Source organism: Leptodactylus fuscus, chromosome 6 (genome assembly GCF_031893055.1).
Source record: "Leptodactylus fuscus isolate aLepFus1 chromosome 6, aLepFus1.hap2, whole genome shotgun sequence".
NCBI classification, from domain to species: Eukaryota; Metazoa; Chordata; class Amphibia; order Anura; family Leptodactylidae; genus Leptodactylus; species Leptodactylus fuscus.
In genome coordinates, this window is record NC_134270.1 from 123,463,602 (window position 1) to 123,535,690 (window position 72,089).

General features: G+C 41.8%; 2 protein-coding genes across 2 annotated transcripts; both read left to right on the forward strand.

The window, feature by feature from the left end:
• Positions 1-24,797: 24,797 nt before the first annotated feature.
• LOC142210049 (keratin, type I cytoskeletal 19-like) lies at positions 24,798-29,233 on the forward strand. Its single transcript, XM_075279078.1, has 9 exons — positions 24,798-25,190; positions 25,378-25,460; positions 26,340-26,496; positions 26,579-26,740; positions 27,288-27,413; positions 27,512-27,732; positions 28,176-28,210; positions 28,964-29,095; positions 29,217-29,233. The coding sequence occupies exons 1-9, from the start codon at positions 24,798-24,800 to the stop codon at positions 29,231-29,233; spliced, it is 1,326 nt and encodes a 441-aa protein (XP_075135179.1).
• Positions 29,234-29,390: 157 nt separating this feature from the next.
• Positions 29,391-53,070, forward strand: LOC142210050 (keratin, type I cuticular Ha4-like). Its single transcript, XM_075279080.1, has 9 exons — positions 29,391-29,405; positions 47,232-47,876; positions 48,256-48,338; positions 48,932-49,088; positions 49,489-49,650; positions 50,600-50,725; positions 50,882-51,102; positions 51,864-51,904; positions 53,009-53,070. The coding sequence occupies exons 1-9, from the start codon at positions 29,391-29,393 to the stop codon at positions 53,068-53,070; spliced, it is 1,512 nt and encodes a 503-aa protein (XP_075135181.1).
• The last annotated feature ends 19,019 nt before the right edge of the window (positions 53,071-72,089 follow it).

A 72,089-nucleotide genomic window follows, 5' to 3' on the forward strand; every position in this document is an offset into this window, starting at 1 on the left:
ACAGATGTGAACTGTCCTCGTTGTACGTACAGTAGTTTGCTGCTACCTACGACCATCGTTTTACAAGCATCATATTTATGTGATATCATTCACAATTTTGACAGAACCCTCTATGGGATACTCCCTAATTTAAAAGAATATTAAGATTCATTCTTATATGAACAGAGATACAAATTTTGTAGTGCGTCGTATGACTGTATGGGATGCCTCACAATAAGTGGTCTGACCAGTGCCGTAACTAAAGTCTTGTGGACCCCAATGCAGTCTTTTGTTTGGGGCCCCCTACCTCATCCCTACAGTGAATTCTTGACAGTGATGGTTACAGGTGCTAAGGAGTTTAATCCACCTTAGTGTGGTTAGGGTAATCTATGGGTCTCCCAGGCTTATGGCCAGATGGAAGCTGCAATCTCAATACTGATGCATTGGTTATGGGTCCCCTAAGGGTCCTGGTCCCTGGTGCGATTGCACCCTCTGTACCCCCTTAAGTTACAGATAGAAGATTGTCGTTGTGTCTCGACACAAGCGCAATGACGTCATTCATCAGTGCCTTCTTTGCGGTGGAAGGAGGTCACCTGGCTGCTCTTCGTAGGAGTGCAGGTAAGTACAGGAGAATGTTATAATGTGTGTAGAAACAGAGATACAGTCGTGGTCCTTTCTGTATGAAGTCAGGGTCCCACCCCAAGTTATAGACTGGATAGATAGACTTCACAATAGGTAGTGTTCACAATTCACCATTTATTTAGGTAGAGATGAGTGAAACGTTTTTCGGTCAGAGACCTTCCTCAGACTCTACGGTAAGTTATAAGGCCACAGTGTTAGGGAATTTTTCACACGCAGGTGATATACAAGTGAGCAAGCACAATATTTAGAGAATATTACAATATATACACACAAGCCATGTAAAAAATACCGGATACAGCAAAGGATCTCCAGTAGTCATATGTGTGAGTATTGTTAGGGAGCAGTATCATAGCATATACAGTTGTATGAAATATGGACTAAACAACAATATAACCATATTGAAAAGCATGTTGAACATCTTGGTTAATACCAGTATATAAGCATAATGACTCAGAATTAAAGGTTAAATCACCTGTAGTCAGCAGTGGTTTAGGTAAGTCACAGTAAGATGGCAGCAGCCCATTAGATGGTCCAAGTATAGCCTATAAGCAATGTGACAGATTTAGAATCTAACCCAGTAAAGGTAAGATGTTCCCATTGCTGCTTGTTGCCCAGGGGTCCTTACCTCCAGTGTCACCAACTAGGCCCGCAAAACGAAGTAAGCCTCAATAAGCCTCCTAATGAATTAAGCACTACACTTGGGACTCCAATGATATGCTATTGGGCTCCTTCAGAGTGCATGATTTTCAAAATGCGCGCAAATCAGACCTATTTGAGTCTAAAAGTCTTCGTCCAAAAACTAATACTATACATCATCTTCTAAGGCATACAGAGCTCTGAAAAGAAAATGAAGCCTGCTAATCTAATTGCTTACGTAATCCTACTCTGTTCCGTGAATATATAGTATGAACCAACTGGTTTATTAAAAGTGGGTGATACTATTGCCAATTATATTGTATGGGTCCTACAGTATCCTCTTGGCTTATCTAGCTTTATGTCTAGAGGTAAACCTGCCTACTAGAGATGAGCGAACAGTGTTCTATCGAACACATGTTCGATCGGATATCAGGGTGTTCGCCATGTTCGAATCGAATCGAACACCGCGTGGTAAAGTGCGCCAAAATTCGATTCCCCTCCCACCTTCCCTGGCGCCTTTTTTGCACCAATAACAGCGCAGGGGAGGTGGGACAGGAACTACGACACCGGGGGCATTGAAAAAAATTGGAAAAAGTCATTGGCTGCCGAAATCAGGTGACCTCCATTTTAGACGAATAGTGGATTTCAAATCCGGGTCATATGAGAATGTGAACTTTGTGACTATGAGACAGGGATAGCTGTACAGGCAGGGATAGCTAGGGATAACCTTTATTTAGGGGGGAATGTTATTAAAAATAACTTTTTGGGGCTCTATCGGGTGTGTAATTATGATTTTTGTGAGATAAACTTTTTCCCATAGGGATGCATTGGCCAGCGCTGATTGGCCGAATTCCGTACTCTGGCCAATCAGCGCTGGCCAATGCACTCTATTAGCTTGATGAAGCAGAGTGTGCACAAGGGTTCAAGCGCACCCTCGGCTCTGATGTAGCAGAGCCGAGGGTGCACAAGGGTTCAAGCGCACCCTCGGCTCTGATGTAGGAGAGCCGAGGGTGCACTTGAACCCTTGTGCACCCTCGGCTCTGCTACATCAGAGCCGAGGGTGCGCTTGAACCCTTGTGCACACTCTGCTTCATCAAGCTAATAGAATGCATTGGCCAGCGCTGATTGGCCAATGCATTCTATTAGCCTGATGAAGTAGAGCTGAATGTGTGTGCTAAGCACACACATTCAGCTCTACTTCATCGGGCTAATAGAATGCATTGGCCAGCGCTGATTGGCCAGAGTACGGAATTCGGCCAATCAGCGCTGGCTCTGCTGGAGGAGGCGGAGTCTAAGATCGCTCCACACCAGTCTCCATTCAGGTCCGACCTTAGACTCCGCCTCCTCCAGCAGAGCCAGCGCTGATTGGCCGAATTCCGTACTCTGGCCAATCAGCACTGGCTAATGCATTGTATTGGCGTGATGAAGCAGTGCTGAATGTGTGTACTTAGCACACACATTCAGCTCTACTTCATCGGGCTAATAGAATGCATTGGCCAGCGCTGATTGGCCAGAGTACGGAATTCGGCCAATCAGCGCTGGCTCTGCTGGAGGAGGCGGAGTCTAAGATCGCTCCACACCAGTCTCCATTCAGGTCCGACCTTAGACTCCGCCTCCTCCAGCAGAGCCAGCGCTGATTGGCCGAATTCCGTACTCTGGCCAATCAGCACTGGCTAATGCATTGTATTGGCGTGATGAAGCAGTGCTGAATGTGTGTGCTTAGCACACACATTCAGCTCTACTTCATCGGGCTAATAGAATGCATTGGCCAATCAGCGCTGGCCAATGCATTCTATTAGCGTGAACTGAGTTTGCACAGGGGTTCTAGTGCACCCTCGGCTCTGCTACATCAGATTGCTACATCTGATGTAGCAGTGCCGAGTGTGCATCAGATGTGTAGTTGAGCAAAACTGACTCAGCACTGCTAAGTCTCTGCATTCGCATAGGAATGCATAGGCCAGCCTTCGGCCAATCAGCGCTGGCTCTGCGGGAGGAGGCGGAGTCTAAGGTCGGACCTGAATGGAGACTGGTGTGGAGCGATCTTAGACTCCGCCTCCTCCAGCAGAGCCAGCGCTGATTGGTCGAGTTCCGTACTCTGGCCAATCAGCACTGGCCAATGCATTTCTATGGGGAAAAGTTAGCTTGCGAAAATCGCAAACTGACAGGGATTTCCATGAAATAAAGTGACTTTTATGCCCCCAGACATGCTTCCCCTGCTGTCCCAGTGTCATTCCAGGGTGTTGGTATCATTTCCTGGGGTGTCATAGTGGACTTGGTGACCCTCCAGACACGAATTTGGGTTTCCCCCTTAACGAGTTTATGTTCCCCATAGACTATAATGGGGTTCGAAACCCATTCGAACACTCGAACAGTGAGCGGCTGTTCGAATCGAATTTCGAACCTCGAACATTTTAGTGTTCGCTCATCTCTACTGCCTACCATTTCTAGGGAACAGTCACTGATCTTAAAGGGAGCCTGTCACCCACCCCATCAACCCGTCCCACAGATAGATAGGATCACCTGCATCATATGGTGTTTTTTCCCCTTGTAATTTGATGCCTCCATTATATTTGGTACAATGAGGGCATTGCCATTGCGCCAAAGAAGTAAGCCACAACACCTTGGTTGCTCCAAAGAGTTTATTTTCATATTGACAAAAATGGAGATATCACAACAGAGGCTCCAATTCACAAGAGGAACACACCAATTGGTTTAGGTGACCCCAACCTCATCTATGTTCAGGGGATAATATGCTAGATTTTTTTTTGACAGGAACATCCCACCTGATACATGCTGCATGAATCACTGAGATGTCTCAGAAGGGAGAAGAATTCTTACCTTTTAACATGATTTCTGCCCTCGACTCTCACCAGCTCCCCATAAATATTCTCTAGACATTACTCAACTTTCTCTGACGCTTGTAGAACATGTTATAAAAAAGATCCCAGAGACAAAGCTTTGTAGTCTCAATCCTACATGGTGCCTGTCTGTCTTCTTCAGAGCTCACATGGCTTTCACTGAGAAGCACAGCTCTTAGTTCGTTTGATACCAAAGGGAAATGTCTTCTGTTGGCATGTATCTACCTAAGATGCATTGTTATTCCAATCAAGGAGGCTCTGAGAGACCAAGTCATGGAGGATTTCTCAAAATACATGGACGTCCACATTCATCTGTTCCAGGAGGACCTCATATGTCCCATTATGGAGATTCTCATGTAAACCATAAAGTAGCTTGTTATATTATACATCAAGAAAGGTTTACTACATTATACCATGGTGGACCTGGACATCTTTTAAATGGATGTGAAGATCCAAAGAAAAACATTGAAACGCAGAGCCATGGTGAAGATAACGGTGGTGTAGACCAGGGATTGTTGAACAACCAAACAAACTATGATACATTTTACATAAAGGAAAACCAGACAATGAAACGTCTGAATGAAAAATTGTTATCTTATTTAGGGGAGATATGTTCTCTGAAACAAAAAAATGCTCATCTGGAAAAGTTGATTCATGAGTGGCATGAAAACAAGTCCCATATCATGCCTACAGACCAAAGCCAATACTCAAGAGATATCCAAGAGCTCCAGAATAAGGTACTGTAAAGTAGAGATAAATATAGATATATTACATTGTCTCATTGTCTATCTATCTATCTATCTATCTATCTATCTATCTATCTATCTCCTATCTATCTATCTATCTATCTATCTATCTATCTATCTATCCAGACCGTATACATTCATACATCATACCTTGTCATGCAGTAATTCTCTTTAAAGGGCTTATCCAGCTTTTTAGATCAGTGGAGGGGTTGACTGTTTCTGTTTCTCTGTGGTGGCACAGCCTGCAGTTTCCATTTGCTGTACGTTTAATCATAGTCCCCACATAGTGAAATGCAGCAAAAAAGTGCATTTGCATTGCATTTTTTTCTGAAGTGTTTTTCATTGCATTTCCTCAGAGTTTTCCCTCTGCAAACTTTCTCACCCTATTATACCCAAGCATAACTGACATGTTGTGATTTTCAAAAACAGTTGCTGATTTTCCACTATGGATTTTTTTCTGCGGCATATAATGGTGTGTGGGGGCCACTGTGGAACATAAAATACTGTGTGGGGCCACTGTGGAACATATAATACTGTGTGGGGCCACTGTGGAGCATATAATACTGTGTGGGGGTCCACTGTGGGCATATAATGGTGTGTGGAGTCCAATGTGGAGCATATAATACTGTGTGGGGCCACTGTGGAGCATATAATACTGTGTGGGGGTCCACTGTGGGCATATAATGGTGTGTGGAGTCCACTGTGGAGCATATAATACTGTGTGGGGCCACTGTGGAGCATGTAATACTGTGTGGGGGTCCACTGTGGGCATATAATGGTGTGTGGAGTCCACTGTGGAGCATATAATACTGTGTGGGGCCACTGTGGAGCATATAATACTGTGTGGGGCCACTGTGGAGCATATAATACTGTGTGGTGCCACTGTGGAGCATATAATACTGTGTGGGGCCACTGTGGAGCATATAATACTGTGTGGGGGTCTACTGTGAAGTGGCACTAATAACGACATCAGGCCCTGTTCACACAGTAGAATCTGACACTGATTTTGCCGTGGATTTGGCCCCTGTATCAGCAGCAGATTCCTCCCTCATTCTGCCTCCTATTGACACTAATTGGAGCAGGAAGCTGTGATAAAAAAAAGTGTCCTGTTGGATCTTGCCGCAGATTCTGCAGCTGATTCGGAGGACGCAGTTTGAGGTTCCCCACTGGTTAGATTCATTCATTTGGGCCTAATCAGTGGTGGAAAACCACAACAGAATGCTGATGTTCTGCACCATGAGCTGAGGGAAGAAAATGAAGAATCTGAGGCAGATGTCAAATTCCTCTTTAGTTTCTGATGTTCAAACAGGTTTTATCTACTTCTACTAGAGTGGACTGTAATACAGTCCATTCCATACGTCTTCCACAGGAAAAAAAACACCCAATTTTGATAGTTTTTATTGCTGCAGTGTGCATAAGTTACTCCAAAAAGGGCCCATTGGGGCTCTGTCGCCCAAGGGCACACACAAACCTGGAGCTGGCCCTGCATTTACACGCTGGCTTAGCTAAAGATCTGAAGAGATAGCCTTCAGCAAGCATTCAGATGATACTTACCACATATGTATAGCTATATGAGAATCTAGTCTAGACAATCCCTTATGGGTTACACAAATCTACGACATGAATATCTCTCCTGATTTTGTACAGTACTTCACTAAAGTATATATGAAATAATACTGACCAATACAGAGAATATAACTGATATAGTTGTGAGAAATATTAGACTCATAGCTTAATATTAATACATAAGGTATCAGCTTGCAAAAAAAATTTTGTAGATAATATACAGAGTAATATGCAGGTAAGAAATGGACACGGATTTTTATATATTTGTGGCGTAGTTACTGTGTAGCATTGTAGTTATCTTGTCTTTATGTGTCTTCTAGATCTCATCAATCATTACTGAACATGTCAGCATTGCCCGACAGATTGACAATGATAAACTAGCTCTGGATGATTTTATCAACAAGTAAGTACAGGCAACGTAATATATCCAGAACTGTAGAGTAATTGCATACTATCCAGTACATCTTCCAAAATATGATAGCTACTAGAGATAAGCAAACAGCGTTCTATCGAACACATGTTCGATCGGACATCATGCTGTTCGCTCTGTTCGATTAGAATCGAACACCACGTGGAAAACTCGAAAAAAAATTGTATCCCCTCCCACCTTCCCTGGCACTTTTTTTTGCACCAATAACAGCGCAGGGGAGGTGGGACAGGAACTACAACACCGGAGGCATCGAAAAAAATCGGAAAAAGTCATTGACTGCCGAAATCAGGTGACCTCCATTTTAGACGAATAGTGGATTTCAAATCCGGGTCATATGAGACTGTGAACTTTGTGACTATGAGACAGGGATAGCTGCACAGGCAGGGATAGCTAGGGATGACCTTTATTTAGGTAGGAATGTTATTAAAAATAACTTTTGGGGGCTCTATCGGGTGTGTAATTGTGTTTTTTGTGAGATAAACTTTTTCCCATAGGAATGCATTGGCCAGCGCTGATTGGCCAAAGTACGGAATTCGACCAATCAGCGCTGGCTCTGCTGGAGGAGGCGGAGTCTAAGATCGCTCCACACCAGTCTCCATTCTAGTCCGACCTTAGACTCCGCCTCCTCCATCAGAGCCAGCGCTGATTGGTCGAATTCCGTACTTTGGCCAATCAGCGCTGGCCAATGCATTCCTATGGGAAAAAGTTTATCTCACAAAAAACAATGGGGTTCGAAACCCGTTCGAACAGTCGAACAGTAAGCGACTGATCGAATCGGATTTCGAACCTTGAACATTTTGGTGTTCGCTCATCTCTAATAGCTACATGTGAGACATGGATTAACACTTTTTTATGCCCCTTTTCTGCATTAACACTTTTTCATGCTCCGTCTGCATCTGTTATCATATTAGTTTTTCAGTCCATTGTTCTTATCCTATGTCAGTTCAGTGTAATGGACTGATGTGAACTTATCCTAACAATTAGAAGACAATAGAAGGGACAATTTTGAAGTAGAAGCAAACTTAGTGAAAATATAGTTAATCTTCACTGCAGTATCTCAGGTGGGGGGAATGCAATGGATATTACTGATATTACATATTACTCTATGAGATTTGCCTGAGGAAGCAACTCGACTCTCTAAAATACATTACACTTTATATTTTTGATAAATCTTTTATTACTTTGTAGTGTCGCAGCAACTCTAACCCATATGGTGGCAACCCCAAGGCCTTATACACACAATAGTGAAGAACAGACGTGTGATGGCTGGTTTTGGAACAGCTGTCACGTAGCCAGAGACCATGACTGTATATGCGTCTATTACACATATCTTTTTGATGGACCATTTTTCACACCCATCAAAAACATGACCATTTAGGTATTTTAAGGACATATTTTCCTAACCTCAACTGTGTTCTCATCTGCTGATTTCTCTGGAAATATAGCAGGTGTGATAAGCTATATCCAGAAATAGTATAGGTATGATCTTGGGGAATCTCATTTTCATATAATATTAGAATCACTGGGCTATAAAATGACACGGATATTCCTCTTTGAAGTCCCCACCCCCGAGTGGCACCCAACCTCAGTTTCCCTGTACCATACACAACCCTGCCAACCCGTACTCCAGTTAATAAAGAGTGCAGAGACTTCTGCAAGCAATAAACAGGGATAAAATTTGATACCAGTTTAGAACTTCACAAAATTTGTTAATAGAATATTTTACAATATTTATTAAGGTCACAGAGGAACTTTCATTGCAATTTATGGGCTGTTCGTATACCGCATGGATCATATTGCTTATCTTTATTATATTTCTTTTAAGGTATGAGATTGAGCATAATCTGAGAAATAACATTCAGGCTGATGTGACTGCCATGCGCCACATCTTGGAGGGGTGTAAAGAAGAGACAGGTAAACTGGAATCTGAGGTTGAAATCCTTGAACACGAGCTGTTGAGGATGAGGAGGGATAGTGAGCAGGTGATGTATGAATGAAGCAGATACCACAATGCCACTCTCAATATTCATCATGTTTATTGAAGGTGTTTAGGAATGTTTATCTGACTATTATTATTATTTTTTAAAGTTCATAGTTTTAGTAAGAAGTTTGGTTCAATGTACTACATTGGCTGCATTGTGTGCGGCTCCTATTTATGATAAACAATTAACAATCCGCAGGTCAGACTTAGGTTCATGGTGCTATTTAGTTGCCTGTTGTCCCTGGAAAAAAGCCAGGCTTTGTGTGACACAACCACATACCTGATCCTGGTACTAAGAATCTTTACCAAATAAACTGAGAAATATCAAAAGCATGGGTATATAATCAAAAGCTTGGGTGTCATAATTCATGTACCATAACCATCTGTATACAGAAATATGGCCATGGAACCCCGACTACACCATGTTCCAAATTGGATTTAAGTGTCATATTTTTTTTATTTATTTTTTTTTTTTTTTTGGGGGGGGGGGGTTCAATTAAACTCATGGATGGTATTATGTCCCAGGGTACTTTGGAATGCTGAACTCAATCTCACACACCTATGATAGTTAGTTTGCCCAATTAAAGTATGGAAGTTCCACATTACTAAGCAGGTCAAAGGTCATTAGAGGAGGCAGTGATGTCATGACGCTCGGCATTCACATGTCATTGCTGAAGTCCAAACACAGACTTCAGCATTGACCCCAGGTGCATGACATCACCAAGGAGGTGAAGATAGAGCACTGCAGAGCATATGATCTTGCGCTGTTGTATCAGATAGTATCAGCCCCTTCTACAAAGCTAAAACAAAGCTAAAGTAGAAGTGTAAGAATCATCAAGAAGCAAAATGAATCTTTTCCAGTAGACCTAGTGTAAATTAAAAAGCCTGGTGTGTATTGCTAAATCGATGGCCATCTCCACTCTCTGAAAGACCATTGCCACAGTAATAGTTCACTATGGGCGTTTCCCACAGCCGGACATCCCTTGATCAGTTTGTCTGTCTGCATCCCACAAGTTAAAAGGAGTTGTCCAGTTCAGACTTCTCCTTTAATGACATTACTTGAATATAATTTTTTTGACTGATAAATATATTGCTGCATGACCCATATCATATGCAATATCAATAAATATCTCATTCACTAACTAATGTTACAGGAGATCAACTACTTAACTTCTCAACTTGGACCCCGAGTCAGCGTGGAGGTGGAAGCTATCAAGTCCAAAGATTTAGCTAAAGCACTGTTTGACATGCGGCATTACTATGAAAATCTTATTGAAAGCAACCAAATAGAATTTGAACGTCTGTACACAGAACTGGTACTTGTATTGTATTGTATATATGTAGATGAGAAGACAATGTCCACCTTTGAAACTATTTAGTCATTTAAAATAATTTGTAATATTGTTGCAGTATAATGCCATTTTCTGCATGCAGCTCTTGTGCAGACCTATATGTCTCAATGGTTGTATTAGTTGATGAAATAGTCACATGTAGCTTCCTTATAGCTCCTGTCTGCAAGAGAAGATGACTATCCAAATTTAGTTTTCTTTACAAACAACAGATCCAATATAATAGAATATACAAGAGCTCTTTGAGACAACTATCCAAATTTTGCATTGAAAAATGTTCTTCCAGAAGAGAGTTCTTCTCAAAGAAGATGACCAGTATGCAAAGTATATAATTATGTATATATTTAATAGTCCCACTATGGGGAAATGTTGTGTCTTACAGCAGCATAGATAATACAATAATAGTACAAGACAATATACATACAAAGCTCAGAATAGAAGATAAAAAGAAAGACACTAGGAGTCATAACAAAGAAAAAGAAAGACTTCAGGATCATTTAGTTCTCTGTGTGGACTCCTCTTCGCTTGGCCTGAAGCAGATTATGTAGCCTGAACGTAGATGGGAGTAAGGACCTCCAATAGCTCTTTAAAAAGTTTAACAATTTGAATGTATTTATTTATTTATTTATTTTATCATACATCGTATTTACCTTTTAGGCTATAAAGCACCACCATGTGGTTGTAACTGGCTGCGAGAAGCTGGATTCTGATCAGTCTAAGATAATCAATTTAAGGAATGCTATACAAACCATGGAAATTGAATTGGAAAGTGAACTGAACAAGGTATGTTGAATTTTCACTACTGATCAATAAGCTCTCTGTTTGCTTCCATGTGGTGAGAACATAAGGTGCCAATCTACAAACACATTGTTCCATAGATGAAAACTTCCACATACCTTTGTATAAATACAGAAGCATATAGAGCTATACATACAACGAAGTCTGTGGGCACCATGTGAAATCATCTGTGCAACTTGACGGTTTCACAAAGCCATACTACATTGTATGTATGATGTACTTATATACATAAGACCACAGTATATTTTAGGAAATTATTTATATTCTCATTAGATACTGTATATGTGAATATGTAGATTTCAACTAATGTGTTTTGGAGTAAATAATTTTACTATGTATAAATTTATTTTTTTATGTTTTTTTCTTATGTTTATGGGTCTGTTGCAGATATCAGTCCTACAGGACATACTAGCAGAGGAAAAGGCTTGTCATGCATCAGATATCATTCAGATACAAACTGTAATCGACATTGTCGAAGACCAACTACAAAAAATTCGATCTCAACTGCAAAGCCTCAATGACACCAATAAGTTCCTGAGCACGCACAACATGCACCTTGAAATAACCACTTACCAGCAACTCCTGGATGAAGTGATTCAGTATGTACCTAATCACTGTGTAATCTCATTTATTTTAGGGTAAATAACCGAAAATGAAAAAGTTCTTGAAAAATATAAAGGAAATGAAAAATACAAGAAATTTTTGTGAAATTAGGCTTAGGCTAAGGCCCACGTTGCGAAAATGCAGCTTTTTTGTTACAAATTTTGCTGAGGTTTTTTTTTGAGCCAAAGCCAGGAGTGGATTGAGAACTAGGTAGAAGTATAAGAGACTCCTATATATTTCCCATTCCTTTTATAACCAAAAAAATACAGCAAAATCTGCAACAAAAAAGCTGCGTTACCGCAAATGGGGCTTTCAATTCAAAGTTATATACAAATCAGAAGTAAACAATTAAAGATATAAGAGAAAAGTCTAATTACATTTTTCTATTTAATTTTTAGAATGACTGACCTATCTCTGTCAAGTAAGGATACTGGTAGGTGGAAAAAGAAAAAGAAAACCTCTCTAATTTTTACTTGGCTAGTTATACCACGTTATTTACTCGCGTGGCGATATCCAGCATTAAGTATCATAGGAGTAGTGGGTATTAACTGAACTACTTGTCATTATTGCTAGACAGCAGAGATGGGTGAATTCCAACATTCAGAATATTCCAAATTGTTTTTTTTTTTTTGTTTTTTTTATCATGACCCCTCTGTCAGCTCTGGGGCCTCCAGCTGAAGACACCTCAGAGTATAATAATGTGCCTTCCAGTTCTTTCCGACCAATATCGGACTGAACCGAATTGGGTTATCGCCAAACACAGGTTGAAATAAAACTCATGGGGAATTTATTAGACTAAACTTCTGTTCACCAGTCTTATTCAAGTCCCACACTGGTTTGAGATGCTCCTAAATTATTAAGAAGCTCCGGCCTCTTGTTAATTCCGGCACATTCCTATGTATTATAATCTACCCCAGAAAGGAACTAGAGTAGATTTCCAGGAATAACAAAGCCTGCTCTCTGATAGTAAATTTGTTTGGTGAGGTTCTCCTGCCCCTGCCACCTTGATCTGTAGTCCACTCTGTCCACTTTCATACAAAATGGCCAATGTGGTGCATCTTTTCTCCAAGAAAGGTTGTGCTCCAAAGGTTATCTACATTTCCAGCCATTAATGCCAGAAAACTGCAGTAGATGGGTTCATACATTCTCCCAGTTAGGTTAGAGATACAATACCACAATGTCTGTCACACAGAGCCCGATCATGATATCTGTCCTGGTTAATGTGAATGAATCTCCTTACTCTAGGTTCACATCTGTGTTTGGGTTTCTGTTTAGGAAGTCCGCTTAGGCCCCCTGAACGGAAACTTAAAAAAGGTTACCCATGGAAATCCATGGACTCCATAGACTACAATGGAATCCATGGACTCCATAGACTACAATGGAATCCACCAGGTTTCTGCCCGATTTCCACCCAAAAAAGGGTGAAAAATGTGGAAAGGAATGCGTTGCTTGTAGCGGTTTTCTGTCCGCATTTTTTGGGTGGATTTAGGTGGAAACCCCGAACCAAGTTCAAGTGCTGGTGTGAACCTAGCCTTAATTGTTTGATAGAGCTGCTGCTGCAAAGACTAGTTTACTCCGTATACAACTTATTAGTATTATTGTCTCCCTAAACAATGAGCCTGTGTATAAGAGCTGTTTGTTCAGTGAGAAGAAAACAGCGATTTGTACACATAGGCCAGTACAATACATGCTGCTACCTGTATTTCTGTATTATCCTCCCCTACAGACTAAAGTACGGCAGTATACATAGTATTATTATTAGTTACTTTGCTGTTGCTTACATACTCTCTAGCAGTATAATCGAGCTGTTTTAAATCTCACTTTCCTGTACAATGACTCTGCTAATATTATCCCAGTCTACACAGTAAAGCATGGATAGTCAAGTATGGATTGTCACATCTACAGTACAGAAAATATAAACTACATGTTTGCATAACTATGTTTCTGATAAGAATCTGATTTAAATATGCCATTTGTGATTATACATTTCTTTTCAGGCTAGATTCACATTACCAGCATACTAACCATTGTTCTGATCAATTTTTCAAAGAAAAAGTCTTCCAAATGTATCTGTTAATAAGGAAAACTTTAAGGTCTGTTCTTACACAATGTCTGTTGTTATTGTATACACACATTGAAATGATGTCTATATTATGTTCATTTTTAGGGCAAACTCACAGTAAGGGTGAAGAACAATCAGACTGGACCATTGAGATAAATCTCTGATGTACTCTAACTCTATATACCATACATTGCTTCATTTCATCTCTCGTCAACTATCCAACACTAAGAACTACAATATCTATATTTATATATGTTATCTACCTTTCGGTTTTCTATGGAATATCTTTATGATTTAGATTGGGCATAGTATGTGAAAAATTTAGTGGAGGTTCACATGATCTACTTTGCTGCTATAGGAACATGTTCATTCTTGATCAACTCCGAGAAGGAGGGTTATGTGTGTCATGAGGGCAAATTTAGGGTATCATAAATGAGAGTCAAGAGCAAAATACTCCATTGAGCTCCTGTAAATGTGGAATAAAGTTTCTACCTAAAAGCAGAAGAGGGTGGGGGGGGGGGGCATGTTGAGGTTCTACAGATATTCTCCACACCTAGCTTTCTATACTTCACAAATAACGAAGAAAAAAAAGCTGAAGAAACTACACATCAAGGGCCACAGTAACACAATAGTGATGAATTACTTTATTTGTGCTATTTTTCAAGTAAATTCTCACAAATGTTATATATTGTGGACTCCTTGAGATCAACGTCTGCAGTGCTGAGAATTAAAGGAAAACTGAACCTGAAACTGGACAGTTCAGCTTAGGCAAATTTGACTTTCATCATTCTCCGATAGTAAAGATTTGAAGAGACGATTTTCCTTCAAGACACCGCCGTTAATTGTCTTTACCTTTTGTAATGTATTGTACATATTTAGGTATAGGATAGTACTTTATGAACATAATGTCTTCTGCACGCCTCCAATTGCATGCCCTCAGGACCTTACTGTGGAAGAGGCAGAATCAGAATGGGGTGTATGTTAGAAAATTGATCCTCATCCCAAATACTGCGTAGTGCACATTTTAATAAAGCAGGCTTCCAGAAGATTCAAGGGTGGGAAATTGTTCAATTTTCTCCTTTGAAACCCTTCTTCACATGTTGGCACTATTTGAAACCCTTTTTGATGACTTGGCACAACATTCCTTTAAAGTAAGTTTTACTGTACTTTGTAACGATAATGCCATGGCAGCTTAAAGAGGACCAATCTTAGTTTCGACACCAATCTCTCCTCAGTGTCAGAAGGGCATTCCGCATAGCTCAGTGCCATTGCTGGTAAGGAACGCCCCCCCCCCCCTGACAGTACTCTAACATTGTATTGTCATAGGCGGCGTTCCTTACCGCCCTGCGATGATGCTGAGCTATGAGGAATGCCCCCCACAGTACAAGCCTATGGATGAGTACTGTCAGAGGAAGGGGGAATTCCTCACAGTCCAGCGATGACGCTGAGCTATTAGGAACTCTCTTCTGATAGTGAGGAGATATCAGTGCCAAAACAAATGGTACCAATATCTCCTCCACCAGGGCACATACCGGGTAAGTGATTGAATTCAATGCACTGAATTCAGCACACTGTCGGGTTTCCAGCGGTATATAAAACTGCACTTTCATGAGGACATGGAAAGTCCTCTTTAAAGCTTTGACATGTTGCAAATATAAAGTATCCATTTGTTTAGGTGGCTAATGATCAAGAGGAGATGATCCGCAGTGACGTAACTTCTTTAAATGTACAGCACGTCTACAGCGTATAGTTGGCTATAAGCCAATAGAAATCAGAATTCAGTTTTCCTGTTCCAAATTACAAGAGGAAAGGAAACATGATCTCATTTATAGGCAAAAAGCCAGTTACGATGTATGGGGGCCAATTGTACTCTTGAGAAAGACTCATGGTTTGACAGTAGTATGTGAAATAAGTGCAGTAGACATGCTATGCTAAGGTGCTATGTACTTCAGTTGTAAGAAAAAGTTTCATCAGGATATTTTCCATCTAGAACAAATGCCTTACCAATGCTCGCTTGTGTTCACTTAATGGCCACCAAGTCTGTCCTTCCTTGTGACTTTGGAATTTTTTTTATTTTTTTTTGCTTTAAAATTTATATTACATATAACAGACATAAGCATAATGACATCTCGAGTACATATAAAAAAAAACAAGTATCCTTTGGAATTCTGATGCCTGATTCCTTATGGCACTGCTTGAAGGAGGTTGCCTAATTCCAATATCTTTTTATGGTAGAAAATCCCTACATAGAAATCAAGGAACCGTCTGTGTATTATACAGATGAGTTTGGTTTCCAGAACAAGACTAATCCATTATAGCTATTGTCCTCTCAGTCCTATATAGGTAGGATAGTAATAGTAACTAAGACTGTCTTAAAGGGGCTCTATCACTAGGAAAAGTCATTTTTAAGTAATCACACCTTTGCATAGCCCTTAGAACGTCTATTCCATACCTACCTTTAGTATGTAGATTGCCTCAGTGGTTTCTGAATAAGTCCATTTTTATTCATATGCTAATTAGACTGGTGCACGATACATAGTGCACTCCTCTCCTGTTGTTTCCTATGGGAGACTGCTGCTGCTGATGATGATGACTCAGCTTCCTGTTTGCTTCTCACACATAGAAGATAATGGGAGAGAGGAGGCTGCTGGGAACTTCCTGAGCTGGCTGGAGGCTCATTAGCATATGAATAAAAATGGAATTATTCAGAAACCACTGAGACAATCTACATACTACAGGTGGTGTGGAATAGACTTTCTAAAGCCTATGCAAGCATGTGTTTAGATAAAAATGACTTTTCCCAGTGATAGAGCCCCTTTAATAGTTTGTTTCAAAATGGATGTTCTACACTAGATAACCCATGAGGAATTACAAAGGCACACCTTGAAATGTTCTTGCTATCACACGTCTTGTATTATCCACTTCCATAAGGAGTTCCAACTACTTTGGTGGTCTTAGTACATTTGCGATTTCTTGTAATTTGAAGGTGAAAAATTTCCAAATGACTTGAAGTACATAGTTACAGCAACTCTATGGATGAAGCATCTTCCATACGATTGTTGTCTACTATTTTAGAAGGTAGAAGTTAGAAGGCTGAAGTATACAGAAGAAAATGGCTTCCTATATGACACAGGCATTACAAGGCAGTTCCTCATTTCCATTTGTTATTTTGTGGTAGTAAACTAAACTACTGATCCCGACAGGAATGATATTTATGGAGATGTAGGAGTAAGTGCCAAAAAACCTGTGTTTCACAGAAATGCTGTAGTTTATTAAGTACAATCATGGTGATCACATCTCTACTATTTCAGGGAAAATAATGTTTTCTTGTGGTGGCTTTTGGACTGAATGATAAAAATATACTATATGTTCTGAAATGGTATTGTTCTTATTTTGTTCTACAGTTTCTATAATAAACTTTGTTTCAGTCTGGAAAATGAATTTGTCGACCTCACTAATACTAACACAGCCACACTAACAGCTTCATCTTGGAAATAATGATATACCGTGTTTCCCCGAAAGTAAGGCATGCGGGGGGTTTCTGTTGAATTGCCTAATATAAGGCACCCCCCCCCAAAATAAGGCATGCCGGGCAGTGGTGTGCGGGGCTTAGCGATCCCCAATTCGCTGACACAGCAGCCGTGCTCTGTGCTCCGTGTGCACAGCAAAGCCGGCTGCTGCCTCTGCTGTTGTGTCCACTGTCCCTGCTGCTGTAGGATGAGCTCTCCCAGCTCATCCCAGAGGCAGAGGCAGCAGCCGCCATACAGAAGAGGCAGCAGCTGGCTTTCCTGTGCACATGGAGCACAAAGCACGGCTGCTGTGTCAGTGAAGTGGGGATCGCTAAGCCCCGCCCCTGAAGCCTCGCTAAGCCCGCCCACCACTGCCGTGATGAACAGCAGCACCGGCGCTGCTAGGAAGATGGGAAAGGTAAGTAGGATACCTTCTCCCCCTCCCCTACACTACCTACAACCGGCAGTCATACCGGCGCTCCACTAAGGAAGTGTCAGAATGACTGCCAGTTGTAATAAGACATCCCCCGAAAAGAAGACAGATCCTATATTTAGGGCAACAATTTCATATAAGACACTGTCTTATTTTCGGGGAAACACGGTAATAATGACCGTTTCAGGTTGCACTCTGATGGCATCAGGTTTCAGTCCAGTGTTCTCAGACTCCACTCTGATGATGTCAAGTCTCAGACTCTTCTCATATGATATTGGGTCTCAGGCAGACATGGGTGAAGCAATTTGTTCCAAGTTGGGTTCAGCCAATATTCACTTTTTAACTAAACCAAATAAATTGTGATTTGTCTTGGATGAACTGAAATGCCCACCACGAAAAACCTGTCTGTGAGTCACTGTGCTGTTATTCTGCCACCCAACAACCTCTCAGCAAATAGTCAGTGGGTAGGTGCATACCTTACAATGCTGATGTCATTTACAGTATATAAAATGCTGTAGGCAAGAACATGAGGCATTTCAATGATGGTGGAAGTAAAGCATGGATGTGTTATTCATCACTACGTGATCCAAAGTGATTCATTTTCTTGAGCAATAAACAGCACTGAGCGCAGCACCATTTGCAATAGAGCTAGAGAATCTTAGGAGTAGGAGAAGTAGAGGAAAGTTTATCAGATTTAATCTGTAAGGGGACGTTCACACTACCATCAGTGTCTGACAGGTAGTGTCTGCTGCTAATGTCCGTGCAAAATCTTGTGTGGACATTAACATTGGACACTAGCTGTGTCCGTGACATTTTGCATTGATTTAAATGGAGATTGGGTGCGTTCTTTTACTGTCTGTGGGTGTCCTTAACTGTCCATTCACAAAGATGTCCGACTTTTCAAGCGGGCAGAAAAAACCTACATGTAAAAGAACGCACCCAATGTCCATTTAAATCAATGCAAAATGTCACGGACACAGCTATTTTCCGCTGCTAATGTCTGCACAAGATTTTGCACGGACACTAGCTGTCGGACACTGATGGTAGTGTGAACGCCCCCTTACAGAAAGATAGTCGTGGAAATCATAGGTAGGAGTAAGGAGAATATCTGTGCTGTATGAGCCAGACTGCTACCGCAATACAGACAGACAAAGGATTCACGATTTTGGGGAATTTAGGATGTGACTAAGGAGCTGCAAAACAATGCTAAATTAAGCCTGTATATGCGCCATCATCTCAGAGCTGACATGAAATGTGTCAGCCTCAGTAAATAGGGCCGGCTCTAAGTTTGTGTGGGCCCCGGGGTGACAGTCTCAGTGGGCCCCTTTTAGGGCAACCCATGTGCACTGCAGAAAAAAAACAACCAAAATTGGGTGGTTTCCCATTTTACAGTTCCTGCAAAGTGGAAGGGATTCTAGCAAATCCCATCCACACATTGTGGAAAAATATGCGCATTAGACATACTGGCGGTTTCCCTACAGGTATAATGGAAGCAGAAAGTGAAAAGTGCTGCAGGAAAAAACCACAATGCGTTACTGTCATGGTTTTTCCTGCAGCGCTATTTTGTTGCAGCTCGCTACGTGGGGCCTTAGTCTTAATAACGCCCAAGTGCCAGCTTCATTAAATTAATTGCCCACTCACAGTATACCCCTGATTCCCCCTGACATAAATACTGCACCCGTTATGACCCCTTATGTCAATGACCATTCCCTTATGTTCAAAATGCTTACTAATATAAATAATGTCTCCCTTATGTTCATAATTCTCACTAATAACACTTATATAAATGACCCCCCCATGTTCATGTCCTAATTGATATGAGCTAAGGGCTAGCAACGAGGCATCGATACCAGACACATAATGTTGGTATTAACTTCTGTCTTAGCAGTGAAGAGGGGGGCGAAGTGACATAGCGCCAGGTAAACCGCTCTTAGCTCTTTCAGACTGGATGTTCCTTCCTCTGGATTCCTCCAATGACCTTGGATAGTCCTGTTGTCTAGATGGGCTCCCCATCCCGTATGGAATGCACCTGTTGTCAACAGGGTCCAACGAGGTTGAACCGAGGACCTTCCTTCTTTCAGGTGTCTCCACCATCTGAGGAAAAGACGGGTACTGGGAGAAAGGCAGATCTTCTTGTGCAATCCTCGTGTTGACTTGTTCCAGACCAAGGGACCGCCTTGGCCGAGGATGATATCAGGCCTAAGACTCGCATAGCGGTGCGTATTGTAATGCGGTGGGTCTGCAGAAGAAATTGCACGGCGGCCTCTATCCTTGCTCTCCTTGGGCTGGTTAGGAAGATCTGCATCCTTTGCGAATCTATGATGAACCCCAGGAATTTCTTCCAGGTAGATGGCACAATTTCTGACTTCTCCCAATTGATAAGCTAGCCCAACTTCTGTAGGAAGGAGATGGCTATCTGGAGGTGGTGATGGAGAATTGAAGTAGACTGAGCTTTTATAAACCAGTCATCGAGGTAAGGAGCAACAAAAAGGCCTTGCAGTCTGAGCGCAGTGGCCACTGGAGCGACGACCTTGGAGAAGACGTAGGGGGCTGATGATATGCCGAAGGGGAGAGAAGTAAACTGTAGTTGCTCTCTGTGACCGGATATGAGTATGGAGATCTGAAAATACTTTCTGTGCGGCTGGTTGATGGGAATATGAAAATAGGTGTCTTTTAGGTCCAAAGTAGCCATAGCTTCTTCCTATTATCATGCGCCAGCCTCCTGTAGATTTTGGGACAAGAAAAACTGGTGAATAGAGCCCCCAGCCTACTTCTGAAGGAGGGACCTTTTCCAAGGCCCCCTTCGCAATGTACTCTGCCTCTGATTTTTCTAGGCAGGCTTGTTGAAGGGCCGGGAGGGACCGGGTGATAGTGAACCAGTCGCAAGGAGAATTCTATAGCGTAGCCCTGATGGATGATTTGAAGGACCCACGAGAAATGCAGAAAGTCATCCTCCTTGCCCCTTGCGGCTTGAGGAAGTGACCTACCTCTCCCCTCGGCTAGCCCCTCCATAAGATCGTCCAGCCCTCGGCCGAAAACTTTCCCCAGTTGGAAGAGGAGGGCGCATAGGGTGAATTTAGAGGTGGCGTCCGCCCGCCAGGGCTTGAGCCAAAGAGGCCTCCTGGCAGCGATGGTCAGGGCCATGGACTTTGAAGCCAGTTTAAGCTGCTGTCTCGATGATTCACCGAGAAAATTCGAGGCTAGGCGCAGGTCACTCATGGAGGCCAGGATATCATCCCTGTTCACCCCGGAATCGAAATATCACGTTCAAGGCGATCCAAACGCGCCTTTGGATGACTGGTCGTCCTAGGAGACCACTTTGTCATCAACATGGAGTCTCTCCAGAGACAGTAATGACTCAGAGGGCCTATCCAGCCTTTGTTTTTTTAGTCAGCTGAGATAAGGACTCCCTAATATCCTTAAGGTGAATCATCCTAAACAATGAAAAGTAGTAATAACTTCAGTGGAAAACCAGGGTTCCACGCCATTGGTGTGATTACTCACCATGTACTCATTGACCCATCTCACAACCTCAGAGGTGGAGGCTTCATCCCGAGGGGGGCCTCTACACTGGCAGCAATGAGAATAGTCATAGCCTAATTGAAAACCGGAGTTATTATTATTATTATTATTATTGTTTATTTATATAGCACTATTAATTCCATGGTGCTTTACATTTGGGGGTTACCTACAATACACAAAATATACAGGTACATATCATACTAACAGTGATCGGCTGGCACAATGGGGTAGAGGGCCCTGCCCGCGAGGGCTTATAATCTATGGGAGGGTTTTTTTTGTTTGTTTTTTTATCCTGAGAAGGAAATAGAGACAGAGACCGCCACCTACCGTCAGGGAGTGGGATATCACAGTTCACACAAGGCGGATGCCTTCTTTTGGTGGGTCTCTTCTTTCTGCCACGATCACAAGGTGGCATAGTAGAGGAGGACATTTTACAATCTGACGCAAGGCGCCTATGCAATAAAATATGGGTGAAGGAGAACATTTTATTTTTATTTTTTTTTTAAAAGGCTGGAAGGCTAGCAAGTCTTACCTTTAGACTGTAGAGAGCTTGCATCTGAAATGCTTCACAATGCATTTGAGAGTAAGGCCAATTGGCACTGAAGAACCTAGGAGTCTAGGCGACTTGCCAGGAGTAATATTGGAAGGTAAAGAGAGCCTGGGCAGCCAGCCCTTTAAGACCCATCCAAATTACAGATTTAAGGTAACCTATTTATTTAGGATACCAAACATTCTCCTCAGGGACCTAGTCCCCTAAAACATTAAAGGCAGGTAGAATTATCTCCTGCAGCGGCAGATAGCCACACAGGAAGTACGTGGGCCGCACCGGAAGTGCGCACCTGCAAAAAGGAACCAGCCGGGAACTAGCTGTGGCACCAAGGTTCCACATGTTGGCGTTCGCTCAGCCGGCCCTAAGGATCCCCAGACGAATGGAGGTGCGGCATCAGCGCCGCTCTTCCCTGCCTCCAAACTGGAGCGTAGTGAGTCCTCTAGTGTACATAAACTTGCCCCAGGTCCCCGGGACCGAACTGTGCCCTTAAAGTGAGAATTTTCTTCTTATTACAGGCACCAGCTTACAGAATGAAGGAAGCTGAAGGGACAGATCTTCTTAAAGGAAAGATAACCTGGTTCAGGTAAGTGGTACTGATCCCTTAGGAGGACAGAACGTCCTCTCCACCTGTCCTGGTCCACACAGGACAGAAAAAAATACGTTTTGGGGGAGGAAGCTGTGTCCTTTTAAGGGATCCTAGCCATGTGAAATTGATACTGGCTAATTAAAAATCTAACTGTCCTACCAGCACACAGGGGCAGAAAATACTCCAGTTGTGCTGCTGAAGGGAGATTAGGATGAAAGGGAGATTAGGATGAAAGGAACCCAATTATGTATGTATCATTACTTACAGTGGCGTAACTAGGAATGGTGGGGCCCCGTGGCGAACTTTTGACACGCCCCCCCCCCTTTTCCTGACCAACACCAAAGACCTCACCCGACCAACCCCTGCCGCATTCCTGCACGCTCTATTATGCCCCATAGTGGCCACTGCACACAGTAATATGCCACACGATGGCCACTGAACACAGTATCATGCCCCATAGTGGCCCCAGTACACAGTATTATGCCCAATAGTGGCCCCTGCAGATACTATTATGCCACATTGTGGCCCCTGCACACGGTATTATGCCCCATAATGAACACCCATGAACAATTATTATACTCTGGGGTCTTTGCAGACCCCAAAGTATAGTAATCGGAGACAGAGGGGGATACAAACATAAAAAACACTGTCACTTACCTATCCCCGGCTCCGCTGCAGTCCTCGGTGGTGTCTGCCATCTTTAATGATGTACAGATGTTACATGACCTGAGCCTGATGCCTGAATGGAGCGCGGAGAGGTAAGTAACACAGTTTTTTATGTTCCCTTACCTCTGCCAGGCCTCTGATCATTATACTCAGGGGGATAATAATAGTGCTTTTGGGGCCCTTGGCATCAATAGTAAATAGGACCCATTACCGGCTGGAATAACTCCAGTCGGTAATGGCCTATTAAAAAAAAAAATGCAGCGGTAGCGGCTGTCACCGGGCCCTTAACGTCCCGGGCCCTGTGGCAGCCGCTACCACTGCTACCCCGGTAGTTACGCCACTGATTACTTATATTGTTTATGTATCTATCATTATTGAATATAGTCTTACTGCTTGTGTCCTCAGTCTATTACATTGGTATGTGTGTATACAAGTAATGGCAATGTAGGGTCAGTGAATAGAGACAGACACACCCACGTCATGTGTTAGGATAATCTGTATGCGACAGAAATTATATAGTTCCAGATATAGTCTTTCCCCAGTATTTGGAAGTATTTCCATTGGATTTAATGACTTGTCCTCAATTGATCTTTACCTGATGAGAAAATGTAACTCATCATGCACCTCAACGCTGCATTAAATCTATCACCTTTAAAAATACATAGCTAGTTATTCTTTATTACAATTATGGGTTGGGAAGGTATTTATATTTGCTAAAAGGTCCTATGATGCATAAACAAATAATATGCAAAAAAAAAATATTAAAACATCCAGTTCTTGTATGTATCAACAGCATAAAAATATGGACACTTTGTTCTTTGCAGTTATTACATATTAACAGGTTAGAAAAACTATTTTTTATGGAACTCCACAAGCATTATTGTAATGATACATTGAAAAGATGCATATTAAAATGCTCATAAATATTATTAGTTTAGAATACCTCCCACTAAGGATATAAAAGGAGGGACATGTAGAGCAAATCATTCTGTTTTACATCTTGACCAGGTTGCAGTAATACTTGTGTTACTGTCAAGATCCAATACTGGAGTCAACATGAGCCACACTATGAAACACTGCCATTCTTCAGCTGGATCCCATAAGACTAACTCTCATGTGGAAATCCACCACCCAAAGACTTCAAGTCATGCTGCTTCCCATCATGGAGGATCCCATATGTCTCATCATGGAGGCTCTCACATGTCTCATCAAGGAGGCTCCCATATGACTCCACATGGAGGCTGTCACATGTCTCATCAAGGAAGCTCCCATATGTCTCAACATGGAGGCTCTCATGTGGCCCATGGTGGAAGCCACCACACATCTCATCATATGTCCCATCATGGAGGCTCCCACATGTCTCATCAAGGAGGCTCCCATATGTCTCGACATGGAGGCTCTCATGTGGCCCATGGTGGAAGCCACCACACATCTCATCATATGTCCCATCATGGAGGCTCCCACATGTCTCATCAAGAAGGTTCCCACATGACCCATGGTGGAAGTCAGTACATGTCTCATCATGGAAACCATCATATGCCTCATTACAGAAGCCATCATATATCTCACCATGGGGGCCTTGATAAGTCTCACCATGGAGGCCATCATATGTTTCACCATGGAGGCCATCATATGTCTCATCATGGAGGCCATCATATGTCTCATCATGGAAGTCATCATAAGTCCTATCATGGAGGCAATCAAATCTCTCATTATGGAGGCCATAATACGTCTCACCATGGAGGCCATCATATGTCTCATCATGGAGGTCATCACATGTCTCATCATGGAGACCATCACACATCTCATCATGATGTCCATCATACATCTCATGATGGTGGCCATCACATGCTATGTCCCTCACAACATGAAGGGTCTCATATGTCTCATCATGGAAGCCATCACATGTCTCACCATGGAAGCTATCATCTTTCCCATCATGGAGATCACCACACATCCCATCTTGGAAAATCTAAAAAGTCCCACCATGGTGGTCACTACAAAAAAGAAGTGTCTTTTTCCAAATATGTTACTCACGGCCCTGATGATCATCACGGTGGTTTTAAGGTTGATAGTCTTTTTGATGTAAATGAAAAGGAAATCATGCAACTTTTGAACGAACGCCTATCATCCTATCTCAGTAAGGTTCGTTCACTAGAGATGGAAAATGCTCAGCTTGAGAAAAAGATTTGTGAATGGTATGAAAACAACCCTCCCAAAACACCTCCTGATGGTACTCAATACTTCAGAATCATTAATGAACTCCAGAACCAGGTAAGACGTACAGTATAGCACATAATATACTCTCTATAGCCATGGACAAATATAAACAAAAAAGTTTGTAATTCTAGTAATTATAAATAGCTGATTATCATATTCTATCGTTTTTGATTTATAATGTTTAATTGTCAATATCGCAACAAAGTAAATTTGAAGAATTTTATGTAAATGATTTGTTTAGATTATGGAGGCTTCCATGGAGAATGCTGATATTATGCTTCAGATTGACGATGCCAGGTTGGCTGCTGCTGATTACAGGAGCAAGTAAGTGAACACCCAGTATTCTTATCTAGTTCTCATACAGAAGAAAATAAAGTGGTCACATTGTAGATTTGAGTCATAGGGAGAGGATAATAATAATAGACTTGGACTTTCACTGACAATTTCCATCTGTAGCCCATTGACCATCTGGCTCCACAGACTACAGTAGATTTTTTTTTTTTTTTTAGATAGATAGATAGATAGATAGATAGATAGATAGATAGATAGACTTATCATGGTTTGTCACATGTTCTGGCCTAAAAGGATCTTTCACCTGATATGGTTACCTATGCATTATATGACACTTGGGAATGAGGGGCCTCTACCAATTTTTTCCTGAGATCCTTCATCCTAATTCAACACCTCTTGGTTGTTCACCATTTGAGATTCTAATTTGGATTCAGAAAAGGGCAATATCCTTTATATATTCTTTTAACGAAGCCAGATTTAGTCGTGGCTTCTTCTACAGGACTTTCTGTCTTCGGCACTGCTGACCTCTCATTGGTACCACCTACACTGGTGGCACATAACCCAGTAGCACCCCTATACTTAAGGTAATATCTAAAAGTGTAAATAATAATATATTAGCAGTAGAGTTGAGTGATCGGGATTGGAAAAGATCGGATTCCGATCGTCGATCGAGTAAATTTCATGATTGCGATCAGCTCAACCCTCAAGTGACTTTTCCCATAGAGAAGCATTGACTAGGGTTGAAGATCGGGATCGGAAAAGATCAGATCCCGATCAGCGATCAAGCAAATTTCGCGATTGCAATCGGGATCGGCTGGAAAATGATCGGAAATCAGATTTTGAAATCGATCCTGAAATTTCAAGATCAGCTCAACCCTAATTAGCATACATTTTAATTTTTGTACCGCACAGGTATGAGCTAGAACTCACTCAGAGTAACAATGCTGAAATGGATGTAAATAATCTATCAAGAGCTTTGGAAGGACTAAATGGAGAGAACAGCGAGCTGGAGAAGGAAGTCCAAAGCCTTGAGGAAGAAAAGAACTGCCTTGAGATGAACAGTGAGGAGGTCATTATACCAGTTATACAATACTATGAGTAAATCTCAAAGTAGTAGTAGAGAATGATATCTGACTGTTGTCTCACCATAGGAGATAGAATCCCTTCTTTCCCAGCTGGGGGCCAGAATCAATGTGGAAATGAATGCTGCTCCATCCATTGACTTAAATGAAGCTCTGTCTGAGATACGGGAGGAATATGAAAACCTCATGGAAAGAAACCTTAAGGAAGCAGAAGATATGTTTCTTGAAATGGTAAATTAGCTGATGTTGCCTAGTATTAAATATATTTTCATCTAAGTCCTTCTTCATTTGTATTAGTATGTTGAGGCTTCTTCAAACAGAGCTCACAGTGGTCCTCCAGTGGTGGTATGGGGTATATGATAAAAACCTGGAACGCTATCTGAGGAAGGCATATGGACTTTTGAACATCATACAAGATGGTAGCCTGGTTACGATTTATGACCCTGACAAGAAAGAAAGACTGCTTAGGCAGACTGATCATCATGGCCTGATAATGTTGTCAAGATATGTGAATGGACACCACCTAATTCCACATTTCTACTATTCACTTAAGAGTATTGAGTGACTTATAGCGTGTCTCACTTTTACTTGATCACATTATGACAAGGTTTTCATTTATTGTATGGCTTCATTCTAATATGAGGTTGTCCATTTGAGACAATCCATTGTGTATCAAGTTAAGGTCAACACAAGTTTATATAGTTGTTCAGACTATGCAAATTGAGTAGAAATTGTGTATCTGTATTTTGTGTTTTTATCTTTTCTGTTGTTCTTGAAGAGTGGGGACCTTAGTCGTGAGGTGGCTTCTAGCTCCGAAGAACTCCAGTCTGTTAATACTGAGCTAATTGAAATGAAGCATTGTGTGCAAGCTCTGGAAATTGATCTACAAAGTGAACTGAGCCTGGTAAGAAGCTTATTCGGAAATTCCTGACCACTAGTGGTTAATGGATATACATGAAGCAACATAAGGATAAACAATATTATGCATTTATTACATTCTAGATATCAGCACTGGAAGGTACTTTGGCCGAAACTGAAGCTATTTTTGGGTCAAAACTTGCAGAATTACAATGCTTGATCAATAATCTGGAATCTAAGATTTCAACAATCCGATCTAACCTAGAACGTCAAAACTATGAGTATAAGGTTCTCATGGACCAGAAGACCCACCTGGAGATGGAGATTGCTACATACAAGCGCCTGCTGGATGGTCATGATATTGAGTATGTACAGGGGGCAGTCTCTTTATATATATCTCCTGTAATGTTCTAAGCAAGGGATACCAGTATATGTTGCCCATATGTCATAATAGAGATAACTTAATGCGTCAATCCAATTAGACATCTTCCCCCAGCCGCTGGTTTACTTGTCAAAAGAACTTATAGTTACTTGCATAGTTGACATTCGTGATCCCCATCTCTAGGAGTTGGGTCCACCATTTTAGCTGGAATTTGTTTTCAATGTTAACCATAATTGTATATAGTCCTCGACTCCTATATTTGAATCCCTCGTGCCTTGTTTTTATGTTGTGTAATATAAGATGTGAATATTGCCTATTCCATCATGTAAATACCATATTCATAATTGTGTATGAATAATAAATTACTACTGAAAGCCATGCATGTATAACATAAGACCTGACACTTAGTTACCATTTATTTTGCAGTATTTCTGAGCATGACATGTCACATGGGAAGCATGGTAAGTCTCAAATACATCAATAAACATATACACATTTACTTTAATATAGGAAAGCTGTTCCAGTTTTTGTATGTCCTGATCCCCCTAGCATGGAGACATGATACGTCTGGAGCCACCATATCATGGAGTGACTCATGACTTTGCAATGGTCGGGGGAATTGGTGGACAATGACACGATTGTGGAGAATTTTGATGAAGCAGTGGCATGTTGACAGCACAGCCGTGAAACTCAATGCACATACTTATGGTTAGCTCGGCTGTAGACTTAGGCAAGAGTCACACAACCCAGTTTCACCTGTAAAACTGGGTCCATGTGTTTGCCGGATTTACCAGCCTGACCTTCATGCCTGGAGGAAAACTCCTAGCATCATAGTTATCTATAATGTACTATAATTGATACGAAGCAGTATGTTTCTGGGAGGCAGGTACTCCTGGCACCATAGATAACTATGATTGTAGGCATGAAGGTCAGGCTGGTAAATCTGGCGAACACACAAAGTTTCACAAGTGAAACTCAGTTTTGTGAATCTAGCCTTACTCAGGTTCAAGAACTGTCCTTATTGAAGGTTTTACCCAAACAGCCGGGCTTCAAGTAAATAAGTGGCACTGATCTCGTATAATCCTGTACAACCCCCTTAATATCTAACGGTCAGGACGCTTTGTTTAATTTGTATGAAACCTAATGTAGTGTCAGTGGTATCCAATATTTTAGATCTTACTTACATTTACTTTCTATCACTTACCACTTTTCAGGGCGCCATGTTGGAAGCTATCACTACGTAAAACACCACAGCAAAAAACATCATTACTCTGGACAGCACCATGAAGGTCATCACTCCTCCGGGCACCAAAGTGGAGAACATCACTCTTCAAACCATCATAAATGTTAGGTTCTTGAGGGGCTGGGGGACACTTCAAGCAATCGCTAAAGTAGAAGAAGATGCTCTACCCCCAATTCTATAATCCTTTCTATTCTCTACTATGCTTCCTTTATCTTTAATTGTAGATGGCAAAAGAAAGTGATAAAAATCTAATGGTTTAGGGTACAACATGTATGTGAAACAGAAGAAAGAAGTAGAAGTGGACCACAATATGGGCTGGGTTTATAAAGCCATATAGATCCCCAGTGGTACTTCATTTACAGAGGTTTAAAGGGTTGACGTTTTACTAGAAGGTCAAGATGGCCTTTATATCGGTGACTTACCCTTTAACTACCTCATATCACCTCTACTTCAATGTTTCACAGTCACTTATTGGCTTCTGAGGTCACTTGCTTCATGCATGCATGACATTCTCCAGATGTCTTACAATCATATGTAAGATTGAAAAGGATACAAAAGACACAAGAGTGTGTAATGCAAAAGACATATACAAGGGTGGTAACTCTAGAATAAAAATCTAGAGTGTAACCTGGTGAGGTGTTTAAGGACAACACAATAAGAAAGAATCAAGACGTAAATTCTTCATTCAAAGATTAAGTAAAGATATATATATTTACATATAGGGGCTCTATTGATATAGATATATCATATAGATGTGAAGGGCAATCTTCTATACTGTTGTATGAGATTAGTGAAGTTTTGTTCCGGCAAGACCTCCCCTCTCCCTCTTATATATATATATATATATATATATATATATATATATATATATATATATATATATATATATATATATATTAGGCTGATCTGCAGTCTTAGACTTTGGAATTACACTTTTTTTTAACCTCATACAATGCCCTTTATTTGAAGATTATTATTACTAGAATATGGAAACTATGGTCCATATTCAGAGCAATTCTATACAGATGATTTTAACAATTTAGGGAAGTTTTATGAAGTCATTTGTAAAGGATAAAAATCCTAATTTCATAAGGGAACTTTTAATAAGAAATCAATGTTAAGTAATCTGCTAAATATATTTGAAGCTGTACCATAGATGGACATTCAACGATTTTAGGGAATTGCTCAACTAAAACAATTGTTTGAGGTTTTTTAATGTTTCACTAGTAAAATAGTTTAAGTTCTCATTTAAGAGGTTCTAGAAATGGAGATTTTTTTAAACTTTGTCAATGGTGATAACTTTCTTAAAGTATGTGGGTCCTTATCTTCTTATCCTTGTACTGTTCACTGAGAAGAAGTAATAATGTACCGTAAGGTTCAGACTGCCAATAATATAACTGAGTACTCCTATCAATGTTACCATTGTGATTGTTCTGTGATCAGTGAGAATCTTTCTTTCTTTACATGTGGCTTTCTAGCTCATGGATCACACTAAGAATGGAGACTGGACTGTAATGTCAATATCTTGTTCCGGAACATTATTTATTTGCTATTATCTAATAAAATATCATCTTTAATGTATCCAGCAATATTATGCTCTAGGGTGTCTAATATTATTATTATTATTATTATTATTATTATTATTATTATTATTATTATTGCACCATTAATTCCAAGTTACTTTACATTTGAGGGTTTACATACAGTACACAAAATATACAAAGCATATACAATACTGACAGTGACCAACTGGCACAGTGGGATAGAGGGCCATGGGATGAAGAATAGGGGGAGAGGTGTATTAAGCGAGCAGCACAGTTTAAGGTGGACTGGAGGGGGGGTGAGAGTATTTGCATGGAAGCCATGGAGAAGGGTGTTACAGTATTCTAAACAGGAGATTATGAGGGCATGGATTAGCATCTTTCTGGTTTCAGGGGTAAGGAAGAAGCGGATTCCTTGGGTGTTCTTGAGTTGGAGGCGGCAGGAAGTGTTGAGGGTTTGTATGTGCGATCAGCTTGCCGCAAAAAAGTGCTGTGGAAAAAACTGCTGAGGCAGTGCATTACGATTTTTGCTGCAGTGTTTTGCAGAGAAAGTTTGCAGAGGTTTCCCCTCTGGACTTTTATCTTCAATTATACCTATGGTTTTGGAAATCACAGCATGTCCGCTGTGCTTATTTTTCTGCAAAGGGACATTGCTGTGACTGTAATACACCACATTTTTTCTACATGGTGTTTCCACTGCGGGAAAACCCTGTCATTTACGCCATGTGGGGCCCCGGCCTTAAAAAGTATCATGGGGCACTTTGTGTTATTAAAAAGTATGGAACCTGTGAAAAATAGACTCTTAAAAAAACATTTTCTTGGAAAAGAAATACACTTTTACTCATTTTGCCCCTTCTCTTTAGAAAACATGTATTGACACATATCCTTGCAGACTGACCTTCCACAGTAAAAATAAAGCAAAATTAGACTTTCAGTATCCTAATAGATATGTGATCAATTGCATATCAAAAAGTCAAAAAAAGAGGGTTTGAGACTGTTTCTTACCCCATGAAACCGACCTGGACTGGAGGTGCCAAACTTCGTCCCTGGACTTATAGGGAACAAACAGCAATAGAGGCAGATACTTGGAAGAAGATGAAGATTGCAGCACTCCAGGGTCTTCGGTTAATAAATCCTTTATTCACGCATCATTTTAAAAACAAAAAAAGTACACATACCAAAAGTGCAAAAGTTAGAAAAAACACATGTGAGCTAAAAACCGCCGACGCGTTTCGGGGCTCAGGGTCCCCTTAATCATAGCGTACTTACATCTTAGCTCTTAAACCTTTATAAACACTATGGGTTCTACCACCCATCTGTGTTCAATCAGCAATCAGGTGTCAACCCACAATGAATAAAGTTTGTTTAAAGGAGTGAAAAAACACACATGACAAGAGGAAAATACATTTGCATACTATCAACATATTTGCAAACCATTTATATGAGTATGTTTCTGCTGCAGTAACAAATAAATAAAGATGTATTGTGCTTCTGGCTAATTTATTTCTATATGTACAACGTGACATCATGTTGTCATGTAACGGATCCCAGTTCACCAGAGGTAAGTATACCATTATAAAGGATTATGGAGGAGACTCACATGTGATTTAAGCTTGAACAAATTCACTAAATATACATCTCAGTTAACCTAAACATGGTAACCGGATCAATTTTGTAGAGCTTCATAGGAGCAATGTCTACTACTCAAATAATTTCTTAATTTATATAGTATGTTTCAAATGATAGCCATACACGGGTAGAATTACATGGAAAACACAACCTATCTTCTCGACACGTCTCTTGTTGTTCATCAAAAATATACGGTCTCGCATCACAGTACTCTGACAAAGCAAAACATCACCATAAGCACCCCTCTCGCGCACCAAAGGTAAGTATGATATTCTTATAATCTCAGAAACAGTACACCTACCATATTTTTCGGACTATAAGACACACTTTTTTTCCCCAAAATTTGGGGGGAAAAGAAGGGTGCGTCTTATAGTCTGAATGTGGCGCCTGACATCCGCTGTAATAGAGAGGCGGAAGCCGGCAAGGGATAGACGCCGGGGCCTGAGACATCGCTGCGATCCTCTGCCCTGCATGAAGCCTGCAGCAGGGGCGATGCTATTCCGCTCCTCCGTCACCCCGCCGCTGGCTTCAGGCAGGGCAGAGGAGCGATGTCTCAGGCCCCGGCACCTGTGCCAGCGTCTATCCCTCGCCGGCATCCGCCTCTCTAGTACAGTGGATGCCGGGTCAGTATCGGTGGCCCCTTCTCCCCGGGGGCCGGTCCCCACCGGCCCCGTACCTGTGAAGTTGCAGGCCGGCTCCTGCGCGGCGATATCGCAGGAGTCGGCCTGTTCGGGTGACAGCCGGGAGCCTAATGAGGCTCCCAGGCCTGTCATTGCTGTATTAGTATTGCGGCTGGGTCTATGACCAGCCGCCGTAATACTAATATACAGAATGTCCCATAGGCGGCAATACAGTTGTATTGCCGTCTATGGGACTTGCAATCAAGTGACCGCAGGTTCAAGCCCCCGGGGGGGAATAAAATAGTAAAAAAAAAAAAAAAAAAAAGCTTTAAAAATATATAATAAAAATATAAAATAAATAAAAGTTCTAAATCACCTCCTGTGTTTTTTTTCAATACAAGGTGATCTAAGAAATAGACATTCCCCAAAATGGTATAACTAAGAAGTACATCTGGCCCCGCAAAAAAAAACACTCTATGCATCCCTGTACAGCTGCAGAGTCACCTGTCAATGTGGCCTTGCAGCTGTTGCAAAACTACAACTCCCATATATTAAATATTTTACCAGTTTTTGCTTCAAATTTTTTTTCCCTATTTTCCTCCTCTAAAACCTAGATGCGTCTTATAGTCCAGTGCGTCTTATAGTCCGAAAAATACGGTATATAATGATCCATAACTGCACCTCAGCTAGCCAGGGGATGTGATGCAATACTATTTTGCCCACATACTCATGTATATTTATCCATACCATATTCACTTCCAGGCTGGTTCCTAACCCATGTGAACCGAGTAACGTAGTTGCAGCTCATCAACAACATTGCATAAAGACGTAGCATATCGTCATGACAATAAAGTTCACAATCTTCATTTACATATTTAGTTTGTACTTTAATTCACTCCTTTGTCATGTATAGCATAACTAAAAGCCAACCATTTATTTATTTATTTATTTATTTATTTTTTTTTTGGTTGGCTTTCTAGATAAATAAAAAAATAAATGGTTGGCTTTTAGTGAATTTGTTCAAGCTTAAATCACATGTGAGTCTCCTCCATAATCCTTTATAATGGTATACTTACCTCTGGTGAACTGGGATCCGTTACATGACAACATGATGTCACGTTGTACATATAGAAATAAATTAGAGAGAAGCATAATACATCTTTATTTATTTGTTACTGCAGCAGAAACATACTCATATAAATGGTTTGCAAATATGTTGATAGTATGCAAATGTATTTTTCCTCTTGTCATGTGTGTTTTTTCACTCCTTTAAACAAACTTTATTCATTCTGGGTTGACACCTGATTGCTGATTGAACACAGATGGATGGTAGAACCCATAGTGTTTATAAAGGTTTAAGAGCTAAGATGTAAGTACGCTATGATTAAGGGGACCCTGAGCCCCGAAACGCGTCTGCATTTTTTAGCTCACATGTGTTTTTTCTAACTTTTGCACTTTTGGTATGTGTACTTTTTTTGTTTTTAAAATGATGCGTGAATAAAGGATTTAATTAACTGAAGACCCTGGAGTGCTGCAATCTTCATCTTCTTCCAAGTATCTGATCAATTGCATACCTGAAGTCTCCAATAGCTCTAGCAAGTTGTGAAGTCTTTGTCACAATAACTTGTTAATCATCCAATGAAAATCGTGAAACTTGCAGAAATGAAAGGCAAAGCTCACTAGCTAAAGGCCATACATAAAATGAAATGACTAGTAAATACACAAATGCCTAATTTGGGAACCAATGCAATTGATCATTTCTCTCTTTATATTGCAATACTGCCAGTCTTGCAACTTAAAGGGCCATTGAAAGAAGATCTTTTGTAACTTTTATCCTAACCTTTGCTAGCTTGTGAGCCACTTTAAAGTTGAGTCACATTGCTCAGCAGTAGAGATGAGCGAACACTAAAATGTTCGAGGTTCGAAATTCGATTCGAACAGCCGCTCAATGTTCGTGTGTTCGAACGGGTTTCGAACCCCATTATAGTCTATGGGGAACAGATACTCGTTAAGGGGGAAACCCAAATCCGTGTCTGGAGGGTCACCAAGTCCACTATGACACCCCAGGAAATGATGCCAACACCTCTGGAATGACACTGGGACAGCAGGGGAAGCATGTCTGGGGGCATCTAACACACCAAAGACCCTCTATTACCCCAACATCACAGCCTAACAACTACACACTTTACACACTCAATACCACCTCTCTGACAGTAGGAAAACACCTTGAAACATGTGTATTTGGCACTTGCAGTGAGGAGAGCTTGTCACCAGCAGTGAATTTGGCCCTTGTAGTAAGTTGAGGTTGGCACCAACATTTGTTTTGAAAATCAGGGTGGATTGAGCCTCTAACCAGCAGAGTTTGGGCAAATTCATGGTGGAGGGAGCCTCTAAACACCCCAGTTTGGGCAAATTCATGGTGGAGGGAGCCTCTAAAAACCCCAGTTTGGACCAATTCATGGTGGAGGGAGCCTCTAACCAGCCCAGTTTGGGCAAATTCATGGTGGAGGGAGCCTCTAAAAAACCCAGTTTGGACCAATTCATGGTGGAGGGAGCCTCTAACCAGCCCAGTTTGGGCAAATTCATGGTGGAGGGAGCCTCTAACCAGCCCAGTTTGGACCAATTAATGGTGGAGGGAGCCTCTAACCAGCCCAGTTTGGACCAATTAATGGTGGAGGGAGCCTCTAACCAGCCCAGTTTGGACCAATTCATGGTGGAGGGAGCCTCTAAACAGCCCAGTTTGGGCAAATTCATGGTGGAGGGAGCCTCTAAAAAACCCAGTTTGGACCAATTCATGGTGGAGGGAGCCTCTAACCAGCCCAGTTTGGACCAATTAATGGTGGAGGGAGCCTCTAACCAGCCCAGTTTGGACCAATTCATGGTGGAGGGAGCCTCTAAACAGCCAAGTTTTGGGAAATTCATGGTGGAGGGAGCCTCTAACCAGCCCAGTTTGGACCAATTCATGGTGGAGGGAGCCTCTAAACAGCCAAGTTTTGGGAAATTCATGGTGGAGGGAGCCTCTAACCAGCCCAGTTTGGACCAATTCATGGTGGAGGGAGCCTCTAAAAAACCCAGTTTGGACCAATTCATGGTGGAGGGAGCCTCTAAACAGCCCAGTTTGGGCAAATTCATGGTGGAGGGAGCCTCTAACCAGCCCAGTTTGGACCAATTAATGGTGGAGGGAGCCTCTAAACAGCCCAGTTTGGGCAAATTCATGGTGGAGGGAGCCTCTAACCAGCCCAGTTTGGACCAATTCATGGTGGAGGGAGCCTCTAACCAGCCCAGTTTGGACCAATTAATGGTGGAGGGAGCCTCTAACCAGCCCAGTTTGGACCAATTAATGGTGGAGGGAGCCTCTAAACAGCCCAGTTTGGGCAAATTCATGGTGGAGGGAGCCTCTAAAAAACCCAGTTTGGACCAATTCATGGTGGAGGGAGCCTCTAACCAGCCCAGTTTGGACCAATTAATGGTGGAGGGAGCCTCTAACCAGCCCAGTTTGGACCAATTCATGGTGGAGGGAGCCTCTAACCAGCCCAGTTTGGACCAATTCATGGTGGAGGGAGCCTCTAAACAGCCCAGTTTGGGCAAATTCATGGTGGAGGGAGCCTCTAAAAAACCCAGTTTGGACCAATTCATGGTGGAGGGAGCCTCTAACCAGCCCAGTTTGGACCAATTAATGGTGGAGGGAGCCTCTAACCAGCCCAGTTTGGACCAATTCATGGTGGAGGGAGCCTCTAAACAGCCAAGTTTTGGGAAATTCATGGTGGAGGGAGCCTCTAACCAGCCCAGTTTGGACCAATTCATGGTGGAGGGAGCCTCTAAACAGCCAAGTTTTGGGAAATTCATGGTGGAGGGAGCCTCTAAAAAACCCAGTTTGGACCAATTCATGGTGGAGGGAGCCTCTAACCAGCCCAGTTTGGACCAATTAATGGTGGAGGGAGCCTCTAACCAGCCCAGTTTGGACCAATTCATGGTGGAGGGAGCCTCTAAACAGCCAAGTTTTGGGAAATTCATGGTGGAGGGAGCCTCTAACCAGCCCAGTTTGGACCAATTCATGGTGGAGGGAGCCTCTAAACAGCCAAGTTTTGGGAAATTCATGGTGGAGGGAGCCTCTAAAAAACCCAGTTTGGACCAATTCATGGTGGAGGGAGTCTCTAAAAAACCCAGTTTGGACCAATTCATGGTGGAGGGAGCCTCTAAACAGCCCAGTTTGGGCAAATTCATGGTGGAGGAAGCCTCTAACCAGCCCAGTTTGGACCAATTAATGGTGGAGGGAGCCTCTAAACAGCCCAGTTTGGGCAAATTCATGGTGGAGGGAGCCTCTAACCAGCCCAGTTTGGACCAATTCATGGTGGAGGGAGCCTCTAACCAGCCCAGTTTGGGCAAATTCATGGTGGAGGGAGCCTCTAAAAAACCCAGCTTGGACCAATTCATGGTGGAGGGAGCCTCTAACCAGCCCAGTTTGGGCAAATTCATGGTGGAGGGAGCCTCTAAAAAACCCAGTTTGGACCAATTCATGGTGGAGGGAGCCTCTAAACAGCCCAGTTTGGGCAAATTCATGGTGGAGGGAGCCTCTAACCAGCCCAGTTTGGACCAATTAATGGTGGAGGGAGCCTCTAAACAGCCCAGTTTGGACCAATTAATGGTGGAGGGAGCCTCTAACCAGCCCAGTTTGGACCAATTAATGGTGGAGGGAGCCTCTAACCAGCCCAGTTTGGACCAATTAATGGTGGAGGGAGCCTCTAACCACCCCAGTTTGGACCAATTAATGGTGGAGGGAGCCTCTAACCAGCCCAGTTTGGACCAATTCATGGTGGAGGGAGCCTCTAAAAAACCCAGTTTGGACCAATTCATGGTGGAGGGAGCCTCTAAACAGCTCAGTTTGGGCAAATTCATGGTGGAGGGAGCCTCTAAACAGCCCAGTTTGGGCAAATTCATGGTGGAGGGAGCCTCTAACCAGCCCAGTTTGGACCAATTAATGGTGGAGGGAGCCTCTAACCAGCCCAGTTTGGACCAATTCATGGTGGAGGGAGCCTCTAAACAGCCAAGTTTGGACCAATTCATGGTGGAGGGAGCCTCTAAAAAACCCAGTTTGGACCAATTCATGGTGGAGGGAGCCTCTAACCAGCCCAGTTTGGACCAATTAATGGTGGAGGGAGCCTCTAACCAGCCCAGTTTGGACCAATTAATGGTGGAGGGAGCCTCTAACCAGCCCAGTTTGGACCAATTCATGGTGGAGGGAGCCTCTAAACAGCCCAGTTTGGGCAAATTCATGGTGGAGGGAGCCTCTAACCAGCCCAGTTTGGACCAATTCATGGTGGAGGGAGCCTCTAAAAAACCCAGTTTGGACCAATTCATGGTGGAGGGAGCCTCTAAACAGCCCAGTTTGGGCAAATTCATGGTGGAGGGAGCCTCTAAACAGCCCAGTTTGGGCAAATTCATGGTGGAGGGAGCCTCTAACCAGCAGAGTTGGTGGAAATCAGGGTGGAGGGAGCCTCTAACCAGCAGAGTTGGGGGAAATCAGGGTGGAGGGAGCCTAGTATTAGCAGAATTGTGCAACGCTTATGGTGGATGAGTATGAGGATGCGGAGGAATTGGAGAGGTTGAGTACAGACATGGAGTTTCATGTTGGGGTGCTTTACACAGGTGGGCACAAAAATGACGGCTCTACCCAGTGGTGGTTCATTTTTATCAAAGTGAGCCGGTCGGCACTCTCAGCTGACAGACGGGTGCGCTTGTCAGTGATGATGCCACCGGCTGCACTGAACACCCTCTCAGATAGGACGCTGGCGGCAGGACAGGACAGCACCTCCAAGGCATATAGGGCAAGTTCAAGCCACAGGTCCAACTTCGACACCCAATACGTGTAGGGCGCAGAGGGGTCGGAGAGGACAGGGCTGTGGTCGGAAAGGTATTCCCGCAACATGCGCCTATACTTCTCACGCCTGGTGACACTAGGACCCTCCGTGGCGGCACTTTGGCGAGGGGGTGCCATCAAGGTGTCCCAGACCTTAGACAGTGTGCCCCTCGTTTGTGTGGACCGGTGAGAACTTGGTTGCCTACTGGAGGAACTGCCCTCCCTGCCGCCAACGTCACATGCTGGAAACATCTCCATCATATTCTGCACCAATTGCCTGTGGCAAGCATTGATGCGATTGGCCCTCCCCTCTACCGGAATAAAAGACGAGATGTTGTTTTTATACCGGGGGTCAAGGATAGCAAAGATCCAGTACTGGTTGTCCTCCATGATTTTGACAATACGCTTGTCGGTTGTAAAGCACCCCAACATGAACTCAGCCATGTCTGCCACAGTGTTAGTTGGCATGACTCCTCTGGCCCCACCGGAAAGTTCAATCTCCATTTCCTCCTCATCCTCCATGTCTACCCATCCGCGCTGCAACAATGGGACGATTCGAAGTTGCCCGGAAGCCTCCTGTATCACCATCACATCATCGGACAACTCTTCTTCCTCCTCCTCCTCCTCCTCCTCCTCCATTAAACGCAGTGAAGCGGACAGATGTGTGGACCTACTCTACAGCTGTGACGGATCGGATGCTATCCCTAACTCCTCTGTGTGATCTGAGTTATCCCTGATGTCAATCAGGGATTCTCTCAGAACACACAAGAGCGGGATTGTAAGGCTCACCATCGCATCCTCAGAGCTCACCCTCCTTGTGGACTCCTCAAAGACCCGTAGGATGTCACAAAGGTCTCTCATCCATGGCCACTCATGGATGTGAAACTGAGGCAGCTGACTTTGTGGCACCCTAGGGTTTTGTAGCTGGTATTCCATCAAAGGTCTCTGCTGCTCAACCACTCTATTCAACATCTGAAACGTTGAGTTCCAGCGTGTGGGGACGTCGCACAAAAGCCGGTGTTGTGGCACATGCAGGCGTTGCTGGAGAGATTTTAAGCTAGCAGCGGCTACTGTCGACTTGCGAAAGTGGGCGCACATGCGCCGCACTTTCACCAGTAGCTCTGGAACATTGGGGTAGCTCTTTAGGAAACGTTGCACCACTAGGTTGAAGACGTGGGCCAGGCATGGAACATGTTGGAGTCCGGCAAGCTCCAGAGCTGCTACCAGGTTCCGGCCGTTATCACAAACGACCATGCCTGGGCCCAGGTGCAGCGGCTCAAACCATATTGCCGTCTCATCGAGGAGGGCATCCCTCACCTCGGAGACAGTGTGCTGTCTGTCCCCCAAGCTGATCAGCTTCAGCACAGCCTGCTGACGTCTACCAACGCCAGTGCTGCAACGTTTCCAACTCGTAGCTGGGGTCAATCTAACAGCGGAGGAGGAGGCGGTGGCGGAGGAGGAGGCGGTGGCGGAGGAGGAGGCGGTAGAGGAGGAGGAGGAGGGGGGTGTTCTTCTCGTGTCCCTGCCAGGAATGTTAGGCGGGGAGACGAGGTACACCGGGCCAGTTTGGGAAGCAGTCCCAGCCTCAACTACATTCACCCAGTGTGCCGTCAGTGAAATGTAGCGTCCCTGTCCGCATGCACTTGTCCACGCGTCGGTGGTCAAGTGGACCTTTGTGCAAAGCGCGGAACTAAGGGCCCGCCTGATGTTGAGTGACACGTGCTGGTGCAAGGCGGGGACGGCACACCGGGAGAAGTAGTGACGGCTAGGGACGGCATAGCGAGGTGCCGCAGTTGCCATCAGGTCCAGGAAGGCGGGAGTTTCAACAAGCCGGAACGCCAACATCTCCTGGGCCAGCAGTTTAGCGATGTTGGCGTTCAAGGCTTGCGCGTGTGGGTGGTTAGCAGTGTATTTCTGCCGCCGCTCCAATGTCTGAGAGATGGTGGGTTGTTGTAAAGAAACGCCTGATGGTGCCTTTGATGGTGCAGGAGAAGGAGATAAGACAGGACCAGGGGAGGATGAGGTAGAAGTCAACAAAGTGGCGGAGGCAGATGAAGTGGTGTCCTGGCTCGTCCTCTGGAGTGCATCGCCAGCACAGTCAGCAGTGGCAGTGGCAGAGGCAGTGGCAGAGGCAGTGGCAGTGGCGTGAACGGCAGGCGGCCTTTGTCCTGCCGTTGCTGCCTGCCACTGATTCCAGTGCTTGGATTCCAAATGACGGCGCATTGAAGTGGTGGACAGGTTGCTCTTCTCAGAGCCCCTAATCAATTTCGAGAGGCAAATTGTGCAGACAACACTATATCTGTCCTCGGCGCATTCCTTGAAAAAACTCCACACCTTCGAGAAACGTGCCCTCGAGGTGGGAGTTTTTCGGGGCTGGGTACGAACTGGAACATCTTGGGAGATTCCGGGTGTGGCCTGGCTTCGCCTAAGCTGCTGACCTCTGCCTCTGCCTCTAGCTACCCTTTTTGGTGCTGCACCTGCCTCAACATCCACACTACTTTCCCCGCTTGACATCCCCCCTGTCCAGGTCGGGTCAGTGTCCTCATCATCCACCACTTCCTCTTCCAACTCCTGTCTCATCTCCTCCTCCCGCACAATGCGCCGGTCAACTGGATGCCCTGACGGCAACTGCGTCACATCATCGTCGATGAGGGTGGGTTGCTGGTCATCCACCACCAAATCGAACGGAGATGGAGGAGACTCTAGTGTTTGAGCATCTGGACACAGATGCTCCTCTGTTAGGTTCGTGGAATCGTGACGTGGAGAGGCAGGTTGAGGGACAATGAAAGGAGCGGAGAACAGCTCTGGGGAGCAGGGACAGTTTGGGTTATTGTTCTGTAAAGCTTCGGAATTTTGGGAGGAAGGAAGACAAGACTGTTGGGTAATAGGAGGAGAGGAGGCAGAGTCTGACTGGCTGCTGGACAATGTGCTGTAAGCGTTCTCTGACAGCCATTGCAAGACCTGTTCCTGGTTCTCGGGCCTACTAAGGTTTGTACCCTGCAGTTTAGTTAATGTGGCAAGCAACCCTGGCACTGTGGAGTGGCGCAATGCTTGCTGCCCCACAGGAGTAGGCACGGGACGCCCTGTGGCTTCACTGCTACCTTGCTCCCCAGAACCATTCCCCCGACCTCGCCCACGGCCTCGTCCACGTCCCTTTCCGGGAGCCTTGCGCATTTTGAATTCCTAGTTAGAAATTGGCACTGTATACCAGTAGTAAAAATTGTGGGTGCACGTAACCCCAATATATTCTTTGAATTCCCAGTCAGACACTGGCACTATATGGCAGTAGCAAGAAATGAGGGTATTTGTATTCCCAATATACTCTTTGAATTCCCAGTCAGACAATGGCACTGTATACCAGTAGTAAAAATTGTGGGTGCACGTAACCCCAATATATTCTTTGAATTCCCAGTCAGAAACTGGCACTATATGGCAGTAGCAAGAAATGAGGGTATTTGTATTCCCAATATACTCTTTGAATTCCCAGTCAGACAATGGCACTGTATACCAGTAGTAAAAATTGTGGGTGCACGTAACCCCAATATATTCTTTGAATTACCAGTCAGAAACTGGCACTATATGGCAGTAGCAAGAAATGAGGGTATTTATAACCCCAATATATTCTTTGAATTCCCAGTCAGACAATGGCACTGTATACCAGTAGTAAAAATTGTGGGTGCACGTAACCCCAATATATTCTTTGAATTCCCAGTCAGAAACTGGCACTATATGGCAGTAGCAAGAAATGAGGGTATTTGTATTCCCAATATACTCTTTGAATTCCCAGTCAGACAATGGCACTGTATACCAGTAGTAAAAATTGTGGGTGCACGTAACCCCAATATATTCTTTGAATTACCAGTCAGACACTGGCACTATATGGCAGTAGCAAGAAATGAGGGTATTTGTATTCCCAATATACTCTTTGAATTCCCAGTCAGACAATGGCACTGTATACCAGTAGTAAAAATTGTGGGTGCACGTAACCCCAATATATTCTTTGAATTCCCAGTCAGACAATGGCACTGTATACCAGTAGTAAAAATTGTGGGTGCACGTAACCCCAATATATTCTTTGAATTCCCAGTCAGAAACTGGCACTATATGGCAGTAGCAAGAAATGAGGGTATTTGTATTCCCAATATACTCTTTGAATTCCCAGTCAGACAATGGCACTGTATACCAGTAGTAAAAATTGTGGGTGCACGTAACCCCAATATATTCTTTGAATTACCAGTCAGAAACTGGCACTATATGGCAGTAGCAAGAAATGAGGGTATTTATAACCCCAATATATTCTTTGAATTCCCAGTCAGACAATGGCACTGTATACCAGTAGTAAAAATTGTGGGTGCACGTAACCCCAATATATTCTTTGAATTACCAGTCAGACACTGGCACTATATGGCAGTAGCAAGAAATGAGGGTATTTGTATTCCCAATATACTCTTTGAATTCCCAGTCAGACAATGGCACTGTATACCAGTAGTAAAAATTGTGGGTGCACGTAACCCCAATATATTCTTTGAATTCCCAGTCAGACAATGGCACTGTATACCAGTAGTAAAAATTGTGGGTGCACGTAACCCCAATATATTCTTTGAATTCCCAGTCAGAAACTGGCACTATATGGCAGTAGCAAGAAATGAGGGTATTTGTATTCCCAATATACTCTTTGAATTCCCAGTCAGACAATGGCACTGTATACCAGTAGTAAAAATTGTGGGTGCACGTAACCCCAATATATTCTTTGAATTCCCAGTCAGAAACTGGCACTATATGGCAGTAGCAAGAAATGAGGGTATTTGTATTCCCAATATACTCTTTGAATTCCCAGTCAGACAATGGCACTGTATACCAGTAGTAAAAATTGTGGGTGCACGTAACCCCAATATATTCTTTGAATTACCAGTCAGAAACTGGCACTATATGGCAGTAGCAAGAAATGAGGGTATTTATAACCCCAATATATTCTTTGAATTCCCAGTCAGACAATGGCACTGTATACCAGTAGTAAAAATTGTGGGTGCACGTAACCCCAATATATTCTTTGAATTCCCAGTCAGAAACTGGCACTATATGGCAGTAGCAAGAAATGAGGGTATTTGTATTCCCAATATACTCTTTGAATTCCCAGTCAGACAATGGCACTGTATACCAGTAGTAAAAATTGTGGGTGCACGTAACCCCAATATATTCTTTGAATTACCAGTCAGACACTGGCACTATATGGCAGTAGCAAGAAATGAGGGTATTTGTATTCCCAATATACTCTTTGAATTCCCAGTCAGACAATGGCACTGTATACCAGTAGTAAAAATTGTGGGTGCACGTAACCCCAATATATTCTTTGAATTCCCAGTCAGACAATGGCACTGTATACCAGTAGTAAAAATTGTGGGTGCACGTAACCCCAATATATTCTTTGAATTCCCAGTCAGAAACTGGCACTATATGGCAGTAGCAAGAAATGAGGGTATTTGTATTCCCAATATACTCTTTGAATTCCCAGTCAGACAATGGCACTGTATACCAGTAGTAAAAATTGTGGGTGCACGTAACCCCAATATATTCTTTGAATTACCAGTCAGAAACTGGCACTATATGGCAGTAGCAAGAAATGAGGGTATTTATAACCCCAATATATTCTTTGAATTCCCAGTCAGACAATGGCACTGTATACCAGTAGTAAAAATTGTGGGTGCACGTAACCCCAATATATTCTTTGAATTCCCAGTCAGACACTGGCACTATATGGCAGTAGCAAGAAATGAGGGTATTTGTATTCCCAATATATTCTTTGAATTCCCAGTCAGACAATGGCACTGTATACCAGTAGTAAAAATTGTGGGTGTATATAGCCCCAATTCTATTGCTAGGGGACTTGCAGGGTATTTCTGGGGTGAAGGTGGGGGGGCACACCGTTGGAACGGGTATCGGGGTATATATCGGGTATACGGGAATACACTGACAGTGTATTCCATTCAGGATCCTGGGAAAGCTGGGTTGCGGCGATTGAGCCCGTCAGTGCCACGTTACACTGACAAGCTTCTCCCTGGAATTTAGCTCTTATAAGAGCTGTTGGTTGTCTTCTCCTTCCTATCCTAGCCTGTCCCTGCCTACCCAGAATCTAAGCCCTAGCTAGCTGGACGGAAACCTCCGTCCTCGGTGAATTGCAAGCTCAGAATGACGCGAAGCTGGGCGTCGCTGTTCTTTTAAATTAGAGGTCACATGTTTTCGGCAGCCAATGGGTTTTGCCTACTTTTCTCAACGTCACCGGTGTCGTAGTTCCTGTCCCACCTACCCTGCGCTGTTATTGGAGCAAAAAAGGCGCCAGGGAAGGTGGGAGGGGAATCGAGTAATGGCACACTTTACCACGCGGTGTTCGATTCGATTCGAACATGCCGAACAGCCTAATATCCGATCGAACATGAGTTCGATAGAACACTGTTCGCTCATCTCTACTCAGCAGTCATACATAGAGGCATCCATAGGGATGAATAGAATGGCACAAACGGTTTCATGAAGCACACAGGCACCAATTTCACATTAGCCTTTTTTTGCTGACCACTTTTATCTGTAACCAACTGTGGAAGTAGCAGTGCTGTAACACATTGAATTTCCCCATGGTACGACTATTAAAGGATTATCTTATCTTATGTGTGTATACTATTATATATATTATGTGGAGACCACAAGAAAGGAATCTGTAAGATACACAATCACTGTTCCCTCACTAAATTCTTGCACATACATCGAAAGCTCCATGACTGTGTCTTTCTCCATACTGTATTGTGCATGAACCGGACATGCAGCTATTGAGGCCTACACAGTGCTATAGGGGATGATGATACAGGGAAAATACTCAGTAACGTTCATCCCTGATTGCTGGGCAGTCAGTACATATGCAAACATTTTTATGAAGGAGCCATGAGGTAGGCTATCGCCAGAAAGCTTTTTTGGGGGCCCTCAAAACAAGTTCTGGAGGGTCTTAGGTACTTCAGTCCAACACTTTCTCCAATGCTACTGTGTGTCTATTGACCTATACCCAAATAGTGCTGCAGCTACAGAATAGTAAAGGAAGTGGGACACCATCCAAGTGGTGATTCATGGCATAATTCCAAACTGGTACCAAGACAATTTGCTTCTTGTCGATTCATCTCTTGCAGAACAAAAGGAGCAATGGAGAAGATTGAAAGGACAACATGATTTGGGGTCCATAGCACATGTTTTCACTGCCTTTATAACATCCATATATACATAATTTCATTGTAATATAATGGATGAGGTTGGATGAAGACATATTTCTATCAGGTTCAACCTATAACTCTACATTATTGATCCACAGACCAATGCCAATTGCCACATGTCAAAAAATTCCTCCTAAACTCTGGCAATCAGTATAAAACCCAAACAATATATCTCGATAAAACATTTAAAAGTCATATTCTATATTATTTTTCAAGAAAGGCATCCAGATTCTTCTTGAACTTTCACAATAATTTCCCCATCACCACACCGTGTGGCACTGGACAAAAATCATAGCACACGCTCAAATGCTGAATCAAATGGTATTCACTGTAATGTTACCACTAGCACCAACCCCACTCCCCCTTCCCCATCTGGTATTCAGTCCGGGGGGAAGGGCTTCTTTCAATCTTCCGCCTCAGGCAGCACAGAGGCTAGGTTCACCACTGGCAGCAGCATAGCCCCCCTCCCCTTTTTGTTTCCCTTCTTCTTTTGTCTCTCACTCTATATTGTTTTGTTTTTCTTGCCCCTCAGCTCCTTTCCCTTCCTCCTCCTTTCTTCTCCCCTTCCCGTCCTTCCTTTTGTCCTCTGACGTCTACTTGGGGATCTTCGCTTTATCTATAGTATAATATGATGTTGCTGCCGTTGCAGCTATCTATTGTTACTGTATTTTATGCTCTATTGGAAAATAATAAACTTTGAATTGCAAAAAAAAAATCATTAAAAACATCTTCATGTTTTTGTAGTCCTTTTGTGTATTTTTAGTTCTGGAGACATTGGAGCACATTTACCAATATTGTCTAAAAGTTAGACAGGGCAAATTTAGACTAGACAGTCTTAAACTGACTTATTACACAGACTTAAATCGTTTGATACTGTCATAGAGCTATCGTATTAATGTGCCAAAATGTTGGTGCATTTTTGTACCATTGTATTGCAAATTAGGCCATGTCCCCTTTCTACAAAGTCATGCCCTCTTTCTCGGATACGTTGTGAAAGTATCTAAAAAGTGTCTACATGGTGACAATTTTCATGAAAAAATAGTATTGTTATCAAAAGGGCCAAATACTGGTAATAGCGTTTCTGGAAACATTGACGCTGACACAACCCTAAACACCGTAAACTATTGTGTGCAATAAATATATTACTACCATCTACACCTTCCAATAAGTTTATGTTTCAGACTGTATGACAAGTCACTTACTGCTCAAACATTGTGTAAATCAATCGACCATATCAATGAATCACACCAATGAACCATAGCAGGTAAAGGAATTGAATGCTTATAAAAAGCCTATAAACGTTGCTCTGTAATCCCCAACACCCTTGTATTTAATATAAAAGGGTTCTTCAGACAAAAGACAGTTCTTTAAGCGAGCAGCCCTAACACAACAACTAGAGTCTACGTTGACCAAAGCCATGAGATATAATATTAACAAAAGTTACTCTTCAACTTCATCTTCTAAATTTAATTATGGAAGTTTTTATTTCCCTGAATCTTGTGGCTCCAACAGAGTCCATTCCGGATACCCTACCCACAAATCCAGCAGTGGAAGCGGTGGAGTTTCCTTTGGCAAAAGCAACAAGTACCACCATTCAAAGTCATCTCACCATGAAAGATGCCACAGTCCTATTCGAAATCAACTAAAATCTTCTAGTCCTCTTGGAAGTCTAGAATATAAGGAAAAAAAATCTTCATCTTTGAGTGCTGGACAAAGTCATGGACTTACTCATGATACTAAAAGCTATGGAAGTCACTCTAAGGACTATGGAAGTTGGAAGACCAAGGGACTCCTTAACACAAATGAGAAGGAAACCATGCAGTATTTGAATGAACGTCTGGCATCTTATCTTGATAAGGTCCGCTCCTTGGAGCAGGAGAATGCCCAGTTGGAAAAAAAGATTTGTGAGTGGTATGAAAACAATACTCCAACCTCACTCCCCGACGCCAGTCTATATTTAAAAACAATTGAAGAGCTGCAAAAGCAGGTAAACTTTGTGAGATGTTTTACCTATATTTTGTAGAAATTCTCTTTATGCATCTGAGAACAAACATATCTAGCAGGGCATCCATGTTCGTGTTTTTAGCCTGACGTGTTCTCTAACCCATGGTTCTCCAGCTGTTCCTGCAGATTTCTATAGTGTTGTAACAGTTGGAGAGTCACAATTTGGACATGACTGGTCTAGAAAAAGAAAAAATATCCCTGTCCAAAAACTGTATATGTATATACTGTACTGTACGTAATGATCAGAAGCAAATCAATTTGTATCATTATAGTACATAGGATCTACAGTACATGATTGATGGTAGATGCGTTCCTTGAAGGTTCTATGTTCAATCTATTTAAACCTATACTATTTTATATAGATCTCAACATCAACTGTAGAAACTGCCAAAACGGCTCTTGAAGTTGACAATGCTAAATGGGCTACAGATGACTTCAAAAATAAGTGAGTATGTGAGAATAGAAGCAACTGGTAACTGGCAATTACTCATGCCTGTGTAAGTCTTCAAGGTATGTGTCTGCACCACCTTACAGAATCAACAAGTGCCTGAGGTTTGTTTGACACATTGTACAGTCCTATTGGGATTTTGTAATTTTACTGGTGGGTATGACCAGCATTTCCATTACTAGGACCAGAAAGTTAGTTGCCTATCTCCAGTGGTGGTGGGTGGACTTTTTGGTTGGCTGGTCATTTTATATTTGATTTTCTTCAAGTCAAACATCATCAAACATAGTACAAGTATATCATTATGCGTGATACAATATAACCAATAAACTCTGCTATGCCAAGTTGTGACGCGCTAGCTTGGCTTACACTTTTTGGCTGGTTTTATTTAGTCATAATTAAAGATATAACATTAAGTTACCATGTAACTTCCTGAAATAGGAAAACCAATAAAAACCTTAAGTAGTGGGTGGTAAGATAGCGCCATGTCCAAAGAGAATGAATAAGAATATAAACACATTCAACCATAACAATTCTTCAGGTTTAGCATCCCAAGCTCTTTTACTATAATAAATTGCCTTCTGTTAAACCAGGTACAATATTGAAGTTGGAATGAGAAGTAATGTGGATGCAGATGTGAAAGGACTTCGTAGAATGCTAGAAGGACTCAACAAGGAAAAATGTGACCTTGATATGCAGGTTCAAGAACTAGGGGAAGAACTACAGCAAATGAAGAAGAACCATGAGGAGGTATTATAGTTGTACAATGAAACATATACAGTACATTATGTATGCACTAGAATATCCAATGAGGAACGCAACATTTGATGCTACAAAATTGGGCAACCAAACTTAGTTTACAGTGTCTTACAAATTATGTTGCATCATTTTTCTGGAAATGTATCTATAGATCATAAAGTTCACAAAACAGCAAATTGAATTTTGGGAATCTTCAGGGATATTGCCATGGTAGATATCCAACTATTTCTTATTTGTCCTGCAGTCATCATGGAAATCAATGAGTCATACAATTTGTCGAAGCAAGTACATAACGGCTCTCTGCTCTCAATTTTAGATATGAATCCTCTTATGTTGTATCCTATTCTAATAGGACTAAATGTGAAATTAAAGGAATCCTTTTTAATTGCAGGAGGTGAATTCCTTGAGAGGTCAGCTCGGAGCCAGAGTAAATGTGGAATTAGATACTGCTCCAGCTTTAGACTTGAATGAAGTTCTGTCTGAGATTCGAGAAGAATATGAAAATCTTATGGCAAAGAACCTAAGAGATGTTGAAGCCATGTACCTTGCAAGGGTAATTTTCTTACACTTTTTTTTCTCAAAAAATATGTATGCTTTATGTCATTATGTTCTCTACGTGGCTCTTACACATAATATTATTTGCCATAGTGGTCACTGCACACTATTATGCTGCATATTGGCCCCTGCACACACTATTATACCCCATAGTGGCCCCTACACACAATATTATTTGCCATAGTGGCCCTGGACACTATTATGCACCTCAGTGGCCCTTGCACACAGTATTACATCCAATAGTGGCCCCTGCACACAGTGTTATGCCCCATAGTGGCCCCTGAACACAGTATTATGCCCCATAGTGGCCCCTGAACACAGTATTATGCCCCATAGTGGCCCCTGCTCCCAGTATTATGCTCCATAGTGGCCCTTGAACACAGTATTATGCCCCATTTTGGACCACCCATGAACAATTATTATACTCGGGGGTCTTTTCAGACCAGGGGAGGATACAAACATAAAAAAACAATGTTATTTACCTACCCTTGTCTCCGGTGCACTTCCTGCTACTTCCGACCATCTGTGACCTCTGTAACATCCACAAACAGGCCTGAAACCTACTGGAGTGTAGGAGAGGTAAGTAGCACTGTTTTTTATGTTCCATCACCTCCCCTGGCTCTCTGATCATTATACTCGGGGGTCTAAAAAGACCCCCGAGTATAATGATAGCAGTTTTTGTCGAGTTCACAGACTTACCATTCCTCGCTAATGTCCTGGGCCCTGTGGAAGCCTCTACTGCTGCTACCCCGGTATTTTTGCCACTGCCCTTAGGTTGGATCTGGTATTGAGTTCAGTTCCATTCACTTTAATGAAGATGAGCACAACCTATGGACAGATATGGCATTGTTCTTGAAAGAAAGCAAACATACTAATTTGGCACAACCAATTTAAAGCAAAGTCTCTAGGTTTACCTCACAAAGCTCAACATTTTCTTCTTTTTACAGTCTGAAGAACTAAGCCATCAAGTCCAGTCAAGTTCTGATAACCTACAGTCAGTGGAAATTGAAAAAATTGATCTAATGCGCAGTGTACAGAATCTGGAGATCGATCTAGAGAGTCAATTGAATATGGTATGAATATCAGTAAGATACTGATTGATTTTAGAATGAGATTGATTTTTCAATTGTTTCTTCATATTTGGGCCTGGTGGGCAGCTAGCTACCTTGTGTCTAACATATGCAGTTAAATGAGAATTTTTATTTAACTTGCCACTGTTGTATTTGCAGAGATCCGCTCTACAAAGTAATCTAACAGAAACTGAGGCCAACTACAGTTCAGAGCTCGCTCAACTTCAGAACATGATAGATAACGTTCAGGCAGAACTTGCACAAATCAGGTGTGACTTGGAACGTCAAAATGCGGAATATAGAAGTCTTATGGATCAGAAGAATCTGCTTGAAATGGAAATTGCCACTTATAAGAGATTGTTAGAAGAACAGGACAATGTGTGAGTAGAAACCAGAACTTTTTTTAAAAAAAAACATTAGCACATGCCTATTATAATTTCATCTTTTTGGCACTATATACAGATTTCTACTGTCTATACTATATGAAAATTTAACAATAATTTTTCCCAGTCCACGACAATTCTGTTATGGGTTAAGGGCAAAAGGTGTGCGATGGACAGCTATTAAGGGGTGTTAGGAGGCCAGAAAATGACAAAGTTTATTTATTTATTCATTCATTTTATTTACTTATATAGCACCATCAAATTTCGCAGCGCATTACAGATATTGTCAATTGCTGTCCATATAGGGTTCACAATCTAAAATCCCAATCAGTATGTCTTTGGAGTGTGGGAGGAAACCAGAGTACCCGGAGGAAACCCAAATAAACACGGGGAGAGCATATAAACTCCTTGCAGGTGTTGTCCTCAGCTGGGTGGAATGCTAAACCAGATATATATATAAATACATATATACATATATATATTTACAGTATATACATATGTATACACCATGGCTTAGCTTTTCACTCTCTGAGCTAAATGGAGGCAAATTTGCTTAGAAGTATTGAGAAATACTGTTCTATGGGATCCATATGTTCATTACCATACTACCAAACTACAAAGACTAGACTGTGGGGTCAATGTTAGATATTAGGACATGTATAATAAGTTCTGTGTGTATGTATGTGATCTATCTATCTAATTTAATCAGGTGAATCAGAAAGTTTATATATTTTTTTAATTTTCTTTATAATTTACAGTATTCAAGAAACTCCTATGACAGCTTTCTGCCTCCCAGAAGGTAAATGACGTTCAATAAAAAGCATTATTAAAGTTTACTGCTTGTAGAAACCTGCAATAACATAACTAAGGATGAGTTGTCCTGAATATTCCAAAAGTTTCAAGTTTATCCTAAACTCAAAATTTTTGAGATTCGTCACCCATGAGCAACTATTATATTCTGGGGTCTCCAGAGGATAATAAGTGGTGGCCCAGTGGAGGTGAGTAAAAATAACAAACAGTTAAACTCACCTTATCTTATCTCTTATGGCCATCCAGCGGTCCCCCTGCATACTTTTCAGGGCTCTTGGGCCTCTGGTTTATGTTACTCACCCTGGTGATCAAGTGAGGCCTGGGTCAAAGTGTCTTGACATAGGCACATCCTGTGTGACCTCTGTGGAGCATGATGTCAATCAGAGGCCTTAAGAGGATTCCCAGGAACTGCCAGAGACTGCAAGGATGTCCAGAAGAGTTGAGGCAAGGTGAGTATAACAGTTTTTAATTTTTACTCACCTCCCTTAGATCTCTGAGAAGACTCCAGAGAATAATAATTTCACTTCCGTTTCTTTCTGAATAAGTTTGATCCAAAATAAACCATAGGGCCAAGCCTCATGAATATTTTCTGAAATTAATCTTGTGTGGCTCTCACATCTCTAAACATATCGCATAGTAGACAATTTCAATACAAGACTAAAAATGTTAAAAAGGTCAACATCATAATATTAATTATTAATTCAATATATTATTTATCACATTAATATATATTAATTTATTTATTTATTCATTATTTATCATATAATTTCATAATATTACATTCGGGCACCAGAAGTGACAAAATATCAGCACCAAATACCTCCATAGTAAAAGCAAATAAAGGCCATATAATAGTAGTACAATTTTTGTTTTCTAAAGCAGGTGGTCCACTGACTGACAGCACCCCCAGCCGGGCATGTGCCAGTTATTATAATAGTGTCTTCTCATTTGGCAGAATTAACCCCCTATGAAGCCAGGTCTAATGTTCAACCGTTTCTTCTGCAACCCCTGCAGCAACACCCCACCCCAGTGTATTACTGGACATACACTATAAACATAAAGCATATAATAATACCCAATCTTAATCTTCCAGATTCTCATTCACCTACGCCTCTTCCTGATGATGAAAAACCCACTTGTGATTCCAGCTGTTGAGCAGCAACACCTAAAGATAACAAGAAAGAAAGAAAACCATACCGAAATCCAACATAGAACTTCAGAGTGGACGCCAATACCCATACTAGGAAGGACCAGTTCATAATTTTATTTTAATTGAAAATATTGGCTTTTTCAGAGGGACATTGGAAATAGAAAATGTCCAATGCAAAAAAGAATATTCCCCTTATAAGGAGTCTGTTCCCAGAACTCAGCATATCAATATACTCTCTCAGATAGATAGACTGGAGTCACCTGAATTAGTTATTTCCCCTTCTGAATCAATGCTGAGAAATCACCATCAATATATATCAAGATATATCAATATGCAAATGAGATTTTAAGAGCATTGAAGGCAATTCTGTTCGCATCTTTGGAGCACGGTAATGCCCTCAATGCACCAAAGAGTTTTTTGCATTCTAATAAACAACCATATCTCCACAAAGTAGACACCGATTTAGAAGGGGGAAAACACCGTTTGATTCAGGTGACCATAACCTATCTGTGAGGTTTGATCTACTGGGCTTTTGTGACAGATTCCCTTTAAGCCAAGCACACATTTGAGAAACTCATTTGATTAATTTTTTAAAAAATTTGCCATAAAAGTGCATGATTGATTTAGTTTATTGGGCTCCGTTCAGACCACATTTTTTACATCCATTCAGTTCATCTGTTTAAAGGACATGGATGCAAATAGCTGGTCATCTGTTTACATACACATCAATGTTAAAAAAAAAAAGTGGATCCCTTTCTGTGTGCTTTTTTGAAGGACAGAAAAATGTAGTATACCATAGTGTGTGTCTGTCAAAAAACATACAGAAATGGATCTGGTTTTTTAACATCAATGTTTATGTAAGGGCTCGTTCACATCTGCGCCCGGTCTCCGTTCTGCAGGTTTCCGTTTCCTGCACAAAACAGAGGCAGGAGACGGAAACCTGCAGGATTCTTTCATACCCATTCATTTGAATGGGTGAGAAAGATGTCCGGCTGTGAGTGGCGGTGAGCGTTTTATGCTCTCCGCCGTGAAACCGGGTTGAATCCGGACACAGAGTCGGACATGCAGTACTCTGTGTCTGGATTTTAAAAAACGGTTTTGCGGCGGAGAGCATAAAACGCTCACCGGCGCACATGGCCGGACCCGGTCTGTGGTTTCCATCTTCTTGCATGCAGAAGACGGAAACCACAGAACGGAGTGCCGAACGCAGGTGTGAACCTAGTGTAAACAGAACGCCATTTGTTTGCATCAGTGTTTTTGAGTCTATTAAACAAATCTGCTAAAGGGATGTAAAAAGTGTAATATGAATGCAGCCTAAGACTACGTTCACGCTACCATTGTTAACGTCCGTTGCTGTCATCCTATGTCATAGGATGTCAGCAATGGACAGTAACTGTAGCAGAGTAACGGACACAGATGGAACCCCCTCCTTCTGTGTTCGTTCCCATTGACTCCAATGTAAACAACATAATGGACGATGTCTTCCGGCATGTTTTTTTTTTTACTTTTGTGTTGGAAGAAAAAGTTCAGTATGTAACAAAATGTTATTTTTTTTACATTGGAGTAAATGCAGACAAAGGGGGCTCTGTCTGCATCTGTCATTTAATGTCTGTTGCTTTGGCAGATGGGAGCAATGGTCATTAAATAACGGCAGTGTGAACCTAGCCTAAGTTGTGTATTTCAATCAGCAAATAGAATTTGGTATGTTAAAATCCAGTATGCCCAATCCCTTAGTTCCCCTATATCCTCTGATGTGGGCCACTGGGAGACCCATATACACATACAGTAATATTGATGGCCAAACCTGATGATATAAGTAGTTTTATCTTGTATATAGCAATCTTAGGGCTCATTCACGCTACGTATACGGCAGCTTATTCTGAACATAAAACACGTTCAGAATCAGCAGCGTATAAAGCAGTTCCATTCATTTCTATGGGAGCCGGCATACGAGCGCTCCACATAGAAATTAATGGGCTGCTTCTTTCACTGCGAGCACTCCCATTGAAGTGAATAGGATGTGCCTGCATGTACGGCTAGCTCTGCTCATGCCGAGCCGTACACGCGGGCACTTCCCATTCACTTCAATGGGAGTGCTCGTAGTGAAAAAAGCAGCCCATTCATTTCTATGGGGAGTGCTCGTATGCCGGCTCCCATAGAAATGAATGGAACTGCTTTATACGCCGCTGATTCTGAACGTGTTTTACGTTCAGAATAAGCTTCAGTATACGTAGTGTGAATGAGCCCTTAATAGTGAAGGGCTAACAGTCCCCATAGACACTTAGCTGAGTCCAGTCACTCCTGACCAAACACTATGAGTAGCTGCATATGATTATATTATATATTAGTGAATCTTTGATGTTTTTCTCTCAATAAGATTTCTTTAATTTACTTTAGAAGGTATATAGCATGTGATACTGTAGCGCCGGTGACTTGTGGGAACTCCATGCTGAATTTATGAAACAGATTTTTAAAAAATGGATCTTAAAGATCACATGGTCAATGTTGTCTGGATACCTTTGATGTGATGTCTTACTAATGCAACATATGTAGAAATAGACATGAGGAACATGAGCTATAGATACAGTTTATTTATTTACATGTTTTTTTCAAAAGACTGTTTTAGGCTAAAGCCCACGTTGAAATGCAGTTTTTTTTCTTGCAGTTTTTTGAGCCAAAGCCAGGTGTGGATTGAGCAAAAAGTAGAATTATAAGTACTTGTTATATCTCTTCCATATCCTTTCGTAACTATACTTGGCTTTGGCTCAAAAACGACAACAAAATCAGCAACAAAGAAAGGTGCGTTTCGGCAACGTGGGGCCTTAGCCTTATAGCATTAACCACCAGCACTAGTTGCTCTTAAAGGCCTAGCTCACAGAAGCAGACCATATAGTACTGTGTGTAGTAAGATATCTATAATGTATTTTATGTCTGTGGTCTCTTGACGCTAAATCTTAACAGAGGTTTGAGTGTGACAGCAGAGACCGGAGATTCTCTTCTAGATCTGAAATCTAAAGCAAAGAGTGACCCACTATGTAAAGCCATTGCGACACTGAAATTTTCACGATTTATTTTACATAAGATTATGTATTCGTGATATGAGATGGTATAGGACTGTGTTGTCTAGATTTTCTAATTGTCATATGTACTATTAAAAAATAAACCAATCTTTTTGATGCAGACTTTTATGTTTAATGTATATCTATAGTTGTGGTTACAGAATACAAAAATAGAAAAAAATGATAAGATTGAAAGAAAATTATTAAACGCCTCCTGTCCCTGTTAAACAATTGCTCTTGAACATGGCAATACCCCATGTGCAGTCAAAATCTTCTGTATGGGTACAAGGCATCACTTGGAATGGAAAGAGTGTTATTTGGCTTTTGGAGGGTACATTTTGCAGAATAGTTTTGGGCGCCATGTTGCATTTGCAAAGCCCTTAGAGTTCCAATACAATAGAAACCCCCAAAAAGTGACCCAATTTTGAAGACTTAACCCCTCACAGAACATATCAAGGGGTATAGTGACTATATTGACTCAGCTATTTCACAGATTTTATTAACATCGGGACATAAAAATAAAAAATTTCTAAAATGTCACTTTATTCCCAAATTTTTCATTTTTACAAGGGGTTAAAGGAGAAAAGCACCACAACGTTTGTTACAAAATCTCCCCTGAACACAACCATATCCCATATGTTACCATAAACTGCTCTATGGGTACAGGCTGAATGGAAAGAGTTCTTGGCTCTTGGAGGCAGATTTAGCTGCAATAGTTTTTTGACACACAACAGGACTCAGTAGGGAAAGAGCACTGCACATTTTAACTATTGGAGTATAAATTTAGAGGAACTGTTTTGTGGGTGCCATTCTTTTTATGTAGATTGTGAGCCCCACATAGAGCTCACAATGTACATTTTTCCCCTACCAGTATGTCTTTTTTGGAATATGGGATGGAAATCCATGCAAACAGATGGAGAACATACAAACTCCTTGCAGATGGTTTTTTGCCCTTGGCGGGATTTAAACACGAGGACTCCAGCACTGCAAGGCTGCAGTGCTAACCACTGAGCTACCATGTGGCCCCCCCTGTGGGTGCCATTTTTGCAAAGCCATGGAGGGGTCAGTAGACTGGAATTCTCCAAGAAGTGACCCAATTTTGTAGTGGCCATTTTAGGTTCTTTGCAAATGTGATATGGAGTCCAAAGACCAAACAATCTAAATCTAGGCTCTCAAAGCCTCATAGCACTACTTCACATCTTCACCCATAAACAGCAGTTTATGCCCACATGTATGACAAAGTTACATCCAGGATAACAAACTCAGCAATGCCATACGTGAGTATAAACTGACGTTTGGGCATACAGCCGGCAGAGAAGAGAAGGAAAGCTATTTGGTTTTTGGAGCACAGTTTGGTTTTTGGACATCATGACACTTTTACGGAGCCCCTGAATTGTCAGTAAAGTGGAATCTGTAGACACACAACCCCATTTTGGAAACTATTCTCCTCAAGGGATTTATCAAGCAGCATAGGGAGCATTATTAAACTCTTGAGAGTTGCAATAATTTAGTTTCCAAAAACAAATGTGTAAAAGTGAAAATTGCTATTTTTCCAGAGATACACTTTCATTGCCTGATTTGATGTGCCCAGCTTGTGTTGTGCTTAGACACCTTACATTCTGAGTTTTTAATAGGGAATCCCCCTAGTTCCTGGCCGGAAGTAGTTATTACTCTGATTTTTTACAACAACCCATCGCCGAGGGTTAAGGTCAACGGGGGACTGTCTGAGTCATTTGCAAAGAGCAACAGACAGGGTTTTCCACGTTCACCCTTATTGCTTTCAGGTTTTTGGAACCATTGGCTATTATTTTAAGATTATTGATACAAGTTAAAGATATTAAAATTGGTAGCAGATAAGAATAAAATATCTTTGTATGCGGATGATATTTTCCTTTTTTTGTCAAATACAAAAAATTCCCTCCCTCCCTCCCTCCAGTGTGATAAATTTTGTGGAGAGAAATGGTCGCTTCTGGGCATGAATTGGACTAAATTTGTATTGATACCGTTAAGAATACATACATGGGGCGATGCAAACCCCTGCATATGTTACCAATAGGAGGAACGTTTAGATATTTAGGGATAGTGATTTCAAGGAATATTAAGGAATGTTTTCAGTATAATTTAGACCCACTTTTATGTTATAGTCTACTTGGCTAATAAAACTAAGGTGTGGCTGAAGCTTCCTCTATCTATGGCCTATTTTGTACCAAATATCTTATATTATTTAACGAATACTCTAATATATTTGTCTAATCGGTTTATTCAGTTAATGAATAGTTATTTAATAAATTAATTTGGAAGGGGAAAATCGGCAGATAAAAATAAAAAAAAATTTCCAAGCCAGAGAGAGATAGCTATTCCCTGTATGAAAACATATTAAGTTGGTTGAAACACCCTTAGGGTTTTGTCCAAGGAAAAAGCTGCAGACTTTCTGTGAAAAACGCTGTGGAAAAAATGAGTTTTACAGTTCTATTCCTTGCAGGGCCGCACCTCTAATGAAGTGACAGGGCGGCAGTTTGGGAGGGGGCGGCAGCCACGGGACTTTTTTTTTTTTTTTACCTAAACAGTATTAAAGTTAAAGGACCTTTGATGATGTCAGTGATGATGTCTATCTATGGTGGCATCTATTTAGGGTCTGCATTGGGGGGGGAGGGGGGGGGGCAAACTATCTATCTATCTATCTATCTATCTCCTATCTATCTATCTATCTATCTATCTATCTATCCCTCTATCTATCTCCTATCTATCTATCTATCTATCTATCTATCTATCTATCTATCTATCTGTATTTGCTTCTATACATGTCTACCATTATACATGCTAAAGTTGTATTTTATAATATGATGCTTAATATGATCTGCGTTCAGGTTTCCGTTCAGGGAGTCTGCTTGGACACTCCCCAAACAGAAACCTATACGCACCCCCTTACGTCATACCTTCAAACCGCCCCGTCTTGCTTGTGCTCCGAAAATTCCTCTTTCTCTCTCCCTGTAACTGCCTCCAGCGTCTCTCATCACTATTTCTTGCGTGCTTTCTTTGTCTGTCCACAAGAAAATGGCGCTTGGGCATGTGCAGTAGCGCTCAGAAGGGAGTGTTACTGCGCATACCCGAGATTTCAATGTACAGGAGTGAGATGAGAGACACTGGAGGCGGTTACAGGGGGAGAGGAGGAGGAATTTTCGGTGTGCAAGCTAAAGAGGAGCCAGTTTCAAGGTATTATGCAGGAGGGTGCACGGTGTCTTGGAGGAATGCCCACGGTGCACGGACAGGCTCATTTACATATTGGTTTTACTGGTATGGGGGGTGCTTTAAAAAAAGAGTAGCAGCGTCCCTCTGCAACCACTATTATGCCCCACAGTGGCTATGGAGCATAATAGAGTTGGGTGGGCAACTGTGGGGCCGCTGTGGAACATAATATATATAGATGCACACCTTTCCGCCGCTACCTGATGCGGACAATCAAAAGAAAAACCTAATCGCGCCGGCCCCCCCCCCAGTCTTCAGTCCGCAGGGAAGGGAGCGTCTTTTGATTGACCGCCTCAGGCAGCAGAGGGGCTAGGTTCACCACTGATTCCTTGTGAAAATCCCATCAAGCTAATAGTTGGAATGTCAGGTAGTAAATGTGATTTATCCCCTTTATTATAGCCAGCTACCTTGTATTACTGTCTACTTAGGTTCATTTAATACCGACTTCTTAGTAAAACAAAAAGGGTCAAATCGAAGCATGTCAATCACAAGAAACCATAACTATCTTCTATTAAGATGATTATTCTTCTGTTACAATGTATTCGTCATTCTTACAGCAGGATGAACCTTAACCTTTATTTTCATCAATGTCCTGTTGTTTTCCACCCACAGTTCAATGAGAACATTAAGTACAGGTCAGACTCATCCGGACACTTTTAGGATGAGCAATAATTTGGTCATTGTTGGTATTTTGGACATTATATGATACAATATAGAATCTTTTGACATTACATGCATTATTCCCAAATTTTTCATTTTTACAAGGGGTTAAAGGAGAAAAGCACCACAACGTTTGTTACAAAATCTCCCCTGAACACAACCATATCCCATATGTTACCATAAACTGCTCTATGGGTACAGGCTGAATGGAAAGAGTTCTTGGCTCTTGGAGGCAGATTTAGCTGCAATAGTTTTTTGACACACAACAGGACTCAGTAGGGAAAGAGCACTGCACATTTTAACTATTGGAGTATAAATTTAGAGGAACTGTTTTGTGGGTGCCATTCTTTTTATGTAGATTGTGAGCCCCACATAGAGCTCACAATGTACATTTTTCCCCTACCAGTATGTCTTTTTTGGAATATGGGATGGAAATCCATGCAAACAGATGGAGAACATACAAACTCCTTGCAGATGGTTTTTTGCCCTTGGCGGGATTTAAACACGAGGACTCCAGCACTGCAAGGCTGCAGTGCTAACCACTGAGCTACCATGTGGCCCCCCCTGTGGGTGCCATTTTTGCAAAGCCATGGAGGGGTCAGTAGACTGGAATTCTCCAAGAAGTGACCCAATTTTGTAGTGGCCATTTTAGGTTCTTTGCAAATGTGATATGGAGTCCAAAGACCAAACAATCTAAATCTAGGCTCTCAAAGCCTCATAGCACTACTTCACATCTTCACCCATAAACAGCAGTTTATGCCCACATGTATGACAAAGTTACATCCAGGATAACAAACTCAGCAATGCCATACGTGAGTATAAACTGACGTTTGGGCATACAGCCGGCAGAGAAGAGAAGGAAAGCTATTTGGTTTTTGGAGCACAGTTTGGTTTTTGGACATCATGACACTTTTACGGAGCCCCTGAATTGTCAGTAAAGTGGAATCTGTAGACACACAACCCCATTTTGGAAACTATTCTCCTCAAGGGATTTATCAAGCAGCATAGGGAGCATTATTAAACTCTTGAGAGTTGCAATAATTTAGTTTCCAAAAACAAATGTGTAAAAGTGAAAATTGCTATTTTTCCAGAGATACACTTTCATTGCCTGATTTGATGTGCCCAGCTTGTGTTGTGCTTAGACACCTTACATTCTGAGTTTTTAATAGGGAATCCCCCTAGTTCCTGGCCGGAAGTAGTTATTACTCTGATTTTTTACAACAACCCATCGCCGAGGGTTAAGGTCAACGGGGGACTGTCTGAGTCATTTGCAAAGAGCAACAGACAGGGTTTTCCACGTTCACCCTTATTGCTTTCAGGTTTTTGGAACCATTGGCTATTATTTTAAGATTATTGATACAAGTTAAAGATATTAAAATTGGTAGCAGATAAGAATAAAATATCTTTGTATGCGGATGATATTTTCCTTTTTTTGTCAAATACAAAAAATTCCCTCCCTCCCTCCCTCCCTCCAGTGTGATAAATTTTGTGGAGAGAAATGGTCGCTTCTGGGCATGAATTGGACTAAATTTGTATTGATACCGTTAAGAATACATACATGGGGCGATGCAAACCCCTGCATATGTTACCAATAGGAGGAACGTTTAGATATTTAGGGATAGTGATTTCAAGGAATATTAAGGAATGTTTTCAGTATAATTTAGACCCACTTTTATGTTATAGTCTACTTGGCTAATAAAACTAAGGTGTGGCTGAAGCTTCCTCTATCTATGGCCTATTTTGTACCAAATATCTTATATTATTTAACGAATACTCTAATATATTTGTCTAATCGGTTTATTCAGTTAATGAATAGTTATTTAATAAATTAATTTGGAAGGGGAAAATCGGCAGATAAAAATAAAAAAAAATTTCCAAGCCAGAGAGAGATAGCTATTCCCTGTATGAAAACATATTAAGTTGGTTGAAACACCCTTAGGGTTTTGTCCAAGGAAAAAGCTGCAGACTTTCTGTGAAAAACGCTGTGGAAAAAATGAGTTTTACAGTTCTATTCCTTGCAGGGCCGCACCTCTAATGAAGTGACAGGGCGGCAGTTTGGGAGGGGGCGGCAGCCACGGGACTTTTTTTTTTTTTTTACCTAAACAGTATTAAAGTTAAAGGACCTTTGATGATGTCAGTGATGATGTCTATCTATGGTGGCATCTATTTAGGGTCTGCATTGGGGGGGGAGGGGGGGGGGCAAACTATCTATCTATCTATCTATCTATCTATCTATCTATCTCCTATCTATCTATCTATCTATCTATCTATCTATCTATCTATCTATCCCTCTATCTATCTCCTATCTATCTATCTATCTATCTATCTATCTATCTATCTATCTGTATTTGCTTCTATACATGTCTACCATTATACATGCTAAAGTTGTATTTTATAATATGATGCTTAATATGATCTGCGTTCAGGTTTCCGTTCAGGGAGTCTGCTTGGACACTCCCCAAACAGAAACCTATACGCACCCCCTTACGTCATACCTTCAAACCGCCCCGTCTTGCTTGTGCTCCGAAAATTCCTCTTTCTCTCTCCCTGTAACTGCCTCCAGCGTCTCTCATCACTATTTCTTGCGTGCTTTCTTTGTCTGTCCACAAGAAAATGGCGCTTGGGCATGTGCAGTAGCGCTCAGAAGGGAGTGTTACTGCGCATACCCGAGATTTCAATGTACAGGAGTGAGATGAGAGACACTGGAGGCGGTTACAGGGGGAGAGGAGGAGGAATTTTCGGTGTGCAAGCTAAAGAGGAGCCAGTTTCAAGGTATTATGCAGGAGGGTGCACGGTGTCTTGGAGGAATGCCCACGGTGCACGGACAGGCTCATTTACATATTGGTTTTACTGGTATGGGGGGTGCTTTAAAAAAAGAGTAGCAGCGTCCCTCTGCAACCACTATTATGCCCCACAGTGGCTATGGAGCATAATAGAGTTGGGTGGGCAACTGTGGGGCCGCTGTGGAACATAATATATATAGATGCACACCTTTCCGCCGCTACCTGATGCGGACAATCAAAAGAAAAACCTAATCGCGCCGGCCCCCCCCCCAGTCTTCAGTCCGCAGGGAAGGGAGCGTCTTTTGATTGACCGCCTCAGGCAGCAGAGGGGCTAGGTTCACCACTGATTCCTTGTGAAAATCCCATCAAGCTAATAGTTGGAATGTCAGGTAGTAAATGTGATTTATCCCCTTTATTATAGCCAGCTACCTTGTATTACTGTCTACTTAGGTTCATTTAATACCGACTTCTTAGTAAAACAAAAAGGGTCAAATCGAAGCATGTCAATCACAAGAAACCATAACTATCTTCTATTAAGATGATTATTCTTCTGTTACAATGTATTCGTCATTCTTACAGCAGGATGAACCTTAACCTTTATTTTCATCAATGTCCTGTTGTTTTCCACCCACAGTTCAATGAGAACATTAAGTACAGGTCAGACTCATCCGGACACTTTTAGGATGAGCAATAATTTGGTCATTGTTGGTATTTTGGACATTATATGATACAATATAGAATCTTTTGACATTACATGCATTATTCCCAAATTTTTCATTTTTACAAGGGGTTAAAGGAGAAAAGCACCACAACGTTTGTTACAAAATCTCCCCTGAACACAACCATATCCCATATGTTACCATAAACTGCTCTATGGGTACAGGCTGAATGGAAAGAGTTCTTGGCTCTTGGAGGCAGATTTAGCTGCAATAGTTTTTTGACACACAACAGGACTCAGTAGGGAAAGAGCACTGCACATTTTAACTATTGGAGTATAAATTTAGAGGAACTGTTTTGTGGGTGCCATTCTTTTTATGTAGATTGTGAGCCCCACATAGAGCTCACAATGTACATTTTTCCCCTACCAGTATGTCTTTTTTGGAATATGGGATGGAAATCCATGCAAACAGATGGAGAACATACAAACTCCTTGCAGATGGTTTTTTGCCCTTGGCGGGATTTAAACACGAGGACTCCAGCACTGCAAGGCTGCAGTGCTAACCACTGAGCTACCATGTGGCCCCCCCTGTGGGTGCCATTTTTGCAAAGCCATGGAGGGGTCAGTAGACTGGAATTCTCCAAGAAGTGACCCAATTTTGTAGTGGCCATTTTAGGTTCTTTGCAAATGTGATATGGAGTCCAAAGACCAAACAATCTAAATCTAGGCTCTCAAAGCCTCATAGCACTACTTCACATCTTCACCCATAAACAGCAGTTTATGCCCACATGTATGACAAAGTTACATCCAGGATAACAAACTCAGCAATGCCATACGTGAGTATAAACTGACGTTTGGGCATACAGCCGGCAGAGAAGAGAAGGAAAGCTATTTGGTTTTTGGAGCACAGTTTGGTTTTTGGACATCATGACACTTTTACGGAGCCCCTGAATTGTCAGTAAAGTGGAATCTGTAGACACACAACCCCATTTTGGAAACTATTCTCCTCAAGGGATTTATCAAGCAGCATAGGGAGCATTATTAAACTCTTGAGAGTTGCAATAATTTAGTTTCCAAAAACAAATGTGTAAAAGTGAAAATTGCTATTTTTCCAGAGATACACTTTCATTGCCTGATTTGATGTGCCCAGCTTGTGTTGTGCTTAGACACCTTACATTCTGAGTTTTTAATAGGGAATCCCCCTAGTTCCTGGCCGGAAGTAGTTATTACTCTGATTTTTTACAACAACCCATCGCCGAGGGTTAAGGTCAATGGGGGACTGTCTGAGTCATTTGCAAAGAGCAACAGACAGGGTTTTCCACGTTCACCCTTATTGCTTTCAGGTTTTTGGAACCATTGGCTATTATTTTAAGATTATTGATACAAGTTAAAGATATTAAAATTGGTAGCAGATAAGAATAAAATATCTTTGTATGCGGATGATATTTTCCTTTTTTTGTCAAATACAAAAAATTCCCTCCCTCCCTCCCTCCAGTGTGATAAATTTTGTGGAGAGAAATGGTCGCTTCTGGGCATGAATTGGACTAAATTTGTATTGATACCGTTAAGAATACATACATGGGGCGATGCAAACCCCTGCATATGTTACCAATAGGAGGAACGTTTAGATATTTAGGGATAGTGATTTCAAGGAATATTAAGGAATGTTTTCAGTATAATTTAGACCCACTTTTATGTTATAGTCTACTTGGCTAATAAAACTAAGGTGTGGCTGAAGCTTCCTCTATCTATGGCCTATTTTGTACCAAATATCTTATATTATTTAACGAATACTCTAATATATTTGTCTAATCGGTTTATTCAGTTAATGAATAGTTATTTAATAAATTAATTTGGAAGGGGAAAATCGGCAGATAAAAATAAAAAAAAATTTCCAAGCCAGAGAGAGATAGCTATTCCCTGTATGAAAACATATTAAGTTGGTTGAAACACCCTTAGGGTTTTGTCCAAGGAAAAAGCTGCAGACTTTCTGTGAAAAACGCTGTGGAAAAAATGAGTTTTACAGTTCTATTCCTTGCAGGGCCGCACCTCTAATGAAGTGACAGGGCGGCAGTTTGGGAGGGGGCGGCAGCCACGGGACTTTTTTTTTTTTTTTACCTAAACAGTATTAAAGTTAAAGGACCTTTGATGATGTCAGTGATGATGTCTATCTATGGTGGCATCTATTTAGGGTCTGCATTGGGGGGGGAGGGGGGGGGGCAAACTATCTATCTATCTATCTATCTATCTCCTATCTATCTATCTATCTATCTATCCCTCTATCTATCTCCTATCTATCTATCTATCTATCTATCTATCTATCTATCTGTATTTGCTTCTATACATGTCTACCATTATACATGCTAAAGTTGTATTTTATAATATGATGCTTAATATGATCTGCGTTCAGGTTTCCGTTCAGGGAGTCTGCTTGGACACTCCCCAAACAGAAACCTATACGCACCCCCTTACGTCATACCTTCAAACCGCCCCGTCTTGCTTGTGCTCCGAAAATTCCTCTTTCTCTCTCCCTGTAACTGCCTCCAGCGTCTCTCATCACTATTTCTTGCGTGCTTTCTTTGTCTGTCCACAAGAAAATGGCGCTTGGGCATGTGCAGTAGCGCTCAGAAGGGAGTGTTACTGCGCATACCCGAGATTTCAATGTACAGGAGTGAGATGAGAGACACTGGAGGCGGTTACAGGGGGAGAGGAGGAGGAATTTTCGGTGTGCAAGCTAAAGAGGAGCCAGTTTCAAGGTATTATGCAGGAGGGTGCACGGTGTCTTGGAGGAATGCCCACGGTGCACGGACAGGCTCATTTACATATTGGTTTTACTGGTATGGGGGGTGCTTTAAAAAAAGAGTAGCAGCGTCCCTCTGCAACCACTATTATGCCCCACAGTGGCTATGGAGCATAATAGAGTTGGGTGGGCAACTGTGGGGCCGCTGTGGAACATAATATATATAGATGCACACCTTTCCGCCGCTACCTGATGCGGACAATCAAAAGAAAAACCTAATCGCGCCGGCCCCCCCCCCCAGTCTTCAGTCCGCAGGGAAGGGAGCGTCTTTTGATTGACCGCCTCAGGCAGCAGAGGGGCTAGGTTCACCACTGATTCCTTGTGAAAATCCCATCAAGCTAATAGTTGGAATGTCAGGTAGTAAATGTGATTTATCCCCTTTATTATAGCCAGCTACCTTGTATTACTGTCTACTTAGGTTCATTTAATACCGACTTCTTAGTAAAACAAAAAGGGTCAAATCGAAGCATGTCAATCACAAGAAACCATAACTATCTTCTATTAAGATGATTATTCTTCTGTTACAATGTATTCGTCATTCTTACAGCAGGATGAACCTTAACCTTTATTTTCATCAATGTCCTGTTGTTTTCCACCCACAGTTCAATGAGAACATTAAGTACAGGTCAGACTCATCCGGACACTTTTAGGATGAGCAATAATTTGGTCATTGTTGGTATTTTGGACATTATATGATACAATATAGAATCTTTTGACATTACATGCATTATTCCCAAATTTTTCATTTTTACAAGGGGTTAAAGGAGAAAAGCACCACAACGTTTGTTACAAAATCTCCCCTGAACACAACCATATCCCATATGTTACCATAAACTGCTCTATGGGTACAGGCTGAATGGAAAGAGTTCTTGGCTCTTGGAGGCAGATTTAGCTGCAATAGTTTTTTGACACACAACAGGACTCAGTAGGGAAAGAGCACTGCACATTTTAACTATTGGAGTATAAATTTAGAGGAACTGTTTTGTGGGTGCCATTCTTTTTATGTAGATTGTGAGCCCCACATAGAGCTCACAATGTACATTTTTCCCCTACCAGTATGTCTTTTTTGGAATATGGGATGGAAATCCATGCAAACAGATGGAGAACATACAAACTCCTTGCAGATGGTTTTTTGCCCTTGGCGGGATTTAAACACGAGGACTCCAGCACTGCAAGGCTGCAGTGCTAACCACTGAGCTACCATGTGGCCCCCCCTGTGGGTGCCATTTTTGCAAAGCCATGGAGGGGTCAGTAGACTGGAATTCTCCAAGAAGTGACCCAATTTTGTAGTGGCCATTTTAGGTTCTTTGCAAATGTGATATGGAGTCCAAAGACCAAACAATCTAAATCTAGGCTCTCAAAGCCTCATAGCACTACTTCACATCTTCACCCATAAACAGCAGTTTATGCCCACATGTATGACAAAGTTACATCCAGGATAACAAACTCAGCAATGCCATACGTGAGTATAAACTGACGTTTGGGCATACAGCCGGCAGAGAAGAGAAGGAAAGCTATTTGGTTTTTGGAGCACAGTTTGGTTTTTGGACATCATGACACTTTTACGGAGCCCCTGAATTGTCAGTAAAGTGGAATCTGTAGACACACAACCCCATTTTGGAAACTATTCTCCTCAAGGGATTTATCAAGCAGCATAGGGAGCATTATTAAACTCTTGAGAGTTGCAATAATTTAGTTTCCAAAAACAAATGTGTAAAAGTGAAAATTGCTATTTTTCCAGAGATACACTTTCATTGCCTGATTTGATGTGCCCAGCTTGTGTTGTGCTTAGACACCTTACATTCTGAGTTTTTAATAGGGAATCCCCCTAGTTCCTGGCCGGAAGTAGTTATTACTCTGATTTTTTACAACAACCCATCGCCGAGGGTTAAGGTCAATGGGGGACTGTCTGAGTCATTTGCAAAGAGCAACAGACAGGGTTTTCCACGTTCACCCTTATTGCTTTCAGGTTTTTGGAACCATTGGCTATTATTTTAAGATTATTGATACAAGTTAAAGATATTAAAATTGGTAGCAGATAAGAATAAAATATCTTTGTATGCGGATGATATTTTCCTTTTTTTGTCAAATACAAAAAATTCCCTCCCTCCCTCCCTCCAGTGTGATAAATTTTGTGGAGAGAAATGGTCGCTTCTGGGCATGAATTGGACTAAATTTGTATTGATACCGTTAAGAATACATACATGGGGCGATGCAAACCCCTGCATATGTTACCAATAGGAGGAACGTTTAGATATTTAGGGATAGTGATTTCAAGGAATATTAAGGAATGTTTTCAGTATAATTTAGACCCACTTTTATGTTATAGTCTACTTGGCTAATAAAACTAAGGTGTGGCTGAAGCTTCCTCTATCTATGGCCTATTTTGTACCAAATATCTTATATTATTTAACGAATACTCTAATATATTTGTCTAATCGGTTTATTCAGTTAATGAATAGTTATTTAATAAATTAATTTGGAAGGGGAAAATCGGCAGATAAAAATAAAAAAAAATTTCCAAGCCAGAGAGAGATAGCTATTCCCTGTATGAAAACATATTAAGTTGGTTGAAACACCCTTAGGGTTTTGTCCAAGGAAAAAGCTGCAGACTTTCTGTGAAAAACGCTGTGGAAAAAATGAGTTTTACAGTTCTATTCCTTGCAGGGCCGCACCTCTAATGAAGTGACAGGGCGGCAGTTTGGGAGGGGGCGGCAGCCACGGGACTTTTTTTTTTTTTTTACCTAAACAGTATTAAAGTTAAAGGACCTTTGATGATGTCAGTGATGATGTCTATCTATGGTGGCATCTATTTAGGGTCTGCATTGGGGGGGGAGGGGGGGGGGCAAACTATCTATCTATCTATCTATCTATCTATCTATCTATCTATCTCCTATCTATCTATCTATCTATCTATCTATCCCTCTATCTATCTCCTATCTATCTATCTATCTATCTATCTATCTATCTATCTATCTATCTGTATTTGCTTCTATACATGTCTACCATTATACATGCTAAAGTTGTATTTTATAATATGATGCTTAATATGATCTGCGTTCAGGTTTCCGTTCAGGGAGTCTGCTTGGACACTCCCCAAACAGAAACCTATACGCACCCCCTTACGTCATACCTTCAAACCGCCCCGTCTTGCTTGTGCTCCGAAAATTCCTCTTTCTCTCTCCCTGTAACTGCCTCCAGCGTCTCTCATCACTATTTCTTGCGTGCTTTCTTTGTCTGTCCACAAGAAAATGGCGCTTGGGCATGTGCAGTAGCGCTCAGAAGGGAGTGTTACTGCGCATACCCGAGATTTCAATGTACAGGAGTGAGATGAGAGACACTGGAGGCGGTTACAGGGGGAGAGGAGGAGGAATTTTCGGTGTGCAAGCTAAAGAGGAGCCAGTTTCAAGGTATTATGCAGGAGGGTGCACGGTGTCTTGGAGGAATGCCCACGGTGCACGGACAGGCTCATTTACATATTGGTTTTACTGGTATGGGGGGTGCTTTAAAAAAAGAGTAGCAGCGTCCCTCTGCAACCACTATTATGCCCCACAGTGGCTATGGAGCATAATAGAGTTGGGTGGGCAACTGTGGGGCCGCTGTGGAACATAATATATATAGATGCACACCTTTCCGCCGCTACCTGATGCGGACAATCAAAAGAAAAACCTAATCGCGCCGGCCCCCCCCCCAGTCTTCAGTCCGCAGGGAAGGGAGCGTCTTTTGATTGACCGCCTCAGGCAGCAGAGGGGCTAGGTTCACCACTGATTCCTTGTGAAAATCCCATCAAGCTAATAGTTGGAATGTCAGGTAGTAAATGTGATTTATCCCCTTTATTATAGCCAGCTACCTTGTATTACTGTCTACTTAGGTTCATTTAATACCGACTTCTTAGTAAAACAAAAAGGGTCAAATCGAAGCATGTCAATCACAAGAAACCATAACTATCTTCTATTAAGATGATTATTCTTCTGTTACAATGTATTCGTCATTCTTACAGCAGGATGAACCTTAACCTTTATTTTCATCAATGTCCTGTTGTTTTCCACCCACAGTTCAATGAGAACATTAAGTACAGGTCAGACTCATCCGGACACTTTTAGGATGAGCAATAATTTGGTCATTGTTGGTATTTTGGACATTATATGATACAATATAGAATCTTTTGACATTACATGCATTATTCCCAAATTTTTCATTTTTACAAGGGGTTAAAGGAGAAAAGCACCACAACGTTTGTTACAAAATCTCCCCTGAACACAACCATATCCCATATGTTACCATAAACTGCTCTATGGGTACAGGCTGAATGGAAAGAGTTCTTGGCTCTTGGAGGCAGATTTAGCTGCAATAGTTTTTTGACACACAACAGGACTCAGTAGGGAAAGAGCACTGCACATTTTAACTATTGGAGTATAAATTTAGAGGAACTGTTTTGTGGGTGCCATTCTTTTTATGTAGATTGTGAGCCCCACATAGAGCTCACAATGTACATTTTTCCCCTACCAGTATGTCTTTTTTGGAATATGGGATGGAAATCCATGCAAACAGATGGAGAACATACAAACTCCTTGCAGATGGTTTTTTGCCCTTGGCGGGATTTAAACACGAGGACTCCAGCACTGCAAGGCTGCAGTGCTAACCACTGAGCTACCATGTGGCCCCCCCTGTGGGTGCCATTTTTGCAAAGCCATGGAGGGGTCAGTAGACTGGAATTCTCCAAGAAGTGACCCAATTTTGTAGTGGCCATTTTAGGTTCTTTGCAAATGTGATATGGAGTCCAAAGACCAAACAATCTAAATCTAGGCTCTCAAAGCCTCATAGCACTACTTCACATCTTCACCCATAAACAGCAGTTTATGCCCACATGTATGACAAAGTTACATCCAGGATAACAAACTCAGCAATGCCATACGTGAGTATAAACTGACGTTTGGGCATACAGCCGGCAGAGAAGAGAAGGAAAGCTATTTGGTTTTTGGAGCACAGTTTGGTTTTTGGACATCATGACACTTTTACGGAGCCCCTGAATTGTCAGTAAAGTGGAATCTGTAGACACACAACCCCATTTTGGAAACTATTCTCCTCAAGGGATTTATCAAGCAGCATAGGGAGCATTATTAAACTCTTGAGAGTTGCAATAATTTAGTTTCCAAAAACAAATGTGTAAAAGTGAAAATTGCTATTTTTCCAGAGATACACTTTCATTGCCTGATTTGATGTGCCCAGCTTGTGTTGTGCTTAGACACCTTACATTCTGAGTTTTTAATAGGGAATCCCCCTAGTTCCTGGCCGGAAGTAGTTATTACTCTGATTTTTTACAACAACCCATCGCCGAGGGTTAAGGTCAACGGGGGACTGTCTGAGTCATTTGCAAAGAGCAACAGACAGGGTTTTCCACGTTCACCCTTATTGCTTTCAGGTTTTTGGAACCATTGGCTATTATTTTAAGATTATTGATACAAGTTAAAGATATTAAAATTGGTAGCAGATAAGAATAAAATATCTTTGTATGCGGATGATATTTTCCTTTTTTTGTCAAATACAAAAAATTCCCTCCCTCCCTCCCTCCCTCCAGTGTGATAAATTTTGTGGAGAGAAATGGTCGCTTCTGGGCATGAATTGGACTAAATTTGTATTGATACCGTTAAGAATACATACATGGGGCGATGCAAACCCCTGCATATGTTACCAATAGGAGGAACGTTTAGATATTTAGGGATAGTGATTTCAAGGAATATTAAGGAATGTTTTCAGTATAATTTAGACCCACTTTTATGTTATAGTCTACTTGGCTAATAAAACTAAGGTGTGGCTG

Bases quoted from the DNA above. Each gene is read 5' to 3' on its own strand.
- LOC142210049 (XM_075279078.1), top strand. From the start codon at position 24,798: ATGTCTCATCATGGAAGCCATCACATGTCTCACCATGGAAGCTATCAT. The intron at 25,461-26,339 runs GTAAGTGAACAC...TGTACCGCACAG, and splicing joins GCTGCTGATTACAGGAGCAA to GTATGAGCTAGAACTCACTC. The intron at 26,741-27,287 runs GTAAATTAGCTG...TTGTTCTTGAAG, and splicing joins AAGATATGTTTCTTGAAATG to AGTGGGGACCTTAGTCGTGA.
- LOC142210050 (XM_075279080.1), top strand. The intron at 48,339-48,931 runs GTGAGTATGTGA...CTGTTAAACCAG, and splicing joins ACAGATGACTTCAAAAATAA to GTACAATATTGAAGTTGGAA. The intron at 49,651-50,599 runs GTAATTTTCTTA...TTCTTTTTACAG, and splicing joins AAGCCATGTACCTTGCAAGG to TCTGAAGAACTAAGCCATCA.